Source organism: Lolium perenne, chromosome 4, assembly GCF_019359855.2.
Source record: "Lolium perenne isolate Kyuss_39 chromosome 4, Kyuss_2.0, whole genome shotgun sequence".
Taxonomy (NCBI): Eukaryota; Viridiplantae; Streptophyta; class Magnoliopsida; order Poales; family Poaceae; genus Lolium; species Lolium perenne.
In genome coordinates, this window is record NC_067247.2 from 172668986 (window position 1) to 172741074 (window position 72089).

Genomic DNA, 72089 nt, shown 5'->3' on the forward strand with positions numbered 1-72089 from the left:
GACCAAACCACCTTGGATTTGGGGCATGATTTGACACCCTTGTGCACATTGTGATATAACACCTTTGTTGCTATGGGTTTTGATTTTTTGGAGTTGGTGGCATGGTGTCCCCATGGTGGACATGTGTCGAACGAGGGGTTTTCGGACGAAAAGAGGGGGAAATCGCCAAAAACTGACCAAACCACCATGGATTTGGGGCATGATTTGGCACCCTTGTGCACATTGTGATATGACACCTTGGTTGCTATGGGTTTTGATTTTTTGGAGTTGGTGGCATGGTGTCCCCATGGTGGACATGTGTCGAACGAGGGGTTTTCGGACGAAAAGAGGGGAAATCGCCAAAAACTCACCAAACCACCATGGATTTGGGGCATGATTTGGCACCCTTGTGCACATTGTGATATGACACCTTGCTTGCTATGGGTTTTGATTTTTTGGAGTTGGTGGCTTGGTGTCCCCATGGTGGACATGTGTCGAACGAGGGTTTTTCGGACGAAAAGAGGGGGAAATCGCCAAAAACTCACCAAACCACCATGGATTTGGGGCATGATTTGGCACCCTTGTGCACATTGTGATATGACACCTTGGTTGCTATGGGTTTTGATTTTTTGGAGTTGGTGGCATGGTGTCCCCATGGTGGACATGTGTCGAACGAGGGGTTTTCGGACGAAAAGAGGGGGAAATCGCCAAAAACTCACCAAACCACCATGGATTTGGGGCATGATTTGGCACCCTTGTGCACATTGTGATATGACACCTTGCTTGCTATGGGTTTTGATTTTTTGGAGTTGGTGGCATGGTGTCCCCATGGTGGACATGTGTCGAGCGAGGGGTTTTCGGACGAAAAGAGGGGGAAATCGCCAAAAACTGACCAAACCACCTTGGATTTGGGGCATGATTTGGCACCCTTGTGCACATTGTGATATGACACCTTGGTTGCTATGGGTTTTGATTTTTTGGAGTTGGTGGCATGGTGTCCCCATGGTGGACATGTGTCGAACGAGGGGTTTCGGACGAAAAGGATGGGAAATCGCCAAAAACTCACCAAACCACCATGGATTTGGGGCATGATTTGGCACCCTTGTGCACATTGTGATATGACACCTTGCTTTCTATGGGTTTTGATTTTTTGGAGTTGGTGGCATGGTGTCCCCATGGTGGACATGTGTCGAACGAGGGGTTTTCGGACGAAAAGAGGGGGAAATCGCCAAAAACTCACCAAACCACCATGGATTTGGGGCATGATTTGGCACCCTTGTGCACATTGTGATATGACACCTTGCTTGCTATGGGTTTTGATTTTTTGGAGTTGGTGGCTTGGTGTCCCCATGGTGGACATGTGTCGAAAGAGGGTTTTTCGGACGAAAATAGGGGAAAATCGCCAAAAACTCACCAAACCACCATGGATTTGGGGCATGATTTGGCACCCTTGTGCACATTGTGATATGACACCTTGGTTGCTATGGGTTTTGATTTTTTGGAGTTGGTGGCATGGTGTCCCCATGGTGGACATGTGTCGAACGAGGGGTTTTCGGACGAAAAGAGGGGGAAATCGCCAAAAACTCACCAAACCACCATGGATTTGGGGCATGATTTGGCACCCTTGTGCACATTGTGATATGACACCTTGCTTGCTATGGGTTTTTATTTTTTGGAGTTGGTGGCATGGTGTCCCCATGGTGGACATGTGTCGAGCGAGGGGTTTTCGGACGAAAAGAGGGGAAAATCGCCAAAAACTGACCAAACCACCTTGGATTTGGGGCATTTAAAGTCACCACATTACCCTACAACAGAAGTTTCACTTGGAAAAAGGTTTGACAACCTCTTAGTGCAATTAGGTCAACCTAGGTTTCACCAAACACTCAAACTTTCATATAAAATTGAAAATTTGTTGAAATCTTTCCAAACCTTGTGTATTGGCCAATGTGTGGCTAACACTTTCCATGGAAAATAACAAACTAGAAAAAAATTTGTTTCCCTACCAAAGCACTCACAAAAGTGAGGTGCGTAGTGAAAGATTATGCCCGTCTACCTCGAACGGGCAGTTCTTGACCATTTTTTGAGGTACATAACTTGAAATGGACTGAAATTTGGCATAAGGGTGCATCAACATGTGGGTAATGACGCTAGCATGCTATCTTGGCAGTTTGGTTTGAAAATTTTCAAAAATTCATCCCTAAACTCAAGAAGAGGCTATGTGTGATCACTAATTCGTATTTCAAATATTTTAGAGTTTTTAATACCCATACTGAAAATTCTGTGCCAGCCCATCCGTCATGCGTGGGACCCATGTCAAAGTAATGGGAAAGTGGACTGACTACATGCAGCAATCCACGTTTTCACACCCACGCGTCGACAGAGGAACCCAAACGGCAGCACCTATCGTATATCCATCGGCCCCATCGTCTCTCCCACCCGCAACTTCTATTCCCCAATCTCTGGCGAAAAACCCTGCTTGCACCTCCACCAGCGCAACACCGACCTCCCCTTCCACCGAAGATCCCGAAGATGAAGCGTGTTCGCGGAGACGAGCCGGAGGCGAGTGCGGTCGTCAACGTCGACAGAGGCGATGGCGAGGGTCCGGTAGTAGTCGACGTCGCGGAGGCGGGATCTTCTTCCGGAACTGGAGCCGCTCTTCGCCGCGCCGTGACCGTGGAGGGCTCCGCCCAACCGGCCGTGGTCGCCGTCGCTGATGAGGCCAAGGGAGACGTCCTCGCTCCCGCGGCACAAGCAGATGACCAGGGCTTCGATCCGAATGACCCATTCTACCGCCACTCCAGGCAGTACCGCGAGCTATATGGCCCCAGAGAGTGCGACGAGTTCGAAGAGGAGGCCTCCGACAACTGCAGCGAGGTACTCTACTATTCCGATCGATCCCCTGTTTTTCTTGATCTTACTGTTCACCATAGGGTTTGCTCATAGGGTAGATTGATTTGCCCTGTCTGCGACTTCTTGTACAAATTGATGATTCTGGGGTTCTTGCTCATCTGATTTATGGTTTGTAGTTACTAGATCTGTAATATTTGTTGCACATCTTGATTCAACTGTAATGATTCCTTTTGTGTGATGAATCATACCTGCTTAGTGTAACGCTCACTGCATTTCAAACTTAAATTCATCCGAATATGAATCATACCAGAGTGATTATGATTACAAGAATTATATTATAGGTACTATTAATTGATCTGATACATGGATTTTATAATCACCATTTGTCTTAAACTGGTGCTTATTTATACGATGAAACCATAGTGTGTACATCATTTTAATTTGGGGAACAAATGAATTATCAGTTGCATGTAATTTATGACCATAATTTTTGTTCAATTCCTGCTTATTGACGTCATGAATCCATATTGTTTTATGAATCAGTACATCTTCAGGGAACAAATGATTGATCCCTGATCCATGAAATTTATAATCACCATTTTCTCTTAAATTGGTGCTTAGTTATAATTCTGAAATAATGATTGGACTACCCATGAACAAGTTGTGACAACAGTTTAAATTGGTGGTTATTTATATTAGTGAAGTAATTATGTATGGTTGGATCTGGATCATAAATGTTGATTCTACATGATTAATTCTTAATAATGTTCATACAAAAATATTTAATGCTTCAATTGTATTTCAGTTAATTTCCTTCTCTCACTTCTTCTTTACTTTCAAAATCGCAGGAAGACTCTGAGGACGTTGACAGCGACAAGGAGGACCGGGACCGGAAGAGCCGCTTCGTTCTGAAGAAGCTGAAGACTGGCCAGATCCCTTTCCGTCGTAACGGAAAGCCACATTGCCCATTCTGCGGCAGGGTTTTCCCGAACGATCTCGAGTGTCTGATCCAGCACGCGACGGGAGTTGGAAAAGGTAGCAAGCAGAAGCACAATCCTGCTAGCAAGGCGAAGCACGCTGCCTTCGGCAAGTTCCTCAGGGACTACGTCAGGACTGGCCTCATCCCGCTCGTCGGTCCAGCTGTTGGCCCTCATGTTCTCCACTAAATTTAGTTTCTGTTTAGTTGTTCCCCTGGAGGTTCATGGTTAAACTATGTCATGTTTCAAAGACTATGTTCTACTTTTGTTATTTGGAACCTGGGCAACCATACCCAGTTGTTTAACTTCCAGCCTAGTGGGCTTGTTCTGTTTTTCCCAAGGCCCGGGGAAGTACATATTAATTTGCAAAAAATGAACAATTAAAATCAGTGAAAATTGAACTGGCAGTAGAAAAAATGCAGGACCAAATAGTCAATCGTAAAGTGTACCCCCTACATAATCCCACTATACAATCCCTTCACACAAGAGCGGCCAGGGTAGCGAAATAACATAAACACACAATGGGCACACACAAATTGTAGACTAAAACAATTATATCATATGATAAAGATTATATCATATGATATCAACTGAAACTTCAATACCACCACGGCCGCCCCGGTTGAAAAGAATGAGAACAACATTCCCAGATTCAAAGTTATACTCCTTAGTAAACTCCGACCAGCAGGAATCGAACTTCATCCTTCCATCAGTAGTAGTGTAGTATGCACCCTGAGGGTGGTAGCCATAGTCATCAACAAAAAAACATGCCTCCCCGCTTTCAGAGATATTCAAGGACCTAACAACTTCCTTCGGTATACGCTGAATAATAAAAATTAAATTATATATGGGAAGGATATAAAGGATAACTAAGATTACATAAAGAAAAGGAGAATTATACCAGTCCATTGCCCTTCAAATCAGTATTCGTCAAGGTGTGCACAAAAACAACACCAAGACCAAGACCACGCTCACGGAGAAGTTGTTCCTTCTTCAATGTTTGAGCAGTAGTAAGCATAACACCTTTAGTGTGGACAACTGCAGTTGGAATTTCTGCATACAAATTTAAAATTAATAAAAGAATAAAAAAAGAGGAGATATAACATCAGTTATATTAAAAAAATGGGCAACACATGGTAAAGGATAAAACAGAATTACCATCGACACGATGCTTTTCAGTGCCATCATGACCTTCTACAAAAATCCCAAACAGTTCAGGAGCACTATCAAACCCAAACATGATACAGTCACCAACTTTCAGGTCGTAGTCATGAAGAAATTTTTGGTATCCAGTACCAAAAACACGTGTCTTCGAACTGCCTTTCTTAACATGAAATTTGTACTTCACTTCATCCGATGTAACGACAAAAAAGATATTACCAACAAGGTTGTTGAACTTCCTCCTCACAAAACAAGGCACAGTCTGAAAAAACAGTAGAACAAAAAATGCAGAAAATAAGGATACAGTCTAGAATCTGTCAACAAAAAAGATACATTCTAAAAAAGGATATATACCATAAAGTCATCAAATCTGCTTCCAAGATAACAACGAAATGAACTGAGAGTCTCCCGCCTCTGCTGACAATGATTGCCCATCGAACCACAAACAACACAGTTCATCCTGTGTATATTTAGCAATTACCAAAGCTAGTAAAAAATACAGGTAGGTAGGGCATATTCATAGAAATCTATCCATAGATCTGAAACCATACACACATATATCCATAGATCTGAACAAACAAGATTATTCAGAGGACAAAAAGGATTTTCAACAAACAGAGAAAAAGGAGGTGAGGTGAAGTAGTGACATGTAAAAACATATTTTCCTACCTCTCAAAACAAACGAAAATCTTCAGAGAGAAAAGAGTTTTTCAGCACAAAAGAGAGAGAAAGAAGATGAAGGAGACTTGCTTCACCGCATGAACAAGGGAGGGCAGAAGGCAAAACCAACCAGGGGCATTATAAATACAATAAGTAGTAGTAACTGCCTACAACCGCTATTTAATGAGGCTGTGGGGTAGATGGTGGTTGCTATCCTGTAAGTTCAAAAGTCAAACACAAAGTATCTCATGCAAAAAATGGAGCCCACTGCTATTATGTAATCTCTGTCAATAAGTTCACAATGGCAAAACATCAGCACACTGAAAAATACATTGAATCATAAAGTTGCACTTCAAAATTATTTAAAACCATATGATTTACAACTTCAAATGTACAACAAAATGTTGACTACATGCCTTTGTTCGGACTATAGGTTAGGTCAGAACAATTATGGCATGTTAGTCATTTTTTCAACATACATAAAAAACAAATGCTCATTTGTGGACGAAGTGCACAATTATACCAAAGTAGGCATCACTTCAACACATCAAACTACACCAAACCTCATGAAAAATTTAAATTTGAATTTTCCACATGAATGTCACAACATTTACTCAGTCCCACTAGTTACTGATGATTTTACATTGAATTTAGCATTTATTATGAGTTTTACTCGTTTTCTGTCATTTTTAATAAAAAAATCAACAAACACCTAAAATTGTCAGAAAAATCTGAAACTCCTTAGGCACACATACCTACCCTTCATGACCACTCACAAAAATTTGCAGCTCAATCTGAGTCTTTGAAGTGCAGCTTGCTTGAAAAAGAGCCCTTCACCGACATGATCGATGTGGGTCCACACATGGATCGACCCAACCAACATGAGGTTCCACAAGTGTTTTCAGACAAAATCTCACATGTGTGAACAATAACATGTATATGTGGGATGTGTTCTCACATATACCTCACATGCAAAAGGTTTTACAACTTCCGGGGTCGACGATTCGACCGTTATGCCGAAAATGCCCTCACTTGTGTAAATTCACATCAAACTACACCAAACCTCATGAAAAATTTAAATTTGAATTTTCCACATGAATGTCACAACATTTACTCAGTCCCACTAGTTACTGATGATTTTACATTGAATTTAGCATTTATTATGAGTTTTACTCGTTTTCTGTCATTTTTTAATTAAAATATACATGTACATTTCCATTTTCAGAGAAATATTTTTTCTTTCACGGCAAAAACTTGTTCCCTCCAAATTGTAGTACGCCGGCTGCCAAAACGCCCAAATTTTTTGTTCCCTCCACTCCTCCCGCGCACCCCACCTATCAAATATTTCGCCCTCCCTTATATACGTCGTGCCTCTACCCCATGATTTACGAGCATCTTAACTACCCACCCCCCCGACCTCATCCTCTCGTGCTCACCCCGATCTGGTGTCTTCGCCGGACGTTCTTCCATCTCGCATCTATCTCCCCGGCCGGTGGTCGCCATGGCCGGCAGTCGTCGAAACGTCGGGGGGAAGGAAAATCGCGCACACACGCCGAAGAAGGCGCCCGGCTCGAAGAAACGCTAAGGTAAATCTGTCGGTGATCGGCTTGTTGTTGTGTTTTTCGGATGGTTAGATCGAGAGATCGGTTTTACATGTCTACCACGCCCGTTTGACCTATATCTAGATCTTGCATATTTGATAGATCCAATCCCGACATCATACGTATAGGGTTTATCGTTTTTATTGCAGAGACAATCATGCCGTGCTATACAATCTTTGCCATCCCACTGCTGTACAATCTTTTGCATAGACAATTGTTTGCCGAAACACTTAACGGAACTAATAACAGCCGTTGCCGAAAACAGCTGACGAGCTACGGTGAACAACGACATTGCTTGAGACTTTTTTTCCTCAGTTTCAGAGGGAAGCAGAGTTTGATCTAGAACAATTGTTTGCTGTTTTCTATGGAACTAGTTAGTTTGCACGTGCAATGCACGTCTTAACAATGTAATGAAGTTTTTTTAATCATGTACTTTGTTTCATCAGTCTATTTATTTCCACAATTTTTGTTTATCTATGTCTTTCAAAAGTCAAAAATCAAATTTCAGCACATATCTGAACTTCTATCAGCACAAATCTGAACTTCTATCAGCACATATCTGAACTTCTATCAGCACATATCTGAACTTCTATCGGTATAGGACTGAACTACCGATACCTCATTACGTGCATACCAAGCCCGCCAAGCAACCAGAAGGGTAGTATCCACCATGTGAGGTGGTAGTTGTCCAATAACTGACTGAAACCAGCTATCAACAGACATGCATAATTCAGTGTGCGAGGGGAGTCTCATGTGTCAATTATTTGTTACGAGTAGATATCTAAAAGCACATGATGTCCCTTAGCCTGGCATATGCCCCCTCTTATGTTTTGTTCGCCGACATCATACGTAGACTCTTATGTTTTCAATCATTTGCTGCTGTACAATATTTTGCAAAGACAATTATTTGCTGTTTTCTATGGAATTGGCCCCCTCTTATGTTTTGTTCACGCTCCGCTCTTCCGATTATTTCAGCGGAGACACAAAACCCCGTCAAGCCGGCATATGAGCTTGCCAAGGAGAAACAAATGCAAGAAAATGTAGTACGCATGGAAAAAAATTTCGCTGAAAGATATGGACCTGGCCACAAATTTCAGAAAGATTTCTCTGGTTTTGCACGTACATTAGTGTATGGTGGGGTACAAATAGGAACTAGTAACAATCTAAAGGACACAGACTGCGAAGAGATGGAGGTCGAAGAGGACCCTTCGTATGAACCGAATCCAGAAGAGATAGCTACTGCTGATGATGATCTTCATTCAGATGAGGATCAGCGCACTGTCGGCAAAACTTCAGCTCAGGTCTGTGGAACTATGTCTGAACTATGATAGGAAATACGTACATGCTAAATGTTTCCTACTAATGTAGCCTCTACTTTGCTTGCAGATAGTTGCTTCTTCTGCAATAGTTGCACAGAAGAAGCGATCCATACCTGAAGTTGCACCATCCAACATTGCAACAAGATCAATGGCAACAACTGAACCTGAAGCTGGGTCATCTGATGAGCCGACGGCCACTGCTGGTCTGAACACTGAAGGAGCACCCTCACCTAACCAGATCATGACATCTGGAGGCAGCACCTCATCTCCTGAGGACAATCAAATTGTAAACTTTGAGCGGCAAGGTATGAAAATTTGTAAAAACTAAACACTGTACCGCATATTTTCATATAAAAGAGAATCATTTCATATCTCTTCTTTCAGAGACATTGACAACATCTGGCGGTAGTAAGAGAAAGAGAGGTGGACGCAGACGTACCATGGGCCATGGACTACATGAGTACACAAGAAGACATGGTGGCAATAAGATGCCAATTGAATTCACTGCTGGTGTCAGGAGACCCAAGGATTATGTCCAGTCAGCAAAGCTGAGCAATGAGGTTGGTATTCACATCCGTGAAAAAATGCCGCTTGCAACACACTGGACACAGTACAAGAAAGATGAAACTCTCAAACATGTCATTCCTCATGCTATAAGTACAGTAGCGGTGAGTCCTGTACAATCTTGGTTTAACCTAATTAGTATGCTACATGATCAACTATCTAAGAATCTACTGATTAATGCATCACTATTTTGAAGGGAAAGTTTAATATGGACAAAAATGATGAGGTGGCTCAAGATGTGTGCACTGATATGCTGCAAGTTAGTATTCGGCAGTTCCGATATAGGCTTAAAAAGGAGTATTGGCCGAAAATTAAAAATCTCACACTGGAGCAAGCATATCTCAAGAAGCCAGATCATGTAGAAGAGAAAAGCTGGAAAGAACTGGTGAAAAGATGGTTTGATGAGAAGTACCAGGTACATAAACGTTATTCCTTTCAATAACAGCTACTGAATTCTTACATTTCTCTGATCTGGATAAATAAAATGCATGTACTGAACATAGGGACTGTGTGTAATAAATGGAAAGAACAGAGAAGCTGTGAAACAGTTCCATACCACTGGATCTCGAAGCTATGTTGCTCACTGGAAACATCTAGTAAGTGTTCTGAATTTCCCAATACAGTTCATACTTCTGTCATACACAGTGTACAATGGTAATGTGCATTCTACATTTTTTCAAGCGTAAGGCTAAGCAGGAAGAAGAAACCTCTCCAATTGAATTTTTAGAATCACACACACTAACAAGGATAACATTATGAGTGCTGAAGCAAAAAGTGCATATGTAAGAAATATTTCTTATTAGCACAATATAATATAATCCAGTTTTGTATGTTGTCCATGCAATGATTGTAATCTTTATGCAGGATCAAATGGTGGCAAAAAAAGTGGCGCCACGCAATGAAGATGAACCTGATTTGACTGATTTGCAAATTGTTTAGCTAGTTCTGAGCGAGAAAAGCCCATCCACCACCTGCAACAGCACATTCCTACCAAGATTGGGCGTCGCAACAAGTTCCAGGAAGTCTTCTGTCTCAGCTACACGCATCCGAGAGCTACAACAAAGGCGCGAGATCAAGAGCAGAACTCCATACGAGCGGTTGAAACGTACCACGGTGAGATGCGAGCAAGACTGCAAGAACAAGATGAAAAATTTGAAGAGATCGGGAAGAAGCAGGAGGAAGAACTTGAAGGCTGTGAAGAAAGCCCAAGAAGAAAAGACTACGGCTTATGAAAAGAGGTGACGAGAAATGGATGCCGTGCTTAATTTGCTCTTGAGGACATCCCAGCCACCATCCATGTCTCAATCCCAGGGCAACTAATCTATTGCACCACCGTCCTACAACATTATTAATCATAGGTCTTTTAATTTCTTTGTGTTCCAATTGTAATTTTCTTATGAATCTTTCGGTCTGTGAGAGACATATATACTTCTTGTGCCACCATTTAAGTATGATATTTATTGTCTACTTTTTGATATTTCGCCAGTTTTTTTGTTTCCCAAATTTCGCAAATAATTCAAATGCTCTCAAATTTTGTCAAATTCAAAAGGTGACGGAAAATGTCACAACGTCACTATTAAATGAAACCACGTGGCACCAATTTCTGGTCCCACTTGTCAGAATTTGTGGGTCCCACCAGTCAGCATTATTGGGACCCATATGTCGGCAACAACCTGGTCCCACTTGTCTGAATTTTGTGGATCCCACCGGTCAGAATATTGTGGGTCCAGCTTGTCATAATATTTTGTGGGTCCCACTAGTCAGCACCATGCCGGTCCCACATGACAGATATCCATGTCAGCGCCGTCGGACCCATGTTGTCAGAAGCCAAATGGACCCACATGTAAGGCCACGTATGCTTTTTTTGGACCAATCAGAAACTTCCCAAGATTTAGATATTGACGAAAGTTGCAATTTTTCGTGACAAACCTGTCTGTCAACAATGAACCTTTGATGTTGACGAATTTGCAGGTCGTCACCATCAAACATTTGACGTTGACGAAAAAATGCATACCGTCACCCCCGATATTTTATGACGGAGCTTCCTTGACGAACCCCATGACGATCAAATTTTGTCACCACGAAGTAATCCTTGACGAAAATTGGCCTTAACATGACGAAAGTGATTTGTCAAAAAAAATGTTTTCCTTTGTAGTGATTGCGGCGGCAAAAGAAAATGCGCTTCCATAGCGCCCAGTTAGGCTGGACGCCAAGGAAGGCCTCACAGAGGGTGATGAAAATGGAGATATGGAGGATTGAGTTGGGCGTGAGGTGGTGAAGTTGAAGACCATAAACAAAAAGCAATCCACGGAGGAAAGGATGAATGGGGGCGGAAAGACCGCGGATGAGATGGTCGACGAAACTTACCCAATACCCCATTGGAGGGGTTGGGTAGCTTTCTTCACTAGGGAAGCACAGCACCTTGGGCTTCTTGATAATCCCTAGCTTCTTCAAGAGATTGATGTCCTGAGAGGAAATTTTGGACCTTTCCCATTCCGCGCTTCCCAGATCTACGGCAGCCATTGACGATTGCACTTGGTCAACCGACGCGGTGGCATCAACAATGGCGCAGGAATGCAGCTTGGAGAAGATGAGCTTAGGGAATTGAGGGGCGCAGGAGGAGGTTTTGCAGAGGAGCGTAGGAGAACGGCGCGAGCGGAAGTGCTTGAGGAGGAAGAAGGAGATCTTATATAAAGGTGAGGCGAAGCGGCGGACCGTTGGATGGAAAAGGGGTGCGGCAGATGATAACCACGTAGAAACAAGGGTAAAAAAGTATTTTAACACTGGAGAAGTTACGGTACGTGCGCCAGAAAAAGCGGAGGACGTGTGTCCCCCACCTACACGACGTGTCAACATAATGGATAATTTGGGCCCGCAAGTCAGTGGGAGAAAACTTCTCGCGATTTTCGGATTCGTAATCGTGGCTATCGTCAGCAATAACGTCACCTTGTCAGAGAGAAAAATTCGACTCAACAGCGGCATAAAAAGGCGACATGCAAAAATATTGGAGAGCCTTTGATCAAATACAAGTTTTTGATCAAATGCTCGGGGGCTACTTTGAAAAAATGAAAAGATCAAGAAAGACAAAATAGAAATGGCATGAGCCTATGATCAAATACAAATATTTGTTCATAGCCTCGGGGACTACTCCCATCGGGAGCGCTGTTCGCGCACCCGATAAATTATAAAACTTCGGGAGAGAAAGGAAATATAGCGGCATAAGGCGTGGAGCCTACAACCAAGCACAAGTTCTTGGCTGTAGCCTCGGGGGCTACTCCCATCGGGAACGCTGTTCGCGTGCCTGATGAAGTTATAAAAAAGAAGAAAGGATGAAAAGAAGAAAGATAGAAGGGCAAAAGAGTATATTTCGAGTTATAAATAACTCTGCATATACTCCCATCGGGAGAGCAATATAAGTCATCTTTGACTCAATAAAATGTGCTATTCCAACAGCCGAATAAGCACTCGACAATATATTCTCAGAACGCCAAAGTTGCGATCAATTTCTGAATGCCGCAAAACTTTGCGAAGGTAAGACCCCATATCCGTTCTGTGAGGCGTGGCGCCGTCTCTGACGTCGGTTTGCTACTTTTATCCGTATCAACAGATACGAAGAAAAATCCTAACGGACGCGTTAGGTACCCGATAAATCTGACTGGGACTCGACAGAATGGTAAGACCTTAAGCGGCACATGTCGAAGTTTACACCAGTATCCCGAGATCATGTCCAGGGACGTGATTTTGAAGTAGGTTCTTGCGGATTGCCACTAGAGCAGTTAACTAGTACCTGATCCGTCAGATGAACTAGCCCCAACTACCATTATCCCTGCACAATATAGAAATTTATGTGAAGAAATATAGAAAAGTTTTGAATTGTCGAGTAAAAATAAACAGTGGAGATTTTCCCTGACTCTACGATTCAAGCAAAATCCCGGGGGCTACTGACATAGGCATCCCCAATGGGCCTGCCAAAGATAGTACCCGGGGTTTATTGAAGGCCCACTACCCGAAGAATAAGAAGACTCGGAAGCCCAAGATATTGTTAAGGAAAGCTAGAATTGTAATAGGAAGCATTATTTGTAATCTTGCGGGAGGAGTTAGAAACCTTCCCGGACTCTATAACTTGTACAATATGAATCCCTTGGCTCCGCCTCCTATATAAGGGGGAGTCGAGGGACAAAGAAAGCATCGATCATTGTTTCTCAAACCCTAGTTTCATATTCGTCGAGTACTTTTCGGCTGAAACCTTCGAGATCTACTTGCCCTCTACATCCAACTAAACCCTAGTCTACAATCCGTAGGCATTGACAAGTTAATACCTTGTCAGGCGGAGCTCGAGCAGCGAACGAAGCGGCGGAGGCGCAAGAGCAAGGGACACTGTGCGCGAGGAAGTGGGGAATGCGAGAAGAGGAAGAAGAAGGAGCGGTTTCGCCTTATAAAGGAAGAGAGAGAGGTGGGCCGAAAACCGCTGGGCCACGGCGGTTCGGTCCGCGGGCCGCGACGGTTCGCTCCACGGGCCGCCGCGTGGCACAGCGATACACGCGTAACAACAGAAAGCCACAGGGAGGTACACACGGATCCAGAACGGTGGTTGGGATCCGCTGTGAGGCAATTAATACGCGCGCGGAAGCCGAAGGGAAGTGACCCCTGACACTGACGCGTCAGTCACAGTGCGCATGTCTCTGACAGGCGTGGGGCCCGAGATATTCTCGACTTCGCCGAGGAGGTGTTTAATGACTAAGATGCCGGAGGATAAGATACCGAAAAATGCCTTGCAAGAGAGAAAACGTGAGTCCGGGCAAAGATGCTGGATCTAAGCTAAGCGCCAGATAAATTAAACCGGTATCCAAGGACGCGAGAACCTAGCATGGTCTGTTGGATAGAATCCGCCAGACTATACCAGCTTCGAGGACAAATGTTGGGGGGATGACCCCCGGTATGCCAAAGGCATGCCAAACCGGATGGTTTAGGCCATCAAAATACCGGTTTAATGTTCATACCGGAGCACAAAGATAAGAGCTTGGCTAAGTAAAGCTGAGCCGGTATCCCCAAGAGGGGTATACCGGAACCGGGTAGAAAAGACACCGGGATACCGGAAAGAAGAGCATGTCGGCAGGACTGGTCAAAGATTCTCTCCAGAGCTAGAGGACAAAGATGAGCTAAGCGAAGTAGCTTTAAACGAAGGCCTGACGATAAAGAGGAGGATGACGATGAAAGAAGCCAGAAGACGTCAGCCTCCCTGATTAATGAAGACCCCGGTGTCATCTATGGTTAAAGTAACTTTGTAAAGTAGTTTGTCTAGTCAAAGATGCCATTAGGGTTTCTTCCCCTGTAAGCCACCCTCTCCCCTATATAAGGAGAGGGGGCACACCCGTACTAGAGAGAGGAAGCAAGGGATGAGCAAGTAGCAACCAGCGTTGAGCAGAGAGAGATCCTGTAAGCAAAAACCTGTAACCTGTGCAGATCAGTAAAGAAGATGATCTAGAGCGAGTTCTTCCTTGTGTCTTTCTTCTTCAACCTCTAGCCTTGGCTAAGTTCTTGAGGAAACCACCCGGAAGTTCATCCCATCTAATCACAAACCCTCCCCCGAATCCTCTAGCGTCCATTCGGCCCCAACTTAAGCCATCCTATGGCATCTGTCTGTTCACCACGACGACAAGTGGCAACAGCACATCCATAACCTTAGAACTTTCTGTCACTGTCCCAGATTCAATGGAGGCATGAACCCACTATCAAGCATAAATACTCCCTCTTGGAGTTACAAGTATCAACTTGGCCAGAGCCTCTACTAGCAACGGAGAGCATGCAAGAACATAAACAACACATATATGATAGATCAATTAATCAACTTGACATAGTATTCCATATTCATCGGATCCCAACAAACACAACATGTAGCATTACAAATAGATGATCTTGATCATGATAGGCAGCTCACAAGATCTAAACATGATAGCACAAGAGGAGAAGACAACCATCTAGCTACTGCTATGGACCCATAGTCCAAGGATGAACTACTCACGCATCAATCCGGAGGCGGTCATGATGATGTAGAGTCCTCCGGTGATGATTCCCCTCTCCGGCAGGGTGCCGGAGGCGATCTCCTGAATCCCCCGAGATGGGATTGGCGGCGGCGTCACAGTAACTTTTCTCGTATCGTGGCTCTCAGTACTAGGGTTTTCGCGATGGAGAGAATATATAGGCGAAGGGGCAGAGTCGGGGGACGCTCGAGGGGCCCACCCCATAGGGCGGCGCGCCCAAAGATGGGGCCGCGCCCCCCTAGGGTGTGGCCGCCTCGTCGCCCCTCTTCGTCTCCTCTTCGGACTTCTGGAAGGCTCCGTGCAAAATAAGACCGTGGGCTTTTGTTTCGTCCAATTCCGAGAATATTTCCTGTGTAGGATTTCTGAAACCAAAAACAGCAGAAAATAGGAACTGGCGCTTCGGCATCTTGTTAATAGGTTAGTGCCGGAAAATTTATCAAAATGATATAAAGTGTATATAAAACATGTGAGTATTGTCATAAAGCTAGCATGGAACATAAGAAATTATAGATACGTTTGAGACGTATCATGAGGCCATGTTGGCATCTTTCGCGTCCCAATCTCCGGAACATTGTTGCACCACCAGATCTGAGTCACCGTAACAAATGATCCGGTGTGCCCCGATTTCTTTTGCGACCGTAAGCCCATGGATCAGAGCCTCATACTCAGCGACATTGTTCGATGCCCTAAAATGTACTTGCAAAACATACCGGAGATGATCTCCCTTTGGTGAGGTGAGTACCACACCGGCACCCAGACCCTCTTTGAGTTTGGATCCATCAAAGTGCATCTTCCAGTACTCTATTTTCTGTTCCGGCGGCTTGTATTGCATTTCCGCCCAATCGACCAGGAAATCAGCCAAGGCTTGTGATTTTATGGCATCTCTTCTTTCGTATACCGGCACGTAAGGTGACAGCTGAATTGCCCATTTTGCAATCCTGCCGCTAGCATCTTTGTTGCACATGATGTCTGAAATGGGTGCCTCACTCACCACCTTCATGGGGTGTTCCTCAAAGTAATGCTTAAGCTTCGTGGCGGCCATGAACACGCCATAGGTCATTTTCTGGAAGTGAGGGTAGTTTTGTTTTGAGAGGGAGAGCACCTCGCTCAGGTAGTATACCGGCCTCTGCACGGTTTTTCCCTCCTCTTCTCTTTCTACTACAACCACAACACTCACGACCCGGTTGGTTGCCGCTATGTACAACAGCATGGGTTCCCTTTCCAAAGGCGAAGCCAACACCGGTGCAGTGGCTAGCATCGGTTTTAGCTCTTTAAATGCTGCGTCTGCCTGAGGGGTCCAGACGAAGGTATCGAATTTTTTCATCAAAGCATAGAGCGGCAGAGCCTTTTCTCCCAACCTGCTTATGAACCGGCTCAGCGATGCCAAGCTTCCGGTAAACTTTTGCACATCCTTGAGATCTTGTGGTATAGTCATTCTTTCGATTGCCCGGATTTTTACCGGATTAACCTCAATGCCCCGGCTTGATACAAGAAAGCCAAGCAGTTTGCCGGCAGGGACACCGAAGGTGAATTTTGCCGGATTGAGTTTCATCCAGAATCTTCTTAAGTTGTCAAATGTTTGCCTGAGATCATCGGTCAAGGTTTCTTTTACCTTAGTTTTTATCACGACATCGTCCACATAGACTTGCACATTTTTTCCGATCTGATCAAACAAGCATTTTTGCATACAGCGCTGGTACGTTGCACCAGCGTTGCGCAAACCGAAAGGCATAGTGACATAGCAATAAGCCCCGTGCGGGGTAATGAATGCAGTTTTTATTTGATCTTCCTTTTTCAGGGGAATCTGGTGGAAACCGGAATAAGCATCCACAAAAGACAACAACTCACAGCCAGCAGTAGAATCAATCACTTGATCGATCCGGGGTAAAGGGAAAGGATCTTTCGGGCAATCCTTGTTCAGGTTGGTGTAGTCAATGCACATGCGCCACACCTTTGGAGCTTTGGGTTCCTCCTCTTTTTTCTTCTCGACCAGCACCGGATTGGCTAGCCACTCGGTATGCAGTACTTCCACGATGAAACCAGCAACCAGTAACTTTGTTACTTCCTCTCCAATGATTTTTCTCCTGTCTTCAGCGAACCGGCGTAAGGGTTGTCTTACCGGCTTTGCATCCTTCCGGACATTCAGAGAGTGCTCAGCCAACTCCCTCGGAACACCTACCAAGTCATCAGTAGACCAGGCAAAGATATTCCGATTATCACGGAGGAAGTTGATGAGCGCGCTTTCCTATGCCTCACTCAGGCCAGCACCGATACGAACGGTACGGTCAGGGTATGCCGGATCCAACACAATGTCCTTTGTTTCCTTGGTTGGCTTGAACGCCGGTGTTCCCAAGTTGCCACTCATTGCCGCTAAGCTCAACTATGAGGACTGAGCCAGCACAACTGCGGTTTGCATCCTTCTTTTTTCCTCTGCGATCACCAGCGATTCTGCCAGGTTTGATCCGGCGGAAGCGGTTTCCAGTGAGACTTTGTAGTTTCCCACCACAGTTAAGGGTCCACGAGGTGCCGGCATCTTCATCTTGAGATACGCCATATGAGTTGTGGCCATGAACGCTGCCAATGCCGGTCTCCCTAGCAGTGCATGGTAGGGACTGTCTAGGTCCACGACCTCGAACAAAATGTTTTCGACCCGGCAATTGTCACGCCCTTCGAATGACACATCCACCCGGATTTTTCCCATAGGCGAGCAGGACAGGCCCGGAACAATTCCGTGTAACATTGTGTGAGTTGGCTGCAGCATGTTTTCTGTTATTCCCAGCGTATGCATTGTGTGCTGATACATGATATTTATGATGCTTCCATTGTCTATCAGCACTTTGCTGAACTTGACTCGAGTCGTTGGCCCATGCAAGATTGGGTCCACGACAAGAGTGTAGCCACCCGGGTTTGGCATGATCTTGGGGTGATCCTTGAATGACCAGGTAATTTCCTGATCTGACCACAGCATGTACTTTGGAACTGCCGGCATCACTGCGTTCACTTCCATGGAACGACGATGCATGCTTTGTCTGTCGGTTGGCTCAGTAATGAACACAACGCAGCACAAGTGCGGGTCCTTGTAAACATTCCGCCCTAAAGGTGCCGGCGGTGGTGGTTGGCCATTGCCATCTTCCACCTGATGAACTTGCTGGTGCTGCGGCCGGTTTGGCTAAGGCTGTACCGGTAGAGCATTCGCTCCGGTAAGCGGTGGTGGCGGTGGTATTTGTTGCCGCAGCATGTCTTGCGATGGTGGTAATATCGTAGTACAGCCTTGTGCTTGCGCATATTTTACCGCACCTTTCAACATCAAGTACTTGGTCCAGGAACAATCTTTTGTCAGATGGTTTGCCGGCTTCTCCGGATTCGGAGTGTGCCACCGGCATGGTTGTTCCATTGCCGATTCCATGGTGTATCTTGCATGTTCTTGCCAATTCTTTTTCTCTCCCCACGGTTTATTTTCAACCCATTGTTTTTTAGGACCCGCCCACGGCTGCGATCCGGTTTTTTGCCTCTGGCTTCCACTGTCGCCAGAATTATCCTGCACCACGGCTACTTGCTGCGGACCATACCTTCGATCCGGAAAATCTTCCCTTCTTTTGTTGTGCCGGTTATCCCGGTACTGATCTTGGCGCTGTTGGCTTGTTTGCGCCGGATCAGCTTGTACTGTCGGTTGCATTGGGTCTCCCAATGCGTAGCTATCTGCTACACGTATCATCTCTGCCAGAGTTACCGGCATGTTTCGCTGCAGCTTTTGCCACAACGGCGAACCTCTCCGGAACCAATTGCAAAACCAAGCAATGGCCTGCACCTCGATCACCCCTTCACAGGAGTTTCTTGTGGAATTCCACCGGGCCAGGTAATCCCGGTCTGTTTCATTAGGGCGCTGCATGCACAGGGCGAGCTGTTGCGGCCTGTTTGGCCTTCGGTAGGTGCTGCTGAAGTTACTCACGAACGCTTCCTCAAAGTCCAACCAACCATTTATGCTTCCTGCCGGCAAATTGTTTAGCCAAATACGTGTCGGTCCTACCAGGAAAGATGGTACAATTCTCACGGCCCAGCGCCGGTTTCCTCCGCCTGTTACGGTTCCTCGCCGCCAGCAACGTAAACTGCGGTCACGTAATCCGCGAGCCAGTCTTCCGGCTTAGTGGTGCCATCATATGTTTTTGTGTCACGAGGCAACTGGAAGTTGCGAACCGGTGGTTCTTCTCTCATGATTCGTGGACCAAAGCATTTTGGGCCAGGAGGACCTTCTGCCTCGATCATCTCAGATAAATACACCATGTCCAGCCGGTGCCTCGCATCCCGGTCTGTTAAGCATCTTTCTCCTACGCGTTCCCCCAATGGGTTCCGGTAGGCTGCGACTCTTTCAGTTGTTGAATCAGCTTCATCATAACGTTCCGGTACCGCGGCTCTTGCCTGCCGGTACCTTGGTGGTGGCATTTCATCTTCAACGTACGCTGCCCTTGCAGCTCGATAATTTTGCCCGGTTTCTCCTTTACCAGCATGATTGTTTCCGGCGTAGCCTCTTCTGGCGTAGCCTCGATCTGCCCCTTGGCTTTTTCTACCGGCATCGTGTTGCCCGGCTTGTTGCTTTCCGGCAAGAACCGGATCGTACACAGTCATCTGCTGCGCATTCACTTCTTTTTCTTTTCTCCTGTCCGGATGGGGGGACGATGCCTGCCCCAGGGACTTGCTTCCGGCGTTTTTTGCCGAACGCACAGATTTTGAAGCCGCAGCTTTGTTTGCTATTGCAAGCTCAGCATTTTGCTCCTGAATCATATCAAACAACTCCCTAACACAATCTTGTTGTTTGGCTAGGGCATCTCCGGTAAGCGAGTCGCACAGCTCTACAGCAGCCGTAGCAACTTTTATGGTTTTATCCGGGCTACTGTACTTAGGTTTTTCTATGATACTCAGAGATGCAGAAATACTTTTGCCGGCAAGAATCTCCTTACGCAGATCCTGATCTAGATTGCGAGCTTTAAGCCGGTTTTCCGGCATCCTAGCAGCCTGAGCGCTAACGGAAGCAAAGCCATGGACATCGTTATACTCACGTAGTGTTAGGTTCAGCTCGCGCTGCGCCCGGATGATGTCCGCGCCCGCCGAGAGCACCTTCTGTTGTTGCGCCCCCAACTCCGCCTGAGCCGCTGCAGGATCAAGGTTCTGCACGATGGGCGTCGCTAGCACATTCATCGCCGCTTGGAGAGGAGTCTCCGGTGGCGGTGCAGATGCACCCGCAACCCCTTGGTCACGCTCGGTCGACGGTTTGGCCGTGCGCGTGGACCTTGTTTGTCCAGCGCCTTCCACCGCAGTCTCCTTGCCGGCGTCAGCCGCGCCAACCACCAGCACCTCGACGCTGCCGGCGGCGTGGCCGCCGCGAAGCGCAGACCTTGGCGGGTCCGGAGCCACCAGCACCGGCGAGAGGCACTAGCGCTCTGGGACGATGCCGTAGTAGACGCGGAGGCTCCCGAACTCGATGACGCTGCCGTTCTTGGGGAACTTACCTCCGTTGGCGAAGCACCCCGTGTTGTCGTTGATGAAGTCCATGCCGAGGACACGGTCGACGAGCGCGGTGACGACACGCTCGCCGGCGATGGTGAGGAGGCCCGCCCGAATATGAACTCCAGCAAGCGCCGCTGCTGGCCCCACGGTGGGCGCCAACTGTCGTCGTGGTGAACAGACAGATGCCATAGGATGGCTTAAGTTGGGGCCGAATGGGTGCTAGAGGATTCGGGGGAGGGTTTTTGTTATATGAGATGGATTTCCGGATGGATTTCCAGATGAACTTGGCCTTGGCCAGAGGTAGAAGAAGAAGAACACAAGGGCTGATCCACCTCTAGATCTCTCTATTTCTTGATCATACAAGGTTACAGGTTTTCGTACATGAGGTTCGACGTCCCCGCGATGGGGTGTGCCCCCTCTCCTTATATAGGGGAGAGGGTGGCTTACAGGGGAAGAAACCCTAGGAAACCCTAATGGCATCTTTGACTAGACAAACTACTTTACAAAGCCTCTTTGGCTATCGGTGACGCCGGTATGTCTTTAATCAGGAGGAGTGACATCCTCCGGTACCTTTTACGTCATCATCTGCTTTTGCCTCAGAGCTTCGATTAAATCTGAAGTGCTTCGCTCATCTTTGTCTCCTAGCTCCTTAGAGAATCTTTGACCAGTCTTGCCGACGTGCTACAGTGTAGCCTGTACCGGTAATCCGGTACCTTCTTAGCCCATTCCGGTATACCCCTCTGGGGATACCGATATAGATTTACTTAGCCAAAAGTTTAGCTTCACAACCTGAAATAATCTTTAAACCGGTATCTTGATAGCCTAAACCATCCGGTTTGGCATGCCTTTGGCATACCGGGGGTCATCCCCCAACACCAACAATGGTCAGTTTTGTCAATTTCGTCCCGAGCTCAAGCTCCCTTTCTTGATCTGATCCAATTGTCTTTCCTGCCCGCCTTGCTTTACCACAAAGGTGCCAGGTTAGCAGCCCGTTTAACAAAACATCTTTAAACATGCGCCACATCAGAAACAATACTGACTTGGGGCATCTAAAAATGTTTTCAAGGAATTGGCAACTTCAGGGTATAACCTAGACCAAATTTCACTACAGGCTCCCGAGGCTCAAAGTTCAGTGTGAAACTGGACTTCTTTTACATCTCAGCAAGCAAAACTAGAGAAATAGTGGTGACTGACTGGTGAGTTCAGTCAGATCCATCGTAATAATTGTAGTTGTCACAATCCACCCATGGAGCTACATAATCATGCATGTTCAAATCAAACTAGGGAACAAAAACAGACTAAATCATTGAGGCTGGTGCATTCATGATCCCTCAACTCAGCTCAATTCAACTAAAAAATGTTCATTATTGGTTCTATAACACAATGCATCCTTCCAAATAAGCAAAATCTTATCATGCTCTTCCATCTGATGAGCAACAAAGCGACCGCCCATTCATCAACACACAATGTCATTCATATAGAAACAATCATGCTGCTACATCTGAGATGTCTTCATGATTCATTCATTCCCATGATAATTTCCTGTGGTAGAACCACTCGGATGGGTTGATGGTAGATAGGCCGCTGGAGGTGACAAGGTCATAGGGTGAGTCCTCCGCGAACTCAGTAGGCATTGCCTTCCAGTGCAGGCATGGATCCCACTCTGCCTCCTTGAGGATCGTCAGGATCTCTTCCACAACTATATTGCTCCCCTCTTCTGATAAATGCAGCCCATCCCTGGAAATTCAGTCATTGCTTACTTTGTGTACACATGTTCCTCTTCAGATACTTGTAATATATAACAAGAGAGAAATGACAAGCTAGAGATGGATTCGGACTCACGTAAAGCATGCCGTCGCCCAGTCATCTCGTTTCTGTATGGCGTTATAAAGATCAACCACCTTGATGTCCATCTCTTTGGATACAGATATGCAGGCTTCAGAGTAGAGCCGGCAAGTTTCATTGGTTCGCACGATCTCACTCAGCGCAGTGCTTGTAGATTTTCGGAGCAGCTCCTCGTTGAGCGGTGGGCAGCTTAGGAAGATCACACGAGTCTTGTCGGAAAGACTCTTGAGGTGCTCGGCTATCTTCCTCATGTTGTCTATGTACTCCTCAAGCGGCACATGAGGTCCAAGCCCGGAAGGGTGGGGAGCGATAGAATCATTGCCACCAAGGTAAACTACCACCAAGCTAGGTTGTACTGCTGAATCCTAATTAACAAAGAGGAGTTGCAACCAGTCAGCAACTTGCCAGAAAAAAGAGTTCACTGCACAAGTTCAAATTACCAGAATGGCAGAGGAGATCTAAACAGAAATTATAAATTAGTAGGTTGGTCTAGGGAGACAATGGGATAACCTTGGGGAAAACTTTGTCCATGACTTGAAGAGCCCGCCTTGAGTTCCACGCAATATACCCTCTGAGAACAATATCAGCCTGAATGAGTTGAAGATAAACACATATTAGTCAAGTCAGATAACAACTGTTATAGTTTCAGAAGTGCCCAAACAGTTTTCAGAAGTGTTCTTACAAGGTATCGCGGTACTACCATTTATTCCTTATAACTTTCTTGCATTTTTCACACAGTTTTACATCTACACGTTTGACAATACTAGATGCAGTCTGTTGAAAATAGCCCAAGCATCTAACCTATAATAGATGCCCCCCATAGGGGGTCTCACAGCGCATCCACCGCGACGTCCATTTTCTAACCGTAGGATGGATCTTACTTTGCATCTCAGCAGTCCATATTTTGACTGCGCGGGGATATAAAAAGAGCCTGTGAAAACCCTAGCCGCCTTTTCCCCACTCGCCCAACCCCTGCATCCTCTTCCTCCCCCAATCGCCCGCTCCTCCTCTTCTTCCCCGCAGCGCTCCACCTCCCACCTCTCTCCTCCCGCCCCTCCCTCTCCCTCGGAGACCGATGGCGCCGACCGTTGCACGTGCCATCTGCGTCGCCGTCCCCTCCATCTCCCCGTAGATCAGGCGCACCAGGACGAGCAAGAAGCCCTCAACATGACGCCATTTCCCCGGCCGCCGGAGACGCGGAGGCGGAAGAGCGGCGGCTGGCCGGCCCTCGATTACTGCAGGTTGCACCAGCCGTGGGCGACGGTAGCCCGCACAAGCAGCAGAGGACATCCCCCCACAGCAAGCTCACATCTGGAGTTGCAGCCAATGATGCGAAGGGGAGCAACCTAGGCATGCCCGACCCCGACCAGGACGACGCATAACAAAAGGTCATTTTTCCACCGCCAATCGCTCTCCCCAATCCCCACAGCCACCACTAGCGCCTTCCCCCAGTCTCCTCAGCCATCTTCGTGCGCCTTCCGTCCCGCTCGCGCCGCCGCCACAAGCTGCAGCGTTGCCGGGAGGAGCACTCCGTCCCCTACAGCCTGCTGGCTCAGCCGCATCTCCCGATGCCAAATCCTCTCTCTCCATCCCTTTTGGTTCTTGATTTTGTTTTCTTTGAGATTTCCTTTTGCTTTTCCTGAGATTTGTTTGTTCTTGTGCTCTATTTCATAATAGATTTGTTCTGTATTTTCGTTTTTTGATTTTTCCGTCCGGATACTCTTTAGTTTTTTTATCAGATTTATGTTTATCTGAGCCCCCTGCCCTGCATCCTCGTGCCTTTTTTCCAGGGACTTTTTCCAGGGACTCACCTTCTTGGTGCTCATCGTTAGTTTGATGGTGGTGTACTGACGCCAGTGAGAACTAGGAGGAGGAAGAGGACACAAAGAGAGAGATGGAGCGGCAAGACTACAAGATCCCAGGTTTCTCTCTCTCTCTCAATCTCACTGCTACCAGGCTTAGATGCCTATCACGCATTTTCTCTTCTAAGAGATACATCTTGCAGATGCAAGTCGAGATAAGAGAGAAGGGGCCGGTTCAGGTACACATCTTCCGGAGTTCCCATCCAGGATCTGCATTAGTCCACAGCCCCTTAATTTTCTGCCCTCCTATTGTTTGCTCATATCCAATACTGGATTCAGATTAGCACTCCACATCCTATGGCAGTTGGCACGCTAGGACATGGGAAAGCTCAGCTCAGCCGGTAGCCATGATGCACCCCCCTTCCCAAATTTTCAAGTAAGTTATTTTTTGTTTAAGTGCAATTGATTAATTTGTCCTATGGGTGGATATTAGTTTTGTAAAAATATGATTTATTGTTCATATCAAATTACATATGAGGTGTCAAAGGAGTCAGCTGAGCAGAGCTTGAAACACTGGTGTTTCCTTCTTCCTGGTTCTGTTGAACACTGGTGTTTATTTATCTTAAGCATGCCACATCAGTGCTGGTTTATTTTACTTTTACAGCTTTTTGATGGAAGATTGTTGATTGATTCTGCCATGTGTTTCTTACTCACAATTAATCGGGGTTTTTAGATTGGTTCTGTCATGTCTTTGCTCATTGCCTAAATATTTGTAACTTCTCACAGCATATTATCCTTACTGGACTGACTAAATTGACGCCGATAGAGCAGCTTTTTGCCGTGCTATTTGTTAAGATGGAGACCAGCTGACCTTAATTACCCAAAAGTGTTACTATCAGCGTTGTACTTTACTCACATCTTTTATTGGACATGGCAAACCGTTACAGTGCTCGAATGCTGCCAGTCTACTGGGATTTTGAATATTTAATTCTATTTGGCTCATCTAGATTGTTTCGAATGCACAGTGAGGACGAGCTTCCGGGTTCCGCAGCTTGAATGGTGTGGAGCTCCATCACTTTTGCTGAATGGCTCACCAAACCATTGTTTCTACAGCCTGTGATGTTGATCGAGGTTTGTCAAACTCGAGCATCCATCTTCTTTGCGTGTCTTTTTGGTTGTTCGCGAAACCCACAGGAATAAGCTGATTAATTAGTTGTATGCATTAACAAATTTACTCTAACAAATATGTGAAAGATGAAGCTGAACCTCATTTAAACTATTTCACGAAATTGCTGGCTAAATCTTAAAGTTGTGTGCAAGACAAAAAAAAGGAGAGCTTTGAGATAATTCAGTTTTTTTTTACATGAGAGATAATTCAGTTACGAACAAATGTTATCTTAAGTTTGGTGTCCCTTATTACTTACCTGATTTTGCAATGGTTTTGTATAGACCATATCTCATTGATGTGCTCATTAGTCATTTCTGCTAATATTGTGGCAGAAGCATAAATGGAGACAAGTTCACCTCATAGTGCCCTTGAAAAACTAAGATTGCAGCTGCTGGTAGGCCTTTGAATCTGACATTTGGAAAGTAAACCTACAAGAGTATTTATATTTCTTAATGTGTATACAAAGATTTCTGTTCAGATGTGCATAGCTATACCATTACAGTGAGATTTATTGTGTAAATTTCATCATGTATCTTCGCATAGTGATGAAATGATGGTTGATAATTCATATAGGTGGCCTCAAGGCCTTATTCGTGTTCAACTTTTCTTATGTATATGCTAACGTTATAGGTGGCCTCAAGGCCTTATATGCATAGAAATCTTCAGGGTGTTTTTATTTATAATCTACATTTCGTCATCAGTTAAGATATAATGTATAGGTAATTTTTTCTATGAATTTGTTGTCCTATGATGTGTGCAGATTCCAGTCACAATGATGAGTTCTCTGACCATGCCAGCATGGCAAAAGTGACATTGTTTGAGGAAACATTGCGGTAAAGTCCCTTTGGGTCATGTCGTTTGTTTTATCTAATTCTTTTGTTGATTGTATGGAGGGAAAAAGTGTATGGAATTAATAGATAGAAATAGTTCTCACGTAATGGAATCAAGGTACTGAATAAGAGTTATTTCTTGTCTGTCATAGTGATATTGAGTTTTAAGTGTTCTCCAAAAAATTTCTTTCTTGCCTCATTATTGTGTATTTGCAGTTTTAGACTTTAAGTCTTCATTTCTTGCCTCCTTTCCTCCAATGCGATGTTTCTAAGTTTGCACTATACCTACCGATGGTTCAGTGTGGGGAAAAAGAATTATGTGGGAAAATACAAATTTCCCTTGCTGATGATGCTGTGAAGTATAGTTTGATGAAAGTAAATTACTTGTGGTCTTATAGTGAGTGAAGTGAAGTTGGATGAGGGGATTCGGTGTGTCATATGCGCCTTTGCCCTGGAGCTGGGTGGGCCACGGCTCAATTTGGCCCTCAGTAGCTTCACCGGTGCTCCCAAACAACGTCGGTGACGTCTTAAAACGGGAGCTTGACTATCGCATCCATGGCAAACCGTTACAGTGCTCGAATGCTGCCAGTCTACTGGGATTTTGAATATTTAATTCTATTTGGCTCATCTAGATTGTTTCGAATGCACAGTGAGGACGAGCTTCCGGGTTCCGCAGCTTGAATGGTGTGGAGCTCCATCACTTTTGCTGAATGGCTCACCAAACCATTGTTTCTACAGCCTGTGATGTTGATCGAGGTTTGTCAAACTCGAGCATCCATCTTCTTTGCGTGTCTTTTTGGTTGTTCGCGAAACCCACAGGAATAAGCTGATTAATTAGTTGTATGCATTAACGAATTTACTCTAACAAATATGTGAAAGATGAAGCTGAACCTCATTTAAACTATTTCACGAAATTGCTGGCTAAATCTTAAAGTTGTGTGCAAGACAAAAAAAAGGAGAGCTTTGAGATAATTCAGTTTTTTTTTACATGAGAGATAATTCAGTTACGAACAAATGTTATCTAAGTTTGGTGTCCCTTATTACTTACCTGATTTTGCAATGGTTTTGTATAGACCATATCTCATTGATGTGCTCATTAGTCATTTCTGCTAATATTGTGGCAGAAGCATAAATGGAGATAAGTTCACCTCATAGTGCCCTTGAAAAACTAAGATTGCAGCTGCTGGTAGGCCTTTGAATCTGATATTTGGAAAGTAAACCTACAAGAGTATTTATATTTCTTAATGTGTATACAAAGATTTCTGTTCAGATGTGCATAGCTATACCATTACAGTGAGATTTATTGTGTAAATTTCATCATGTATCTTCGCATAGTGATGAAATGATGGTTGATAATTCATATAGGTGGCCTCAAGGCCTTATTCGTGTTCAACTTTTCTTATGTATATGCTAACGTTATAGGTCGCCTCAAGGCCTTATATGCATAGAAATCTTCAGGGTGTTTTTATTTATAATCTACATTTCGTCATCAGTTAAGATATGATGTATAGGTAATTTTTTCTATGAATTTGTTGTCCTATGATGTGTGCAGATTCCAGTCACAATGATGAGTTCTCTGACCATGCCAGCATGGCAAAAGTGACATTGTTTGAGGAAACATTGCGGTAAAGTCCCTTTGGGTCATGTCGTTTGTTTTATCTAATTCTTTTGTTGATTGTATGGAGGGAAAAAGTGTATGGAATTAATAGATAGAAATAGTTCTCACGTAATGGAATCAAGGTACTGAATAAGAGTTATTTCTTGTCTGTCATAGTGATATTGAGTTTTAAGTGTTCTCCAAAAAATTTCTTTCTTGCCTCATTATTGTGTATTTGCAGTTTTAGACTTTAAGTCTTCATTTCTTGCCTCCTTTCCTCCAATGCGATGTTTCTAAGTTTGCACTATACCTACCGATGGTTCAGTGTGGGGAAAAACAATTATGTGGGAAAATACAAATTTCCCTTGCTGATGATGCTGTGAAGTATAGTTTGATGAAAGTAAATTACTTGTGGTCTTATAGTGAGTGAAGTGAAGTTGGATGAGGGGATTCGGTGTGTCATATGCGCATCTGCCCTGGAGCTGGGTGGGCCACGGCTCAATTTGGCCCTCAGTAGCTTCGCCGGTGCTCCCAAACAACGTCGGTGACGTCTTAAAATGGGAGCTTGACTATCGCATCCATGTTGCATCTGTACAGGTGTTTAAACCCCCATCTAATCCCCTTCCCTCATTCATCTCTATATTTTTCAATTGTGGCCCCATTGTCATCTTTGGTCTCTCTACAGGTTTTCAAGAATTTATCCGTTTGTGTTTCTATCATATTACTTGCAATAAATTGACACTGGGACAAGATTTTGTAATTCGTTTGGTTGCTTCTGTACGGCAATCCTTATTTTCAAGGTGTGTATTTCTTCAGTTTTTACTATTTGTTTCCTATCTCCTATTGCTCTCTACATTTGAATTATTTCAGATTCTCCTGTGTCAACATCATGCAATCGAGTGTTTAGTTAGCTTAGTGAATAAGTGCTTCTATTTTTTTTTGTTCACTGTCTCTATGTTATATAATTTGTGGAGGAAGTACTAGGGAAGGTTGGAGCTCTGTTTCTTGATTGCCAAAATATTACAGGGGCCTAATTCTTAGTTCTGATGATGTCCTGAATTTGTGTGTTCAAAAGATTAAATGATTATGTGTAGAACTTTATCTTGATCCAATATAGGAGATTCCTTCCACATGCATTTTTGCCGGGTAAATAGCATGATATTTGAAATGTGTGTTGCCTGATGTTTACAAATGAGAAGCGTAATTAGTTTTTTTAGTTACACTAACAAGCTTTGTTGAAAGCTTGATGGTTCATTTTGCTTCGTGTATACTAGATCTCTGTCATGTGTGGAGTGGATAGAGAGGTCATCAACAGTTGATGCCTGACTCAGAGGAGTTGTTTTCCGTGTCCTATTGATTAAGTCATGCTTATTACTACTTTGGGTTTTTATTATTCATCCCTCATGATCCCTAACAAATCTTAAATATCACATGTAACTGGGCGGAGCAGTGACACTAGCGTAGCTGCTCCCTGGTACACAAATTGGTTCTTTGTTGTCCAAGGGGTATTACTGTTCTGAATTTGTGTAATGGTTTTTTTTTCATCTGGTATGCAAGGTCATGGGGCTCAGTGGTCAGCATGGCCGTCGCCGTCATCGGTTCTACTTGTCTTCAGGCCTGAAGTTTGGCTCAGATTTGGAAACAAGGTAAGTTATGTTTCTTTTCTCCTCAGTTCTTGCACAGTTATGTGCTTTTGTTCCTAGAATAATATGTAGAGAAGAAATACGGAAAGTATTATAGCAACAGTACACGTCAACGTTCTTTAAGAGTTTGAGTTAGGTACTTGAAAACCTAACTTAAAATCTACAATAGGTTCTTCAGGTTTCAAAGGAGAACACTTAACACACATGAACAAATTAAAAGGGGAGAGGGGTATAAGAAATGTTCATATATGTACGGAAGGGCTAAACATGTGGGGTACTTTAAAAAAATCAGGATCTACAAACAGAGAAGCAGCATATAGGATCTTATTTCAAGCCTGGTATACCATGAAAGCTTGGGGGCTGGGTAATAGCCTCTGTGTCTTAATGATGTAAAACATATTTAGCCATTTCTAAATACAAAAATAGATCATTGTCTCGAGGTAACTGTATAATTAAATATTTCTTTTGTATGATGTGTAGCTGATTGTGCAGAAGAACAGGGCTTGTGAATACATTTAAATATTTGACATCATCTCATATCAACCATTTGTCGAGGGAGAAACATTGATATAACTGTATATAATGAATATGAATGAGACCTGTAGTAGAAGATTATGCCGCAGCAATCAACTGATCTTATTATGATCTTAAATTTTGAATTTTGACCCGACACCTTCCTAAAATATCTTTGTACAACCTACTGGAGTTCATGTTTTTATTTATTACAACGGGGAGTATAGTTCACTTGTTCACGGGACCTGATCCTTAGAACTTCTATAATGGTAAGAATGTTTCGTATTATCTTTTATTATTTCTGAGTTCAGATATATTCTTTTGGCAGACCAAAACAATTCATATACATTCGAAACTTATGAAGATAAAGCATGGAAAGTATAAGCTATATGTACAGAACATTCATTGGAGAACATTTCCATGCTTGTGAACAGACGGAAAGTACAATACCTCAAGTGAGCTTCTTCTCTTCTTAATTAATCCAGATCCAGGTGTGAATCGTTGCTGAGTGCCTAGATTTAAATGAGTGCTCGGATTTTTTTGCTTATGATAGGTACTGGCTTTCTTTTGAATATTGTGGCAGATGAAGTACTAAAATCGATGTAGCATTATCAATTAGGTATGGTTAGTATATATAGCAGTAGCGGGTGAGAACTAAATCTACCATAGAGAGAAGTACTGTTTACTCTACAAAGGTCTTTTAATCAGTGAGTTATATCTTTCTGACAGATATACACATGATGCACCTGTTTTTTGCTTATGATAGGTTCTCACTTGCTTTTGAATAGTTGATGCCAACCTCTTAAATTATGGAAGACTTTCTTCGTGGCTATTACTACAGCTGTTAGACTCAACCCTTTCCTGTCTTGATAGCTCAAAATAATTTTTATTTCCCATCGTTAGCATATGCTCTCCTCCCCTAGGCAGTAGTTTTTTCGCCATGCCCTCATGTATATTTTTGTTACAAATTCAGCTACGCCTTTGTGTATTTCAGAGGGTGTTGCCACTGAAGTCAGGTGTTTGCCTTTTCTCCAACCTGTACTTTTTGTTTACATAAATGTTTGCATGTTCTGTTTCTAAAGGGTATTTTTCATGTTTTGTGTTGGTTGGGTTCTTTTCATTTTATCCCTTCCATACCACATGGTGCTCTGCTATTCATTTGTTGTGGTTGGTTGCTTCACAGTGTCATTTTCCCTCCTATTCCTACCAATGCCCAAGGTGGGTGGTGATGTTTCTATCCCTGGAGGCGTTGCTGATCTCAAGTTACAAACATAGATAAATTGTTGACTCTATTCATGTGTCTGTAATCTCCATGAAAGTATCCCCGCTCATTGGTTTATTTCCATATTGTTAGTTCTTCATGTGTGTATGGACAATGTTGCCAGCAATATTGCAAATAGTTTAGATGATATCCCGAATTAAGGTTCGCTTGAAATTTTCAATGTGCACCTCATCTCTGTTCTTTTATGGTGGGGTATCTGTTCTTCTGTACATAGACGAATAGGATCTAATCAAATGTTTAATTGGAGGTATTTATTGGTGGACTAACGAAAGAGATGTTCAAGTTTTAGCCCTGTTGAAAGGATGAAAGAATTCAGTTTGGAGCCCTGTTGAAAGGATGAAAGGATTGACAGGTTATAGCGCTGTTGAAAGCATGAAAGGATTCGGGTTGTGTCCCTTTGAAAGGATGAAAGTATTCAGGTTGTAGCCCTATTCTCTGCTTCGTGAACTGATGAAAGGCTGCCCAAGCAGCACACGATTCAAGTAGTGGCTCAAGTTGGCGATTTATAGATCTATAGCTAAGTTGCATTGTGCGGTGAACATGAAGAGTTAAGAAACTATTGAAATGACATGGTTTGGTAGCGTGCTATACCGAATTGTCCCATAGGCAGCCTATGTAGATGTTGCTTTTTGTTGTTCCTTTCTCACTTGTGTTGCTCTTGCTAGAACCATGGAGTGTTTGTGTGCCTTGCCTAAATTTTATCATATCGACTTCGTTTTTGTAAAGCCCAATAATCATTTCAACACCTTATTTATTTCTATGTTATACTAAAATGTTAATCTACGTGAATTTCATGGGATCGTGCCCTAAGGACTGATACCAACTGAAAGGCGTTTATCATTTTATAAATTGTTGTTGATTCCTGTAGTGGTCGTAGTGCTTCATATTGAACCATATTATTACGTCTTAGATCTAATCATCATATTATTACGCCTGAAATTGGTTTGACTTTTTTGGAATTTCAGTATGAAAAACAGGAAACACGTGCAAACCTGAAAAATGTATTATCATATTGACAGCTATTTTTATCACTGTTATGCAAAATAAATTTGGCATGAGCTCCACGGGATCGTGCGCCAAGGCGCACATCTAAATCTAGTAGAAGTAAAACTTGGAACTGTCCCTGCTTTTTGCGTCGTTTTCATATATAATCCAAATGCTTCGACTACCCGCTTTCCCGAGAAAAGAGATATTCCAACTTACAGCTGTAGGGCTACATCAAGTCAGACAAGAAAATATAAAACAGGGACAACTTTATTATAGTGAGATGTGTGCTTTTCCAAAAGATATCATATAGCCTTGCTACCCACCCAGCTCAGCTCAATTCCATGTAAGTGTGTTGTGTAAAATGGAACCATGGAAATATTCTGTTAAAGAGAAGCAAATAGAGCATAGCATCCGACATGGTTAAAGAAAACAGCAGGTGAACAAAATCATATGATCATATGATCTAGCAATTCTCAATTCAATGGAGAAAAAAACTAAAAAGAAAAACAAATCTAGATGCGCAAATTATGTGGCTGCACTCTGCTAACTTTTACGATAATATCAATATGGTGAATTAAAAAAAAATTGGCTTTCAGATTTAGGGGAATCGAAGTGCCTAATATCTAAACGAAGACCGTCATATAAAAATGGAGAATGTTTGGACGGAAGGAGTTGAATATCTGTTTGAGTTGCTACCTAGGTAAGCTAGATTAATTCTCATCTTGGTTAGGCCAGCCGGTAGGATTTGAAGTTAGTCGCAGTCGCGGTCGCAATCAGAAATTCAGAATCACACAGCAATTAACACGAGGAAGGGGAAGAAGTTACCTTGCGAGCGTAGATGTCGGCGAGGGTAGCTCCCCATCCGCCGTTGCTGAAGCTGTACTGCACGATGGAGGAGCCGAAGAGCACGAAGACCGGCCGGCCATTCATGTCCGGCGGACGGGCGGCCGGGCGGCCGGGCGGCGTCCGAGATGCTGATTCGATCTGCCCCAGCCTTGGCTGCTGCCGGCGCTGGACGGCCGGAAAGGAAAGAACTGAATTAGGGTCCAGGCCTCCTTGTGCCCCGTGTGTTTTTGGGGTGGACCTGGTGGCAGCGGAGCACTACTATTCTTCTATACTACAAGTAGCGCCATTGGAGTGTAGTGGAGTACGGTGCTCTTAAAGGAAGAATGGAAACAGTGAGCTGAGATTTCTAGGTGGGCTGTTGTAGTTGCATCCACATCACATCTACTCCAGAAAATTGTGATTCAATCATATCGACCCTAATTAATCCCATAAAGGCTCTGGCCACTGCAGTGCATAACTCCTGGTGCTAATCCAGCTCTCAGCCCTGCCACCGGTGTCATGCATGATTTGGATCAGTTTGCAGCGGAAAATGAAAGAAAAATTAGTTTCACGACCACGTGGTACGAACAACCATTCATTTCGTCGCCTCCGTCTCTCCAACAACCTCGATCGGCCATGCATCTATGCTTGCTCAGTCAGCGCGGCCCATCACTTCAGCGCCACATTCAATACCAACACACACCAGCAGTTGCAGCTGCAAGATCATTTACTCGCCTGCCTCCTCCCACCATCCTCTGCATGCTCGCCCTATCCACATTAAATTGTATAAACCATTTATTGCGCCTACTGGAGCCACGCATCTGCATCTAGGGACTACTACTACAGCTTTACTACCCCTCCATGGAAATTTAGTATTGCTCCAAATGGCTCCAAACCAACGGTGAAACTTTTGCCATTTTTTATAACATGGAGAGTTTACGAAAATGCTGAACGGAACCTAGGTACACGCGCACCTAGTTATGAAAATTCCAAAAAAATACCGATTAAAAGTTTCAAAAATTATGAAGTAAATTTTTGCATGTACATATTATGTTGATAGTCACTCGTGTGTGTTTTCACGAAAAAATACCATTGTGTGTGACCTACACAAAAATAACAAAATGCAAATTCCTATTCCTGTGAATAGTACAAGTTCCTATTCACTATTCTCATTTAGATATTTTGTCATTTTTGTGCAGACCACATACAATGGTATTTTTTTCGTGAAAAAACACATGAGTAAGTATCAACATAATATGTACATACAAAAATTTACTTCGTATTTTTTTGAAACTTTTAAATAGCCTTTTTTCATTTTGTGGAAAACTGGGTGCGCGTGCACCCAGGTTCCATTCGTGCATGTCGGGAGAGTTTAGTACTAGAGTAATTGGGCATCTCAAGGGCGCCCTCCATGGCAAATAAAAGCACAACATTATGCAAAAGACATAAAATAAGTTTGAAAATAAAATTTAATAATTCTTGGCATCCACCAAATTACCAAAATGATCAAAAATATAAATTGTTCCATACAAATGCAAGAAAAAAAACATAAACATAGAATGATCAGTTGGTGCGTGCGAGATCCGAGGCTGAACTTGTTCATACCAAGACTTTGTCTTCAGGTCCATGAGACTTTTGTTTGTCGACAAGATCTAGACCTCCTCGATAAAGCAATGGCTATTTGGTACCCCTCCTAGTCCGCTTTGAACTTATCGATTGCAACTTGTAGCTCTTTCGGCCTCGACCCTAATCTTTTTTGCATGTGTTACCATATTGCCTCATGATGCCTTTCATGTTTTTGTTTTAGTGCGAGAGAGACATAAAAAACATCGTTGTTAGAGTTCTGGTTTTCCAAGCCTCAAACTTCAGGCCAACCTCTAGCTAAGAACATACAGACATAAGTCGAGAGTTGTCTAAGTGTAACAACTCTTTGTTTAGGACCGAAAGTTTGGACTCGTAGCTGGCCCAGAACTTCTGGTCCCTTACTCGAAACTTCAACCCATGAAACTGCTCCAAACATTGGATTTGGAGGGGCCTATATAAAGCTTTCTTCTTCTCCATGGGGAGGTTGTCTTTCTCCTCCATTGGTGATAAAGCTTAAATTGTCTAGATTTCTCTCTCCCTAGCCAACTATTTTTTTTATCATCTAGCATTCGGAAAAGAAAACCTAGATCCACCATTCCACCAAAGAAAATTTGATCCCCAACTATCTAGTGTGGATCTTGTTACTATTGGGTGTTTGTGCGCTCTAGAGAGAACAGAGGTCGCCGCAGAGATCATTCATAGTGGTGTAAAGCTTTGTGGTGTTCTTAGGAGCCTTCACCTAAGTTACGTGGGATTTCCCTAACCTTGTCTATGAAGGTTCGGTTACCGCATCCAAAGGGCAATGCATAGTAGACTATGGCACCTCGCAATGTGTAAGGGAACAAGGAGAATAAGGTGGCCCATTGTGACTTGGTGGGCATCATGCCCCAACACCTCTCCAACGAAGATGTAACACTCCAAAATGTGTGAATTCCGGGATACATCATCGTCTCCATCTTACGACAATTTCTATCCTTCACTTACATGTTGTAGTTTCTTCAATTGGTTATCTTGCTTAGCTACTTGTATCTTGTATTGCTTGCATATCCTTTACATATAGGTTGTTCACCTAGTTATACAATCTAAAAATATTATATTTAAAGTTATCCCTAAATTTGAAAAGAAATTAAAATTTGGGTTTCATCATTAGAGACCCTACACTAGACGACCCAACAAGCTCCTAAAAGGGTCTGGCATGGCACGCGCCGAACCATTTACAAATGGGTTGTGCCGTGGCGATCGGAAGAACTGATTTTGCTGATAAGCACGATACGCCGGTTTAAAAGGATGGCTCACATGCTCTTTTCAGCCTTTAGCGTCTTTTTTTGGCTAATCCATTCAAAACACTAGAAAATACTCCGCGCGTTCCTGCGGAATTTTTTGCATCTCATAATTAATGCGGAACCAAAATGTATCGAAATATGAAATGGAGATGAGATCTCGAGGCCCATTTAAATGTCATAGAAACACAATTTTTTTCAAAGGTAGAAAAAACAATTATCACGTCATAGGAACATCCTCTAAAAACACAATTACGTGTACATCTAAACGTAAAAAGAGCTATCACAAAAACGATATAATCACACTGAGTAATCAGTTCTGGCTTCTAAACCGTCATAATTTAATTACATAGCAAAAAGTAAGATCCATCATATGGATTTACTTTTGGTCTTGAAGCAAGAGTGTACTTCTGGCTATAATCTTCCTTTGAAGATCTCAAACTTGTACTCCTGCTATTCATAATCTGATGCTATGAGTTATGACTTAAGATTATTTCTTTTAACAGAACAACAAATCCAATTGCCCACCGATACATAAAGGACAATCAGGCGATTGCCTAAATTGGTTAACTCAAAACTCTTGCATGGTTCTCTTCAACGTCCGGATACCTTTCCCCATATAAAAGGTCTAAATTTATACCTGTTCTAATACGTTAACGTTATAGAGCACCGCTGTAAAAATACCTGCAAAGGCAAGAGTGTCATACTATAAGCTATCCAATTTACACTTTTAATTTCTCAACGGAAGTAAGGAATAATAATGGGCATGTATTTGGAAGACACGTCTCCATGATTGCTTTGATAATCATACTTCCTGATCAAATTGCGTTTTAGTGTTGACAAACTGGACAACTTCACAAGACACATAATAGACCACTATGTCGTAAATAAATATTTTTTTCAATTAATGGATGCTAAAGGAGAGTAAATAATTTGCTCAAAAAAAGGAGAGTAAATAATCTTATATGAAGTAATAACAACATCAACATCCTGAGAACCTCTAGGTTAATCAAGTAGAATCATGTATGAATTATTGGAAGGTCTTATTATAAAAATAAATAGATTTACGGTACATACTAATATAGAGCAAGAGCTTTTACTCGAAGTAGAATCATGTATTCTCCTCTAATGCAGTAGGTAAAATCAATAATCAATCATTCCAATTATGTCATTTTCTAAGTCGAAGAACTGCAGCCTTGTGTTTTCACCTGTGGCCTGCAAGGCAAGACAATACAATAGCTATATAATTAATTAGGAAACCCCAAAAGATTCGACTACTAAGTGAAGTTATTCTTTCACATTCCGCACTACAACCCAGGCCAAAAAGACAGCTTTATGTATTTTAAAAGTTGCATACTGCAAAAAGGCATACGAGCTCAATACATGCTCACTTGGAATTTCATCAAGCACTTACCTAGCTCAAAATATGGAAGATAAAGGAACATAAGAGGAGAAGGCAGATTTGGAGATTACCAGCATTTGGAGTAGGGAACAGGGCCAGGGAAGATTGCAGACGATTTTGCTCCTGTAATCTCAATTACTCGAGTTCAAGAGGAAGGTTTATTATCCAATCATAACTCCAGGCTGTTGAGCAGGACCTTAGTGGACATTTTTTCGTGGCAATCTACGATGAGCACAAGCTAATGGGGGAGCGGAGAGGGAGATCATGAGCAGGCAGCAAATGGAAGCTGTTGACGGCAGGATCAAAGTAGCGGAGACATCTAGTTTGCAGAATGGAGGTTAGAAAGATTTTTTATAGGCTGAAGAATAGGGAGAAGAGAAGGCATAGCGAAAGTTAATGGCACGGAGTGGAAGAGACACAGACAACAGAGACTTGTACAATGCGTTGTACAATGCGTAGAGCTAAAAAGCAGAAATAAATTTGAGAATTGATGAGATCTACAAAGTGGCCTGTAAGGTTACGCACTATCAGTAAGGCTACCCATAGTGCTAGTATCATACTCCCTCCATCTCAAAGCTTAAGGCGTAAAAATAAATTTGATTTTTTATCAAAGCATAAGGTGCAGGGTGAACTCTTTCCTATTTCTGCCGAAGATGCCCCTCTCATCCGTTTCCCGTTTTCTAAAAACAAGGAGACGATTGATCCAACTATGGCATGCACACGTATTCTATGACATGCACACGGTATTCAAGCTGAATTAACTGCTTCTCCAATCAATCTCCTCTAAAACGTTGCCTCATTGTTTGTATACGGTGCATGCATGAGATGATAGTTAACGAAGAGTCTAAGGCTGCTCATAGTGGAGTGTAACTTAGTCTAGTAACATATATCATGTTACTAGTCTAAGTTATTATCTCCATAGTGGGTAGTAACTTAGATGTGGTTTCATGCAATATGTCATTAATTATGTTGTAGACTCATATTGCTTTGGGATGTGTGATGTTATGGTAACATAGATAGTTATTACCCCACTCTCTTTCTTCATTTATTGTCATGCCATGTCACCAAAATGCCTTGAGACGTGTGATGTTACCACCTATGTTACCCCCACTATGAGCAGTCTAATGCGGCTACTTTAGACTGCTCATAGTGGGAGTAACATAGCTAGTAACATCACACATCTCAAGGCATTTTGGTGACATGGCATGCCAATAAATGAAGAAAGAGAGTGAGGTGATAACTAGCTATGTTACCATAACATCACATACCCCAAGACAAAATGAGTCTACAACACAATAAATGACACAATGCATGACACCACATATAAGTTACTACCCACTATAAAGATAGTAACCTAGACTAGTAACATGACATATGTTACTAGTCTAATTTACTCCCCACTATGACCAGTCTTAGGGAAGAGAGAGAAATAAAAGGAGTGAGTTATTAGTGATTTATGAGGGGCAAATATGGAAGCTAATTTGCATGCCGACTCTCCTTAATCCTAACGCCAATTTATTTACGCCTTAAGCTCTGAGAAGGAGGGAGTAGCTAGTATCATGCACATTGGTCCACAAAAATATGATGTGGCAGCTAATTAAGGAGGAGGGAGGAGATTAGAGTATCACAGGTAGATACTATCATAGGGCAAACAACGAGAAAAATTAATGCTAAACAAATCTTGTACACAAATTTGCATTGAGATTCTGAAAAACAATAAATATAGCATGACTATGATACAACTTCATGATATTAGAGCATCTCCACTCGTCTCCCCGACGAGGCCCCCGAGCGACGTTTTTTCCATTCGGACGGCGAAATTCGGCCCAGTCGCGCCCCCGGTTCCTCGTTTTCGTCCGGATTTGGCCCATCATCCATCCGGCGAGCCCACGCCATCCCCGGTCCCCTGGGGCGCGCTCGGGGACTCCGGACGAGTGAAAAGCGGGGAAGAGCCCGATCTGTCGGCGACTCGACACACGAACCCCACCGCCACCTCGATCAAAATCTTCCCCACCCCTCGTATTTCTCTCGCCGCCGGCACCACCCCGCCGGCTTGTTGCCCAGATTCCGCCGTCCCTCCTTCTCCACCTGGCTATATTTCGTCGTCTTTCGACGAAGGCCTATCTGGCTGCTCCTCCGCCGGCCTGTTTTGCGACTTTGGTCTACTCCTCGTCGCTCGCGGCTCGGGTTGCCTCGACCAAAACTTTGTGAAATTGTGTGCTTCATTTGTTTCAGCACTTGTTAAACATTGTACTGATTTTCGCCCAATTTGTTTCAGCATTTTTCTGAATCTTGTTCGCCGAACTTGTTAAATTTTATGTCGAATTTGATTGAAATATGTCAAATGCCCCAAGTTGGGGGTGTCCTGCCGGGGGGACGGCTGGAACTTCGGCGCTCCCCAGGCCTAATTTTCCTCCAATCCGGACGAAACTTTCGCCGGATTTGGGCGTGGGGAGCACCAACGAGTGGAGATGCTCTTACCCACTATAGAGATAATATCATGTAGTAGTATCATGATACTACTACATGATACTTACCACTATGACCAGCCTAATGAGAAATTCTCAAACAAAATGAATGAAATATTTTAAAAGGAAAATTGATGAGGTGGAAGCTTGATGAGGTAGCAGGCTTGCATGTTGAGAGAAATCAATTTAGTGGGTTGCTCCTATTTAGATATTATAGACTAGCAGGATGCCCGCGCGTTGCTGCGAATCGACAACAAAATATTATTTACTAAATTAAATATGCCACATCTGCACCCTTTACTTTTCACCAATGCATTGCTACACCCGTATCTGTTCATCGGCTCTACCATACTCTCACCTTTCCTTTTCAGTGGCCACTCCCCCCTCATCTCTCTTAATCCCCTCGTGCTGCCTAGCTCGCGGACATGCAACGCACGCCATCCTGCCTCGTGGAATTGTTGGCCTTCACCCATGTTGTCGTCCCACTCGATTTCTGCAGGCGCCTTCCTCATGCGCTGCCCTCACCCCTCACATCTCAAGGTCGCCTCTAGACTCATCCCCCGCTAGAAGAAATTAGTTCATGTGCTACCCAACTCTGGAGCGAGAAAGTTGGCATGTAGCACCGCCTATAGTAACCTGGGTTACTGTAGCGACCGATAGATGACTGAAACATGGCGTAAAAAACAGTAGTGCACACATATGACCGAACCAAGGTGCATCTCGATTAAACTGATTTGACGATCCAATGACGTCGGCTGATTCAATAGTTAGTTTTAAATGTACTTTTAATTTCTTTTTATTAGCATCGTAGGAACATATTTTATATAAGAAAATCGCTTATTTCTCTCTATCGCCTGCTATTTAATACCAAAGAATTCTTTGCAGGATTGCATTGGCAGAGTCTCAGATTCTCCGTCTACAAATGGCAGATATCTGGATTGAGCAAACACAGTCTCAGATTCTCCGTCTACAAATGACAAATATCTGGATTGAGCAAAGTAGTTTGCTCCTTGGCGATATTAATTTTTGCGCTTTATTTCACCATCTTAGATTTTTTGTGCTTTGTTTCACCATAAAAGTAGACCTAGCGTGCTACAGGGTCACCATCATGTAATGATATGTGTTGAAAGATGCCACCGTACCTTTGGACAGATGTCGGACAGGTTTGCCACCAACGTGAAGCACTGTGTCTAGTACGTAGAAGTTGGCCTTGCTTCTCTGAAAACTCGGTGCCGTGGTTGTGGTCTGTTGCTTCTCTGAAAACTTGGTGCGTCGCTTGTATGTTTATATAGCAGAAGCTGAAGATTCAATGGTTGAACACGGCCGGCCGGCTGTGTTCGATCAGGAGACGGTCAGCGATGTATGTAGCTGTATTAGATCAGGAGACGGTAAGGTATGTAATACGTTGGCTGGGCCGTTTGATTTATTTATGACTTGGGCCGTTGGGTTGACATCTGGGCCGTTTGATTTTTATCGTTTGACGTGTCGTTGGGTTTCACCGTTCGTTCGCTGGACTCCGGTTTTGCTGGTTTTTTCAGTTGTGGGATCGAGCATATCGGACGAGTAGCGGTCTTTTTTGACGTACCAAAGGTTTATTCACGTACGGACACCACCGATCCGCGTTTAATAGGTAAGATTAGTTAAAAATAGAAAAATCTGAAAATTAATCAAAATAGAGGCTTGTTGTTTTGGGCCGTGCCTGTGCCATGTCGGGGCACAGCCCGCGGATAAACGGGGCTACCGTGCCGCACGAGGGTTTCATTCCGGCCTGGCACGATGGCAGGCCGTGTGCCTGGCTGCCGGCACGGCTTGTTTATTAGGTACCGGGCCCGTGTGGGGCCAAACATCCGTGCTTGCACTTGCAGGCACGCCCGGGGAGTAGGGCTAGCTATATTCCCAAGTCCTAACCATGGCGCCGGCGCGTTGCAGCGGTGGTGGGCTCCCTCGGTGAACCCGGCAAGCAACGACGCCGCCCGTCCTCCTCCTCCGCCTCATCGTGGTACGCGTCGTGGCGCTCGTGCTCGAGGGGGCCTTGAGCCCCGCGCCGCCATGCTCAATCCGGTCTCCGACGATTGGCTCATCCGCGACCTCAGACGGGTGGTCCTCGACGACGACGCGCTCGCGCTCTTCCTCCTCCGCTTTGACAAGCCAACCGCTCCTTGTCTGGCTTCGCCACAAGTGGCTCCACCTCCTTGCATTCTCCTGCAGGAGTAGGTCTGCTTCTTCTTTACTCAGTCTTCCTATGGTAGAGATCATCTCTCTGGCTTCCTCTCTTTTTCCCCCCGAAATAAATAAACTAAATAGCATTCTAGCAACTCGTCTTAGATTTGATTGATTTGAGCAGGAGAGATTCTACTTTGGAGTTTGGACAATCCTTGGTATTAACTTAGATAATTACGCTACTTAATTGTTTAGGACGCTCTTCTTCCTTCCTGGAAGAGAGCAGCATTGATCATGTACCAGCACAAGACATGGACATAACAGATTTTGGTAGGCATCTGGAACTGCTGGTCAGGAACTGCCGTTCATTGGTTTCCTTCAAGAACAGTGACTGTGATGTTCCATAGCTATCTGCAAATGTTCTGAATATCATGCCACCAATTCATGAAGGATCACTTCCATGTTACGGCTAGTATGATGCCCCTGTTTCTTTTGTAGAAAAATGCACACATAATACTAAAGAATCCCAGTCAAACGGTCACATGTTTTTGTTGTAGCCAGCCTCTTATTTAACCCAAGTTAGAGCATCTCCATTCACGTCCCCCAAACCGTTCCCCAAACGGCGCCGGATCGAGCGTTTGGGGGACGTGTTTCGTTCGTGCCGCGTTTGGGGGACGTCGCTCCCCATCCGCGTCCCCCAAACGTCACCCCCAAACATTAAAATACTCTTTTTTTGTTTTAATAGATAGAAGAAAACTCTTTACTAATATTCAAATTGGTGCAACATAAACAAATTACATATAAAAACTTTGAAAAAACATAATCAAATTACATATAATTTTTTTAAACTACTTCTTCTTCTTCTTTGATGGCCCCGCCTCATCATCCTCATCACGGTGGCGCTTCCTGCTCGTCACCTCTTCCGAAGAGGCGGTGTCGGTCGACGCGTCGGAGGAACTTGTGTACTCCTCGTCGTCGACGATGCTCGTCGGCTGCGCCTTGGCCTTGGCCTTCGCTTTCGCGTCCGCCTCCGCCTTCGCCCGGGCCGCCACCGCCTCCTCAGACCCTTCCTCCTCCGCCTCCTCCTCCACGGCCTGCCATTCCTCCGCGTTTTCCAGTGGCGGCGGGGAATCATCGCCGCTGTTGGGCGTCCGGACTCTGTCCCACCAATGGCGCCATCCTGGAGACTTGCCCTCGCTGTCGGTGTCTGATGGAAGCCCAGAGAGGTCGCTCATCATGAGAAGCTTGGATGAATGGCGGCCTTGAAGATCCGAAAGCCTACGTACGGGTCTTATTGAGCGCGGATGAACGGTGACGTAGAAGTCGAAGAGAGCGGCGGTTGCTCTTCTGAGGAGTTCGCGCTCCATTCCGGCGGTTGGCGCGTCAGTCGACGCGGTTGCCAATGCGACGGTTCCCATTTCCGGCAACTGCACCGTCGCTACGTAGGCGGCGTCCGAGCCGCTGACGCGTCGGGCCCGCGCCTCCTCGCCTCTCATTTCGTTGTGTCCGGCGTACCCGGAGCGTCCCCTGTGTAGCGGGGACGGGCTCGGGGCGCCGGACACCGTATTGGGCCGCGCCGGACAAAAAGGACCTTTGGGGCGCGTGGCTGGGAACGATTTTTTGTCCGGCGCGCCCCAAATCCCTTTGGGGGACGGTTTGGGGGACGCGACTGGAGATGCTCTTAGGAATGTGTATTTAGAGCACCTCCAGCCGTTGGCGCTCCCACGACCAAATCCGGCGCTAAATATCGCCGGATTGGACGAAAGTTTGGCGTGGGGAGTGCCGAACTTCCAGCCGCCCCCCAACTATACGCCCGAAGATTGGCGTTTTTGGCTTTATTTTCACAAATAAACTCATAGTTCGGCGAATTTGAAAAATTTTGGCCAATATTTGGCTTATTTTTACAAATAAACGTTACAGTTTAACAAAGCAAGCAAATAATTTAACAAGTTTTGAAACAAATCAAATGGAAACTAGTTGCTGTTGCCTCGAAGCCTCCATATGTGCTCCACCAGATCATCCTGCAGCTGTTGATGCAATGTGGAGTCTCGAATCTCTTGACGCATAGAGATGAACAAAGCCCACGATGCCGGCACCTGGTGATTAGGCTGTGCAAGAGGACCCTCTCTGTCATATGGTGTAGCTTGCTCGCTCAGAGGAACGGGATATTTTCGCTCATTCTCAATAATCATGTTGTGTAAGCACACACAACAGTTCATCACCTCCCACATCTGATATTTGGACCAAGTCATAGCGGGGAACCGGACTACAGCAAATCTCTGCTGGAGGACACCAAATGCACGCTCGACGTCCTTTCGGCAACCTTCTTGTTCCTTGACAAACTCCGCTTCTTTCGGGAGGACGGGGCTTGAGATAGTCTTCACAAATGTTGCCCACTTTGGATAGATACCGTCTGCAAGATAGTATCCCTTGTTGTAGTGTCGGTCATTGATCACAAAGTCAACAGGAGGAGCATGACCCTCAACAAGCTTGGAGAAGATCGGCGAGCACTGCAAGACGTTGATGTCGTTGTTGGATCCCGGCATACCAAAGAAGGAGTGCCAAATCCAGAGATCATGGGTAGCCACTACCTCAAGTATCACATGCAGCCTATTTTGTGACCCCTGTACATTCCCTGCTAGGCAAACAGACAGTTCTTCCATTTTCAATGCATGCAGTCAATACTTCCAAGCATCCCCGGAAATCCTCGAGCTTCATTGAAAGCGAGGATCCGGGCAGTGTCTTCGACAGTGGGTGATCTGAAGTAGATGTCCCCGAACACTGCTATCACCGCCATCTGAAGATAGTCACTATGAGCTCCATATGCCAGCATCCGCATAGCCACCGTGCACTTTTGGAGGGTGGAAAACCCTGCCATGCCGGTGTAATCCAACTTGCATCTGAAGTAGGAGTCGTAGTCTCGAAGGGCATACACAATTTTCAGGAAGAGCTTCCAGCTCATCCTGAAACGACGCCTAAAAACAGCCTCACCGTGCAATGGATTGCCGGCGAAGTAGTCGGCGTAGAGCATGCAGTAGCCCTCCATTCGCTGCCTCGGCTTGCACTTCCGGCGACCTGGTGCCGACCCACCACGTCGACCAATGGCTTTCTCCGCGTACAGGCCGGACAAGCAAGCTAGGATCAACATGTGCTCCTCGTCTTGGGTGGCGGCTGCCATCTCTTCTTCAAAAAGCTCGGCGAACATCTTCTCCTCCTCCTCGTCCGAGTCCATGTCCGCCCAGGCAAATGGACAAACACCTGCCGGGCGTGGTCGACGCGAGGCGCGACGCGAGGAGTTGCTCGACTGCGGAATATACGCAGACAAGAGGAGGGACGGCGGAATATAGGCTGGTGGGAGGAGGGACGGCAAAGTGTAGGCAACCAGCCGGTGGATTGGCGAGGGGTGGTGCCGGTGGAGCTACGAGAGGGGAGGGGGATTTGCGACGAGAAAGTGGTGGGGTTCGCGTGTTCTCTCGCCGACAGAGCGTGCCCATCTCCGCTTTTCTCTCGTTCGAACTCCCCGAGCGCACCCCGGGAGGCCGGGGATGGCCTGGGCTCTCCGGATGGATTAAGGGCCTTTTCCGGTGGAAAACGAGGAACCGGGGGCGCGGTTGGGCCGAATAACGCCGTCCGGATGAAAAAAAGGGGTGCCGGGGGGCTCGTCAGGGAGACGGCTGGAGGTGCTCTTAGTGTCAGCCTTTCAGAAAAAGTCAGATATGTGTTAGCTGCCTTCTAGAACACCGGTGTTTTTCTTTATTGGAATGAAAAGAGGAAGAAAGAGCTTTGTTCTATGCTCAAAAATCATGTGACATGCCAACATATACAATTCCATTTATCCTAAAAAAGGGAAAAATTATTTGGACAGCAAAATATAATTCCTGTATACAATATCTTGTCAATCATGCCCAAAAAAAGCAGAGGAGAATGTTTGGCCAAAGGAGCCAAGCAAAAGCACACCGAGTAAATCGCCACTGTTTGATGTTCCGGAATTTGTTTTCATAATTGGACTAAAGCCGATTTGTCAATTACTCTTCTTGTAATCAGCACTGGGGAAGATCTTTGGGTGGTGGAATTAGAGTCTCACTGGGCCCTTTCCCATTGTCCACCACAAATACCATCTTGAGTCCCCACGACGTGTGTACCTCGAAATGGCAATGCATAAACCAAACACCTGGAATATAACAACAAATCAAGCAGCTCGTGTTAGGAACAAAAAATAAGGGTGTTACTACCTTAAGAAGTGTAGCATTAACATATATACCTGGGTTATCAGCCCTAAATCTGATTGCTGCCCAGCCTCCGGTAGGAACTCCAATGGTGTTTCTCTCAACGGGATCGATGAGGTTAAATGTTAAAGGGGAGGTCTTGGGGTTGTAATTCCCAACACCCCTCCCAACCACAAAAAAGTTAAAGCCATGCAGATGGATTGGGTGGCTTTCTGTTGATAGGATCCCCGTATCCTGGAGTAGGACCTGCACTGAAGCATTGTATGGCAGCCTATAAACCCTGGTTCCATTCATGGTTTGAAGGTTTTTTGGGCCGCTTCCTGTGTAGTTGAACTTGTGTGGTGGTGTCGCTGGGAAGTCTTCTGTGAACACCCCTGGAATGTTGTAATAATTTGCTTGGAGAATTGGGGTGGATGGCATAACGAATGTCAGATTGTTGATTGCGCCTACCACTCTTGTCCCATTAATGCAGTTCCGGCATGGATTGACACCCACACCAATGGTTAAGAAAAGTGAGTGCTCTACTGTCTGTGGCACATTTGCGGGGTACTCCTTGGAGTTGAGGCTTCGGAGTGACTCAACGAATTTCGACGCAATAGGGGTGGCATTTTGCGGTGGTGGCTTGACGAAAGTTAGGCGTGCTGTAGCAGAGATGGTGTTGGCATAGTTCAAGATAGCTGTGCCTGTTTTGTTGTCAACCTGTAAGGGAGCATCCATGAAGGGAGAGACTGAGAGAAGGTAACGGCCAGCACTTTGGTCAGCAGTCACAAGGACATTGGTGGTCTGGCCTGGAGTGATGAGCAGGATATCGGTTTTATATGGCTTGGTATAGACTGCATCAACCTCAACCACAGTTAGTTTGTGTCCGGCAAGCTTGAAGAATAGGTCGTCATTAAGCGCCGCATTGATGATCCGCAGCATATATGTCTTGCCATTTTCGACATTGATCTTGAACCCGTCTGCCCAGAACATGCATCGCGAAAGCATTTTTTACTATCTTGTAGAAAATTTGCACAGTATATTGAAACAACAGTATGTTGCAGCACCTTCATTCATACCTTGTGAGGAGGCACAATCAGACATCGGACCAGGGTGGCCGTTGATGGTGTGCGAATCAGAAATATTGGGTCCTACACCTAGTTGCATGGCCTGGTTAATTACAGTTTCTGTGTCTGCTTTCCACCATTCCCCTGTAGCACATCATCAAGTAATGTAAGTGCTAAATGGGTTATTCTCAATTAATAACCATTATGAAGATCAATTCTGTATATACCTAGGACAACAACTGCCTCCTTGTGAGGAGCAGGAAAGGGGTAGGGCACTCCAAGCTTGGGGAGGATGACAATAGCACCATGGACAGTAGCCCTCAGCCAGTTGATATGGGCATGCCAGAAAAGTGTACCACGTTGGCCGGTAACGGTGAAATTGTACAGAAAGCTGCTCCCTGGCTGGATTGGGCACTGTGTAATGTAGGCCGGTCCATCATACCACCCGGTCCTGATCTGCCTTACCCCATGCCTGATTATGACTTGGTTAGAAAGCTATCTATGTAGTATGTTGCAGAAATATGATCTATATTTCGTTTATACTTCCTTATCAAATGAAAGGTTGTCTTGTTCGGAAAAGGAAATCAAGCATGATTTCTTAGATCTAATGCAAGAGTAAAGCTACGTTCTTCTATTGTTTCACTGACGTAACTTGTTTCACAAAGAACGGAGTATACAAAAATTATTATAAGTCCTCATAAGTCGACAACATGCCAGAAAGTTTGAGGTTGTCTTATGTGTGATCGCTTGCAATCGCCAGTTGTAGTTTTCTGCTATATATTGCAGTTCAAGCATGGAGGAGTAATGAAACACTTCTTTTGCGGGGTATGAAGCACTTACCAGTGGATGGTAATGTTGTGAGGTACATGATTGACGACCTTGACAAGAACATTATCGCCTTCTCTTGTATAGAGGGCCGGCCCCGGGAACTTGCCATTCACGGTGAGGATGGGCTTGGTTGAGCAAAGTCGTGTCATGTTCCTCATAACCACCTGCACAAGTCAAATCATAGTAAACTATTATGGTAGCTTGAGTTCTGTAGCCACCTCAGGGTACAAGGGTGGCCATTTTGTCATTTTTGTTGCCATGGCTAATTGTTGCAACATGGGAGCCATGAAGTGAGCCCCAGCATACCATGCATGGTTGTCATAGTTATATTTCATCTAAAAGAAAAATGCCATTGCTAAATGGCGGCAAAGAATGCACTGCATACTCTGTATCTACATGCCGATATGCTATTTAACCCTGGCTACATGCATAAAAGAGTGAAGTGTGCACAGTCATTAACTATGCATTGCTCCTCCCGTATGTATATTTGTCATTTTTATGAATGCATATGCTCGTATTAAGATTCTCACATTGAACTTGTAGTGTCGGGTGATTGCGTGGGCGCTGATAGCCTGAAGCAGGAAGCAGCTGACCATGAGGAGCTCACTAAGACGACGAGGTGTGGCCATGCTGCCTTATCAGACCTAGCTAGCTTACTGATCGCAGACAAGGACGACGGTGCTTTTGAGCTGAGATAGTATGCCTGGTTGCATGGAATGATAGAACAAGCATGGTTTTAATGGCCCAGGAAAGGGCTCAATTTTGGGCGGCTATTGGGTTTGTAGCTGCCATGTCGTTTTTAATTCTAGGTGAGAAATCCTTGCTTGACAAGGCTAGCTAGCCGCAGATTGCAGGTAATTTCTTCTTTATTTTTACCTCAAAGTATGCAAAGGTAGCACCCACTTGCACTTGGCTAACTATGTTGCATAGAAATTGGGTAATATCCATGCCGGTGATGTAGATGTCGCCAGCTGCAATGTATCTACCTTTCCTAGATTTGGAGTTTGGTTCCCTGTACCTGTCCTCTGCTCACTAACAAGAGCACTTGCCCTGTTGACTAGCCTGCTAGCTAGTAGGAGTGTCACTTAATAGGCATCAATCTTTAAGTAACTTGCAGTTCACATCCATGTACTACGTATATGTGCATGTACATGCAACCCACAACCACATCCGAACCTTATTATAGCCTAGCATAGAGCAGCCAAAACAAACACAGATCCTCAGTTAACTTTACGGCAATCGGAATTACATTAATAAGAGGAATGTGACAAGTGAGCTAACTGAAAAGGTTAGTGTTGTGTAGGATCTCATGCCACTGTATCTGCATCAGCATCAGGTCATCAGATCACTAGCTAGATCTAATTAGGTTTGATGTGTCATTTAGATTGATAATGTAGCCAGTGTACTAGTTGCAACCAGTTAGTGTTTGTGCACACAAAAAATGAGTAATGGATTGATTGATACATGTGTATACGAGTTCTCAGCTGTCGGTGTACAAGAGAGTGATGGGGAATTTAGCTAGGGGATGCAGATGGCAGTCTCCTTTGGTGACATGGAGGTGATGGATCATGGATATCTAGTAAGTGGTGCGTGTGTGTTTTTCTTTTCATTTCTTTTTGCCTGATTTTTAACTTTATATTTTTGCTTGAGCTTAACTGAACCATGGATATTGGACCGCAGATCGTTATGTTGTTGAGAAGTGCCTGTCTGTGTAGGTAGCTAGGGAATTTGTTTTTGCCTTCATGGGTGGCATTTGTCTGAGTGGCATCTGTTTTTCTTTGATTGATTCAAAGCCAAGCTAGGCCATCTCCAACTCCACCAGGCACTGGCTAAGGTAGTCGGCAGGCAACGTGTCGACCTTATGCAACAGAATGAAAATGGATTTTTTTTTCTTTGAAAAGGTAAAACTTTGAATTGTTTTTTCGGAAGATCGGTAAAGTATGGCGTGACACTCAGATTCCTGTGATAAAACTGAACCCTAATTCTTCCAATCTGACAACCGAACAAACCAACAATATTATTCTTCCTCTTTCTCGACCACCGAGGAGATCAGGAGAGGATATGACACTACACTTTTGATGTAACCAACACAACACTTCCCTTGTCTTCACTGTTACCGAACAACCTCGAATACCGATCGATCCCCATCTCCCCCTGCCTGTGTCTGCAGAGATTTTGTCATGTTCCAACTGGTTATCGATGAAGCTTAATATAACTCAATGTAAGTTTCATTTAGCCTTGTCAACTAGTAAATCAGTGGCAGATCCAAGGTTTTCATTAAGTCTGGACGCACCGTAAACCCAGCCAAATTTTAATCAATTTTTTTAATCAAATTTTCATTAAAATAGGTTACGCCTATTTTAATAAAAAATTGATAATTTTTTTTGATAAAATAGGTTGCGCCCAACATAGCCGGTCCCAAGACCGGGTAAAAGAGGAGGGTTGTGATAGGCTTGGCGAGCAACGTAAAAAACCCAACCACTCTTATGGAGATGAAACCCAAAAGATTTTCGTTGGGGTGTAACCCTCTTAGCGATGCGTCATATCGGAACCCGGGTGTGGTGTCAAATGGGCAAGGGCCGGGGTGTCACCCCCTAGGTGGCGTGCCGTATCTTGATCTAGATACGGTGGCAAGTGAGCAAGGATCAGATCGTCGCATCCTTAGTGGCGCGCTACATCGGTGCCCGGGTGTAGTGGAAAATGAGCAAGGGTCTTCGCATTTGACTCGAGGAGTGCGAAGGATAAGGAAGCTAGCCGAGCCTAGGAGGTTTCGATTAGGTAGCTGGAACGTAGGGTCCCTGACAGGTAAGCTTCGGGAGCTAGTTGATATAGCGGTGAGGAGAGGTGTTGATATCCTTTGCGTCCGGGAGACCAAGTGGAGGGGACAAAAGGCGAAGGAAGTAGAGGATACCGGTTTCAAGCTGTGGTATACGGGAACGGCTCCAAACAGAAATGGAGTAGGCATCTTGATCACCAAGAGCCTCAAATCTGGAGTTGTAGACGTCAAGAGATGTGGGGACCGGATTATCCTAGTCAAGCTGGTAGTTGGGGACTTAGTTCTCAATGTTATTAGCGCTTATGCCCCGTAAATAGGCCACAATGAGAACACCAAGAGGGAGTTCCGGGAAGGCCTAGAGGATTTGGTTAGGGGTGTACCCAGTGGCGAAAAGCTCTTCATAGGAGGAGACCTTAATGTACACGTGGGTACATCTAACATAGGATTTGAAGGGGGTGCATGGAGGCTTGGCTATGGCATCAGGAATCAAGAAGGGGAAGATGTCCTAAGCTTTGCATTAGTGTACGACATGATCGTAGCTAACACCCTCTTTAAAAAGAGAGAATCACATCTAGTGACTTTTAGTAATGGCCACCACTTGACTTCATCCTCTCAAGGAGAGAAGGCATGAGTGCGTGCCTAGATTGTAAGGTGATACCTGGAGAGAGTGTTGTCCATCAGCATAACCTTGTGGTGGCTGACTTCCGCTTTCAAATTCGTGTCCAACGGGATAAGCGTGCAAAAGTTGCTAGAACGAAGTGGTGGAAGCTCAAGGGGGAGGCAACTCAGACATTCAAGGAGAGGGTCATTAAGAAGAGCCCTTGGGAGGAAGGAGGTGATGCGGACAATATGTGGATGAAGATGGTGACCTGTATTCGTAAGGTGGCCTCAGAGGAGTTTGGAGTGTCCAGGGGAAGTAGAAGCGAAGTTAGGGATACCGGCTATTAAGGAGAAGAAGGATTGTTTTAGACGCATGTACCTGCATAGGAGTGTAGACAGCATGGAGAAGTACAAGATGGCAAAGAAGGCCGCAAAGCGAGCTATGAGTGAAGCAAGGTCAGGCGTATGAGGACCTCTACCAGCGGTTAGGCACGAAGGAAGGCGAAAAGGACATCTATAGGATGGCCAAGATCCGAAAAAAGGAATATGAGGGATGTTGACCAAGTCAAATGCATCAAGGACAGAGCAGGAGATTAAGCATATATGGCGGGAGTACTTCGACTGGCTCTTAAATGGGGAGACTGAGAGCTCTACCATTGAGCTGGACAACTCCTTTGATGAGACCAGTAGGCGTTTTGTGCGGCGAATCCAGGAGTCCGAGGTCAAGGAGGCGTTGAGAAGGATGAAGGGAGGCAAGGCAATGCCCTGATTGTATCCCCATTGAGGTGTGGAGAGGCCTCGGAGACATAGCGATAGTACGGCTAACTAAGCTCTTCAACTCCATTTTTCGAGCAAACAAGATGCCAGAAGAATGGAGACGCGATATATTAGTACCAATCTTCAAGAAAAAAGGGGATGTTTAGAGTTGTACTAAGCTTATGAGCCATACAATGAAGCTATGGGAGAGAGTCATTGAGCACCGCTTAAGACGAATGACAAGTGTGACCAAAAATCAGTTTGGTTTCATGTCTGGGAGGTCGACCATGGAAGCCATCTTCTTGGTACGACAACTCATGGAGAGATACAAGGAGCAAAAGAAGGACCTTCATATGGTGTTCATTTGACTTAGAGAAGTCATACGATAAGATACCACGACATGTCATGTGGTGGGCCTAGGAGAAACACAAAGTCCCAGCAAAGTACATTACCCTCATCAAGGACATGTACGATAATGATGTGACAAGTGTTGGAACAAGAGATGGCGATGCCGATGACTTCCCGATTAAAATAGGACTACATTAGGGGTCAGCTTTGAGCCCTTATCTATTTGATTTGGTGATGGATGAGGTCACAAGGGTAGACAAGGAGATATCCCATGGTGTATGCTCTTCGCGGATGATGTGGTCCTAATCGATGATAGTCTAACGGGGGTCAATAGGAAGTTAGAACTATGGAGACAAACCTTGGAATCGAAAGGTAACTAAATCCGAGTACATGATGTGCGGTTTTAGTACTACTAGGCACGAGGAGAAGGAGGTTAGCCTGGATGGGCAGGTGGTGCCTCAGAAGGACACATTTCTATACCTGGAGTCAATCCTGCACAAGGATGACAAGGATGGGGATATTGATGAAGATGTGAACCACCGGATCAAAGCCGGATGGATGAAGTGGTGCCAAGCTTCTGGCATTCTTTGTGATAAGAGAGTGCCACAAAGGCTAAAAGGCAAGTTCTATAGGACGGCGGTTCGACCTGCAATGTTGTATGGCGCTGAGTGTTGGGCGACTAAAAGACGGCATATTCAACAGTTAGGTGTGGCGGAGATGCGCATGTTGAGATGGATGTGTGGCCACACGAGAAAGGACCGAGTCCGGAATGATGATATACGAGATAGCGTTGGGATAGCAACGATTGCAGAGAAGCTTGTCCAACATCGTCTAAGATGTGAAAGTGCATAGAGCCCCCATGTGTGGTTTTGGTAATTAATGACAATCCCTATGGACTAATGGTTGCATTGAGTTATATGTGTAGGAGTTGTCCATAGGCAATGCTTGAACGATTAGTTGGCGTCAAGGTTGCAATACGAAGAAATGAGGTGCAAGTTCAAGATGAGTTAACTCGAAGAGTTCACATGCTTGAAGCTTTCCATTCATATGTGCTCATGGATATGTGAAGATGCATTGAAGAAGAAGCTCTCCTATAGTGGATTATCGGAGAGAAATACGCAAGACATCAAGCAAGTACAATCAAGAACAACGTTCCATCCTTGTTGCGGTCAAGATCATCACCATCAAGCTCAAGTGGAATGTGCAAGGTTAAGGTTTGCTCTTGATAGGGTTTGTTTCTTACCGGTCTCGTGGTTTAGTTGGGAGACCGGTTTATAGGATAATGGTCGTACTATCAAGGGGCTCTCAAGTGAGTACCTCGGTCATATCGCTCGGAGTACGGTCAAACATTTGCATCCTTGCATCATCTTTCTTGGTTGTTATTTGGATCTTATCCATGTGGTATTTTAGAGCTTGTGGTTATTTCCATGACAAGCTCTAGTTCATCGAAAACGGATTTCGCATAAATCACTTGTTGCGTTTTCGAGTTTGGTGTTTTTCTCAATTTCTCGTATTGAGGTGTTGCACCTCTAAAACTAATAGAAAATCAACCCTCACTAGTTTCCATATTTTCACTTTTTGTGGGGTAGCTTTTGTCGTCCTCTTTCCAACAAAATTGGTTTCGTCTCATTTGGATTTTCCAAACTCAAGTTATTTGCATTTTAATATTTGTGCTTAAAAGAAGAAAAGTAAATGGAGAGGAGGGAGCAGTGGCCGGAGGCGCAGGCGGTACCACCGGCCTGCCCATGGCCGGAGCCTCCGGGCGTGGTACCGCCCGCGGTACCGCCCAGGTGGATTTTCTCTCAGTAAGTTTCCAGGGGATTGGGGCGCCCCGGCGGTACTCGAGCCGGTACCGCGGCCGGAGCCTCCGGCCTCCACCCGCGCGTGGCCAGCTCCCTGCTCGCGCCCCACGCTGGCCCCCGCGCGTGGAGTCTTCTCTCGGTCCCCTTGCTCGATTCTTGCGTCTCAGGTTGTATGGCCGCTGCGGGAATGGGCTTGGCGGTAGTACCGCAACCCACTGGGCGGTACTACCGGCCTTAGCCGGATCTATTTTGCCCCAACGGGCAGAAAAATAAGGGCCTCCTATTTAAGCCCTTTCTCTCTCTTTTTGGACTGCTTCTTCTTCCTCCCTCTCTCAAGCCTCTCTCTCCACCATTGTTGTTCATATTTGAGCTTGAGATCTTTCTCCACATCCCATGATTCTTACATCTATTTGAGAGAAAGATTGAGGAGATCTAGATCCACACTTTGACCAAACCAAATCATCTCTTTGTGAGTAAATCTTTGGGATCTAGATCTTGGAGAAATTTTGTGTTCTCCTCTTTGTTCTTCCTCTTTTATTTCCCCAATAGTTTTAGTAGCTGTGTTGGAATTTGAGAGTAAAGGATTGGGCATCTTTGTGGTGTTCTTGCCATTGCATTTGGTGCATCGGTTTGACTTCTCCGCGGTGATACGTGGAGGTGAAAGTTTGTGGGATATTCACTTCGGGAGCTTGTTCCCGGAGCTTGTTCCTCTTGGGTCTTTGGACCCTCGACGGCTTAGTGGTCTTTGTGGTGTTCTTGGGGACTCCAATTAAGTTGTGGAGATTCTTCAAGGGCAAGGCCTTTGTGGCAATTTATTGGAAGCCTCCAATTAAGTTGTGGAGATAGCCCCAAGCTTTGTGCGGGTTTGGTGACCACCCTAAGATTCCATAGTGGATCGAGGAAATTCCTTTTGGTGGGAATTCTCGAGGAGAATACGGTGGCCCTCGTGCATTTGGATTGACTTGTTGATACGTCCAATTTGCATCACTATTTTATATCATAATTTGCTGTTACTCATTGATATATTTCATATTTGGAGATGATACTTATGTTATTTCATCTATTTTGCATGTTTCATGATTATTGGAGGATCGCGCATCGGAGTCAGGATTCTGCTGGAAAAAACGCCGTCAGAATGCAATATTTCGGAAGATCAACAATTGACGGAAATTATATGAAAATTCCTATTTTTCCAGAAGACGAAGGGAGCCAGAAGCGGGAGCCGAGGAGGGCCGCCGTGGGCCCACCTCACAGGCCGGCGCGGGCCAAGGCCTGGCCGCGCCGCCTTGTGGGGAGGGGGCCCACAGCCCCCTCTAGCCTCCTCTCCTTTGCGTATTTCTTCGTCCCGAAAACCTAAGCACCGGGGGGATAGTCGCGAAGAGTCACAGCCGCCTCTGCGGGGCGGAGAACACCAGAGAGAAAAGAGCTCTCCGGCAGGCTGAGATCCGCCGGGGAAATTCCCTCCCGGAGGGGGAAATCGACGCCATCGTCACCGTCATCGAGCTGGACATCATCTCCATCACCATCGTCATCATCTACATCATCATCACCACCGTCTCCACCGCTGCACATCGTCACCGCCGTAACAATTCGGGTTGGATCTTGATTGTTTGATAGGGGAAACTCTCCCGGTGTTGATTTCTACTTGTTATTGATGCTATTGAGTGAAACCATTGAACCAAGGTTTATGTTCAGACTGTTATTCATCATCATATCACCTCTGATCATGTTCCATATGGTGTCTCGTGAGTAGTTCGTTTAGTTCTTGAGGACATGGGTGAAGTCTAAATGTTAGTAGTGAATTATGGTTGAGTAATATTCAATGTTATGATATTTAAGTTGTGGTGTTATTCTTCTAGTGGTGTCATGTGAACGTCGACTACATGACACTTCACCTTTATGGGCCTAGGGGAATGCATCTTGTACTCGTTTGCCAATTGCGGGGTTGCCGGAGTGACAGAAACCCGAACCCCCGTTGGTATATCGATGCAGGAGGGATAGCAGGATCTCAGAGTTTAAGGCTGTGGTTAGATTTATCTTAATTACTTTCTTGTAGTTGCGGATGCTTGCAAGGGGTATAATAACAAGTATGTATTAGTCCTAGGAAGGGCGGTGCATTAGCATAGGTTCACCCACACAACACTTATCAAAACAATGAAGATTAATTAGCCATATGTAGCGAAAGCACTAGACTAAAATCCCGTGTGTCCTCAAGAACGTTTGGTCATTATAAGTAAACAAACCGGCTTGTCCTTTGTGCTAAAAAGGATTGGGCCACTCGCTGCAATTGTTACTCTCGCACTTTACTTACTCGTACTTTATTCATCTGCTACATCAAAACCCTCTGAATACTTGTCTGTGAGCATTTACAGTGAATCCTTCATCGAAACTGCTTGTCAACACCTTCTGCTCCTTGTTGGGATCGACATTCTTACTTATAGAAAATACTACGATACACCCCCTATACTTGTGGGTCATCAAGACTATTTTCTGGCGCCGTTGCCGGGGAGTGAAGCGCTATTGGTAAGTGGAATTGGTAAGGAAAGCTTTTACTGTTTGTGCTGATTTTATTTCTGCCTGCTGCTATAATTCATTATGGAGAGATCTTCTCTTGAATTTTTATTTGGAAAATCTACTACTACTGCAAAGGTACTGGATGAGGCGCCAGGTGAGGAAGAAATACCATACAAAATACCTATGAAAATTATTGAACGTGTAGTGGATAACCGTTATACAGGGGATGGAACTGTCCACCCTGGAGATCATTTACTGTTCTTACATGAATTATGCGGTTTATTCAAGTGTGCATGTATTGCTATAGATGAAGTGAGGAAGAAACTATTCTCTATATCGCTGTCTGGTAAAGCGGCGCATTGGTATAAATTACTGGATAATGGGGATTCTCTTGAATGGAATGATATTGTGCCCCGGTTTTATTCTAAGTTCTATCCTCCAAGTGAAATTCACAAGGATCGGAACCGCATATATAATTTTTGGCCTCATGATGGAGAGAGTATTGCCCAAGCGTGGGGGAGATTGAAGTCTTTAATGCTCAAATGCCCCATTCATGAGCTTCCTGGTAATATTATTATCGATAATTTCTATGCAAGACTTTCTTTTTAAGACAAGACCTTGCTGCATACCTCTTGTTCTGGATCATTTACACGCAACAAAGAAGAGTTTAAAAGGGACCTTCTTAATCGGATCCAGGAGAATACTGAAGGATGGGAGAACGACAAGGATAGAGAATCAGGTATAAATTATGATTATAAATGCATTGAAGCTTTTATGGATACTGATAAATTTCGTAATATGAGTGCTACTTATGGTCTTGATTCTCAAGTTGCTGCCAATCTTTATAAAGCTTTTGCCTCTCATTATGAATTTCCTAAGAAGAACTTTGATAAGTATCATGAACCGTATAAAGATAAAATAGATTCATCTATAAATAAATGTGTTGTAGTTGAAACTGTTGATCATGTTATTCCTGAAGCTTATATTGAAAAAACTCCTTTCCCTGCTAAAATGAAGGAGTACTCTGTTATAAATAGTGCGGTTAATAAAAGTGAAAAGAAACCTATAGAACCTGAAGAACAAATAAAGGTTGAACCTGCTGTTGCAATAGTTAAAGATCTTGTGACTGAAAATGTGGAGGATGGTCATATTATTTTCTGTGAAGATGCTTCTAATATTGTTTCACATCCTAATAAGTCCAAGAAAACTAGTGTTCCTATGCTATCTGTTAGAATTGGTGATCATTGTTATTATGGTTTATGTGATATTGGTGCAAGTATTAGTGCTATTCCTTATGAGCTTTACACGGAGATTATGCACGAAATTGGTTCTTGCGAACTTGAAGATATTGATGTGGTTATTCGGCTGGCTAATAGAGAAACTATCTCTCCAATTGGTATTGTTCGAGATATGGAAGTTCTATGTGGTAAGATTAAATATCCTGCTGACTTTTTGGTACTTGGTTCTGCTGCTAGTAAATATTGTCCTATCGTTTTTGGTAGACCTTTTCTAAATACTTGTGGAGCTGTTATAGATTGCAAGAAAGAGAAAATTTTGACTAAATTTGCTGGTGAATCTTATGAGTTTAATTTCTCTAAATTTGCCAAAACTCCTTATAAAACTGATTCGCCTAATAATGATTTTAGAGTTGAACAGTGTGCATCTATTGCTCTTGCTCCTAATAATCCTTTACTGACAACATTTGGAGAATAGTGAGAGTGAAGTTTTTAGGGAAGAAAGAAATGAGCTTGATGAAATTTTCCTTCGTCAACCTATTCTTAAGCATGATTTACCGGTAGAAGATCTGGGTACAACACCACCACCAAAGGAAGATCTTGTCTTTGATTTAAAACCATTGCCTGATAATCTTAAATATGCTCATATTGATGATAAGAAAATATATCCTGTTATTATTAGTTCTAAGCTTTCAGAGTTTGAAGAAGAAAGGTTATTGGAAATATTGAAGAAACACCGAGGTGCTATTGGCTACACTCTTGATGACTTGAAGGGGATTTCTCCCTCTATTTGCCAACATGCCATTAATATAGAAGATGATGCAAAGCCTGTTGTTAAACATCAGCGTCGTCTAATTCCTAAGATGAAGGATGTGGTAAGAAATGAGGTATTAAGACTTCTTGAAGCTGGTATTATATATCCTATTGCTGATAGTAGATGGGTTAGTCCTGTGCATTGTGTTCCTAAGAAAGGAGGAATGACTGTTGTGCCTAATGATAATGATGAGCTCGTACCTCAAAGAGTAGTTGTAGGGTATAGAATGTGCATTGATTATCGAAAAGTTAATAAGGTTACTAAGAAAGATCATTACCCTTTGCCTTTTATTGATCAAATGTTAGAAAGGTTATCCAAAAATACTCATTTTTGCTTTCTTGATGGTTATTCTGGGTTTTCACAAATTGCTGTTGAAACTAAGGATCAAGAGAAAACCACTTTCACTTGTCCTTATGGAACTTATGCTTATAGACGTATGCCTTTTGGTTTATGTAATGCCCCTGCTACTTTTCAAAGATGCATGTCTACTATTTTTCATGGCTTTTGCGGGAGTATTGTAGAAGTATTCATGGACGATTTTTCCGTCTATGGGAATTCTTTTGATAATTGCTTGCGGAACCTTGATAAAGTTTTGCAGAGATGTGAAGAAACTAACCTTGTTCTTAATTGGGAGAAATGCCACTTTATGGTTAATGAAGGAATTGTATTGGGACATAAAATTTCCGAGAGAGGTATTGAAGTTGATAGAGCTAAAGTTGAAGCAATTGAGAAGATGCCCTATCCTAGGGATGTTAAAGGTATTCGTAGTGTTCTTGGTCATGCTGGGTTTTATAGGAGGTTTATTAAAGACTTTTCCAAGATTTCAAAGCCTCTTACTAATCTTCTTCAAAAAGATGTACCTTTTGTTTTTTATGATGATTGTAAGGAAGCTTTTGAAACTCTAAAGAAAGCCTTAACAACTGCTCCTATATATAGTTGAACCTCCTGATTGGAACTTACCATTTGAAATTATGTGTGATGCTAGTGATTTTGCTGTAGGCGCTGTTCTTGGACAACGAGTAGATAAAAAACTGAATGTTATTCATTATGCTAGTAAAACTCTTGATGCTGCTCAAAGAAATTATGCTACTACTGAAAAAGAATTGTTGGCTGTAGTCTTTGCTTGTGATAAGTTTAGATCTTATATTGTTGATTCAAAAGTTACAATTCATATTGATCATGCTGCAATTAGATACCTTATGCAAAAGAAAGATGCTAAGCCAAGGCTTATTAGATGGGTACTTCTGTTGCAAGAATTTGATTTACATATTGTAGATAGGAAAGGTGCTGATAATCCTGTTGCTGATAATTTGTCTAGATTGGAAAATATTGCTTATGATCCTGTTCCTGTTAATGATAGTTTTCCAAATGAACAATTGGCTGTAATAAAGGTGAGCTCGCGAGACAGTCCTTGGTATGCTGATTATGCTAACTTTATTGTTTCCAAGTGCTTGCCTCCAACCTTTTCAGCCCAGCAAAGGAGGAAATTCTTTTATGACTTGAGGCATTATTTTTGGGATGACCCACACTTATATAAAGAAGGAGTGGATGGTATTCTACGAAGATGTGTTCCCGAGTATGAACAGCAAGAGATATTGAGTAAATGTCATGGTAGTGCTTATGGAGGACATCACGCCGGAGATAGAACCGCGCAAAAGGTTCTACAATCAGGTTTTTATTGGCCAACTCTCTTCAAAGATGCAAGGAAGTTTATTTTATCCTGTGATGAATGTCAAAGGGTTGGTAATATCTCCAGACGCAATGAAATGCCTATGAATTATACTCTTGTTATTGAACCGTTTGATTGTTGGGGATTTGACTTCATGGGACCTTTTCCCTCTTCAGAAGGTAACACTCATATACTTGTCGCTGTTGATTATGTTACTAAATGGGTGGAAGCCATACCTACAAAAAGTGCTGATGGTGAGACCTCTTTAAGAATGCTTTTAGATATTATTTTTCCTCGATTTGGAGTGCCTAGATATATTATGACTGATGGAGGTTCTCATTTTATTCATGGTGGTTTTAGAAAAACTCTTGCTAAATATGGTATTAATCATAGAATTGCTTCCGCTTATCATCCTCAAACTAGTGGGCAAGTAGAATTATCAAATAGAGAGATTAAATCTATCTTGCAAAAGACTGATAACAAAACTAGAAAGAATTGGGCTAGTAAATTGAAGGAAGCACTATGGGCTTATAGAACTGCTTATAAAAATCCCATGGGAATGTCACCTTATAAAATGGTTTATGGAAAAGCTTGTCATTTACCTTTAGAACTAGAGCACAAGGTGAAAGGATCGTATGCCGCACCTAGGGGGGGGGGGGGGGTGAATAGGTGCTAACCAATTTTTAGTTCTTTTTCAATTTAGGCTTGACACAAAAGGTAAATTCTCTAGATATGCAACTAAGTGAATTTACCTATATGACAAGGCTAACAACTAAGCAAGATATATCTAAGCAATATAGAGATAGAATAGGATAGAGGTAACCGAGAGTGGAGCACGCGATGACACGGAGATGATTCCCGTAGTTCCCTTCCTTTGCAAGAAGGTACGTCTACGTTTGGAGGAGTGTGGTTGCTACGAAAGCCAAACCAACAGCCACGAAGGCTTCACTCAGATCTCCGGTGAGCAACGCCACGAAGGCCTAGCCCACTTCCACTAAGGGATTTCCTCGAGGCGAAAACCGGGCCTTTACAAGGTTCTTGGGGCACACATCCACAACCAAATTGGAGGCTCCCAAATCTGTTACAACACAACAATCAACAACAATACATCAACACAAACCAACTAGGGAACCAAATAGGAACACTAGCATGAGATCCCTCAAACAAGAGAGGGGGAAATGAAGAACGCTTCGGTGAGGATGTAGATCGGTGTCTTCTCCTTCGAATCTCCAAAGATCAAGAGCTTTGGTTGGGGGAGGAAGGAGATCTTGCAAATCTTGAGTTTCTTGAGGTGGCTCTAATGGAGGTGGCTTGGCAGATTTCTTGTGTAATGATTGAGCAAGCAACCAAGGTAGAAGAAGGGGGTATTTATACCTCCCCTCAAAATTGAGCCGTTGCAGCTTCCGGGGGGGCGGATATTCCGGCCTAATTTGGGGCGGTATAATCCGCCCCCCCCCCCCCCCGGATAATCCGGCCTTCGGGACAAAACCGTGACATTATCCGGCCAAATATCCGGCCCTATGCCGGACTTGTTTTTCTTCCAGTCCTTAGCCAAAATCGAGGGGGCCGGATATTTCCAAAATATCCGGCCCGGATATTTCGGCCCTGGTACAATACCGAGACGATATCCGGGCAAATGTCCGGCCCCTATACTGCGCTGCTTTTCCCTCGAAGACTTAGCCAAAATCAGGGGGCCGGATATTTCAACAATATCCGGCCCGGATTATCCGGCCAGGCCATCTTTTTGCTGTTAACTTTAGACAGACCGACCAAATCCAACACACATAAATATGAATCTATGTAATCCCTGTACCACTTAAACAAACATTAGTGTATCACATATATTGACATCGAACACACAAAACATAATGTGAGAGATGTTCTTTCAATCTCCCCCTTTTTGGTGTTTGATGACAATATACGGATTTGCAAGAGAATCACTATAGAGACAAGCATGATGGCAAAACATAGAGGCACTCCCCCTACATGTGTGCATATAAGTAATTTGCATTTGAATACAAATACACAACACATAGGAGTATGGTGCCTCAACACAAGAGATATCCAACATGAGCTCTAACAATAGACATTGACACATATGAAGTTGAGATAGGATGCAAGAAATCATACCCATGTGTAGATATATAATGCGGAGATATAGCATCACACATAATGTAATATCCTTGATCTCAACAAATAGAAATCCGAAAACCATAACAATGTCTCACACCACATAGCACATAGTTTTGAACGGCACACAAACAAACCAAATAGTTCAAATAAGAGGGAACACAAGCAATATAAGAATGATAAACGCATATGCTTGTGCCCAAACCATGCAAATCCCCGAGAATCCTAATAGAACACTTCTCCCCCTTTGGCATCGAGACGCCAAAAAGGGGACAAGCGCGATGCTACACGTCCCATGGGAATCACTCGGAGGCTTCTTCATCATCGGACTGGTATGCCGCTTCCTCTTCTTCCTCATCAGTGTCAGATGCATCCGGAGAGCGGCGAGAGGTGTTGGACCTTTGAAGGCAATCATCAAGATCACTCCATGGAACCTGTGCAGAGTGCCATCCACTGTAACCCTGGTGAGCTGGAGGCTGAGGCGGGGGACCTTGATCACCACTGAGCTTGTGTAGAATAACCGCCTGAGTATGCTTAATCTCAGAACGCTCTCGGCTAGCTGCATAGTTCTCCTTATGGATCTCAATGTTCATGCAAAGGATGTGACGCTGAAACCAACTAAGCCGGCTCAATTGCTTCCTCATAGCCGGGACATCAGGATGACGAGCAGGAGCAAAACCACTAGAACGAGCATCACCCATGGAAGTGTCAGGTGCAGGTACAGCTGAAGAGACTGGCTTAAGCCTGTAGGCCTTCTTGACATTGTGCTTCACAAAAGGATACCCACTCAAGTCTTCACCACTCAAAGCCACAGAGTTGTTGATGAGAAGCTGGATGTAGGGTGCATATGGTATGGTGGTCCGGGAGACCATGGCATCATGGATCTCATGGAAGATAAAGTCCATGATATCAAGAGTGTAGTTCCGTTCCTCATTAAGATCACGAGCACACTTATAGCTGAGGTGCATAAGGTCCACAAGGGCTCCCCGGAGAGCATCATTGTTACCACCACTTGGGAAAATGGTTGCCCGAAAGAACCGAAGCAACTGACTGTATATGGGAAGCAGCCCCTTAGCAAAACCAACTTTTCCCGCTGAGGTATAGAGATCCACAAGAGCATTCTTATCTGTCTGTTGTGGTCCATGAAGGCGACGACCCTCATCAACAGGAACTCCAAGAATACCAGCAAATCGGCGCAGAGTGGCACTGCAGTGAGTGGAGCCATTCATCCATTCCATAGTGCGTTCCTCATCTTTCTTGATTGCCAAAGTGGCAAAGAATTGCTTCACCAAATCTGGGCTAAAGTCACATTGAATCTTCATGATATCATGCAAGCCCAGCCTTCCAGCTACCCAGATTGCATCTTCAAAGTGATTGTTGACCGCCAGAATGTCCACATTGATAGCTTGCATGGGTCTCAGATTCTTCATGGGCTCATAGACATCCTTGTAGATGAACTCCTGCTCCATGCACCAGTATCTCCTGCCCTCTATCTCTTCATCCCTTGGAACATCTTCATACCAGTTCTTCATGCGGATAGCGGAATAAGAGACTGGGTCCATGGCCTTATAGTTCTCCCTCACTTCCTTGTTCTTCCGCCTTGAAGCGACGGACTTGCGAGGTGCATTGGGTGCATACTCGTCACTAGATCGATCATGCCTTGAGCGTCTCCGACCACCCCGAGAAGCACCACCTGTGAGAAGCAAAGGCGGGTAGCAAAGAGAAGGTAATGCTCATAAGTCATGTAAGATACAGTAATATACTCGAGAAACATGCTATAATTCGGTACAAATCTAGACATGATAGATTGAAGCAAAAACTGCAGCGGCGATGAAGCTCCAGGCCGGATAATCCGGGGTCCCCAGGGGGCGGATAATCCGGCCAGGCCGGATAATCCGGCCAGCGCGGGGGCCGGATAATCCGGCCCTGCGAAAGTTGCAGTTTTCCAATCAAAAGCTTGTCTAAGACTAGATCGGCCTCATAGCATGCAAGAGGAGTACACTACACGTGATTTGGAACAACTAGACACCAATTCCACCAAGAAAATAGCACATATAAAACACAACATCTAGGGTTAGAGATTGTGAATCATACCCACATCCATTGTGGAAACCGCTTGGAGGAGAAGGTAGCTAGGGAGGAGATGCACCCGATCCACCCAAGAACTCCGAGAGGGGGCGGACGGAGCGTCTCCGGCGAGGAGGAGGAGGTCCGGCGATCTTGAGAGGAGAAAGAGGAGAGAGAGGCGCGTGGGGGGTGGTGTGAACCGTTTGCCCCCCCGCGGCCTCGACCTCAACCCTTTCAAGATCTGCCCAGGCCGGATAATCCGGCCCTAGCTTAGGGCGGATAATCCGGCCGGGCCGGATTTTCCGGTGTCTCCTGGGGCCGGATTATCCGGGTTTCTGGAAAATTCCAGAATCACCGGGAATCCGGCCCATCTTTCGTTGGTTATTTGCATGACCCATATGTGATGCAATAATGTATCACGTCACATATAAGGTGCAAATTTACCAATAAGATGGAGCAACCTAGATCATCCGACCGAAACACCTCAAACTCCAAGTTTTTACCAAACATGACAAATGAGCAAGATGGAAATGGCTTATAGGAGAGAGTAGGCTTAGGTTTTAGAAGATACAAACTGTTAATGGTACATGGTCACTCAAGTTTGCAAGATATGAGCAAATAAGGCCAAACTAGAGTGATTTCCCATAAGAACATGGAGTTGTCAAATAAAAGGCGATAAGATCCAAATAACTCCAACTCTTCACAAAGAAGAGTGTGGTGGCCTAGGCCACCATATATGAGTGTTGTGGCATGGCACCGCGAAGATATATCTTGGGTCCAAGCCACTACTCATCATTGAAGCTCACATATCAACATATGATGTAAAGAGAATGATTTCTTAATGTTGGCATTATGGGGGGAGGGATAGCTCAATAATTTAAACCGCACTCCCCCTATTTCCATGCCCACATCTAAACAAAATAAAGTTTTGAGACGAAGGTGTGTTTGCAAGACGGTCAAGCTATACTCCTTGAATCAATGATATTTAGCTCATTCCTCAAGTAAGTGAACCTTGCTTCATCAAGAGGCTTCGTGAATATATCGGCAAGTTGATCTTTGGTAGGAACATAGATAAGCTCAATATCACCCCGGGCAACATGATCCCTAATGAAATGATTCCGGATCTCAATATGCTTCGTTCTTGAATGTTGCACCGGATTATAGGCAATCTTGATAGCACTTTCATTGTCACATAATAGAGGCACTTTGTCACAAATGACACCGTATTCCTTTAAAGTTTGCCTCATCCATAACAATTGAGTGCATCCACTTGCGGCGGCAACATATTCGGCTTCGGCGGTGGAGAGAGATATACAATTTTGCTTCTTGGATGACCAACACACCAAGGACCTACCAAGAAATTGGCAAGCCCCGGAGGTTGATTTCCTATCATCCTTGTCTCCCGCCCAATCCGCATCGGTGTACCCATTGAGAATAAAACTTGAGCCTTTGGGGTACCAAATACCATATCTTGGGGTATCAACCAAATATCGAAAGATTCTCTTGAGAGCTATCATGTGGCTCTCCTTAGGAGAAGCTTGATACCTTGCACACACACCAACACTCAACACTATGTCCGGTCTAGATGCACAAAGGTAAAGCAAGGATCCAATCATGGAGCGATATACCTTTTGATCCACCTCTTTACCATTGGGATCAAGTGCAAGATGACATTTGGTAACCATAGGAGTGGCAACACCTTTCATCTCGGTCATCTTGAACCTCTTGAGCATGTCTTGGAGATATTTTGCTTGGTTGATGAAGGTTCCTCCTCTCAATTGCTTGATCTCAAAACCAAGGAAGAACTTCATCTCTCCCATCATAGACATCTCAAACCTATCGGTCATAAGCTTTGAGAATTCATCATTGAAAGCTTTGTTAGTAGAGCCAAAGATAATATCATCAACATATAATTGGCAAACGAAAAGCTCCCCATTGACCCTCTTAGTAAAAAGAGTGGGATCGATTAGCCCAACATCAAACCCACGGTCTACCAATAATTCCTTAAGGTGCTCATACCAAGCTCTAGGAGCTTGTTTGAGACCATAAAGAGCTTTATCGAGCTTGTAGACATGGTTAGGGAAGTTGAGATCCTCGAACCCCGCGGGGTTGCTTAACATAAACCTCTTCATGTATAGGACCATTAAGAAATGCACTTTTCACATCCATTTGTTGTAACTTGAAGTTATGATGCGATGCATAAGCAAGAAGGATACGGATGGACTCAAGACGAGCCACGGGAGCATAGGTTTCTCCAAAGTCAATTCTCTCAACTTGAGAGAACCCTTGAGCCACCAATCTTGCCTTGTTCCTCACAACATTTCCAAACTCATCTTGCTTGTTCTTGAATATCCATTTAGTGCCAATAACATTGCGGCACCCCTTTGGCTTCTCTACTAAAGTCCACACTTTGTTGCGCTTGAAGTTGTTGAGTTCTTCGTGCATAGCTTCCAACCAATCCGAATCTTCAAGGGCTTCAAATACTTTCTTGGGTTCCACTAAGGAGATATAAGCATGATGGTTGCTAAAATTAGCCAATTGCCTTCTTGTGGAAACCTTTGCCCTTATATCACCAAGAACCTTATCATGAGTGTGATCACGAAGCTCAAGGTTCCTATCTCTTCTTGCTAGACGACGGGCCTCGATCTCCTCCTTGGTTCTTCTTGGCCTTGGAGGTATCACTTGATCAACTTGATCTTTTGGGTCCCCGTCTTGACCTTCAACTTGAGCAACTACAATTTCTTGTGAGTGCTCAACATCATGTGCTTGATCTTGGACATCATTTGGTGCGGAGCAAATATCAAATGGATACTCGTCGGAACCATCATGAATTCTTGGTTGATCTTGACCTTGATCTTGTCCTTGATCTTGTCCTTGATCTTGCCCTTGATCTTGTCCTTGATCTTGCACACTAGAGGGAGGGTTTTGTTCTTGTTCTTGGGTTGGTGCAACATTTGCTTCACTTGATGGGGTTTGTTGATGTTGAGAAGATGAGGGCTCCACCATGGTAGAGCATAGTCCTTCCCGAGACTCCACACCGTGTCCCTCAATGGGGCAGAAAAATCCCACACCCATTCTTACTATGGCATCTTGAGGTATTTCATCACCTGCACAAACATCAACTTGCCCCACTTGGGAGCCATCATTTTCTTCGAACCTCACACTACAAGATTCAATGATAATCCCGGAGGCTATATCAAAGATTCTATAAGTGTGAGACTTGGCACCGTAACCAACAAATATACCCTCCAAAGCTTTAGGAGCGAATTTAGATAAACGAACTCCTTTGATTTTGTAGAAACACTTACACCCGAACACCTTGAAGTATGAGATATTAGGCTTGTTCCCGGTGAGTATTTCATATGGAGTCTTGTTCAAGCCCTTGCGGAGATAGAGCCGGTTGGAGGAGTGGCAAGCGGTGGAGATGGCTTCGGCCCAAAAGTTATAGCGGGATTTATACTCCACCATCATAGACCTTGCCATATCCATAAGAGTCCGGTTCTTCCTCTCCGCAACACCATTTTGTTGAGGGGTGTAAGCAGCGGAATATTGATGACGAATCCCCTCATCACTAAGAAAATCATTGAGTGTGTAGTTCTTGAACTCGGAGCCGTTGTCACTTCTTATTGCCATAATGAGGAGGTTGTGTTGGCGTTGCACCTCGGTAGCAAAGTCAATGAATATTTGTTGAGTCTCATCTTTCGTCTTGAGAAAGTAGACCCAAGTGTATCTTGAGTAGTCATCGACAATCACCAAGCAATGTTTCTTCGCACCAAGACTTGCATGAGTAACGGGACCAAAGAGATCCACATGAAGGAGCTCCAAGATCCTCTTGGAAGAGATAATGGTCTTGCTTGGATGCGGAGAGTCATGCATTTTGCCTTCAACACAAGCCCTACAAACACGATCTTTGGCAAAAGACACATTTTCCATTAGTCCCATAATATGGCTCCCTTTGTGAAGACTTTGCAAAGTTCTCATGTTGACATGGGCTAGGCGGCGATGCCACAACCAACCCACGTCCGTCTTTCCGAATAGGCACATCGCACTTGACGTGGTGGTCCCCGAAAAGTCCACCACATACAAGTTGTGTTCGCGGTACCCAACGAATGCGACTTTTAGAGTCTTGCTCCATGATGCGTGTAGTTGACACGTCCGTTGGGAACCCCAAGAGGAAGGTGTGATGCGCACAGCGGCAAGTTTTCCTCAGTAAGAAACCAAGGTTTAATCGAACCAGTAGGAGTCAAGAAGCACGTTGAAGGTTGATGGCGGCGGGATGTAGTGCGGCGCAACACCAGAGATTCCGGCGCCAACGTGGAACCTGCACAACACAACCAAAGTACTTTGCCCCAACGAAACAGTGAGGTTGTCAATCTCACCGGCTTGCTGTAACAAAGGATTAACCGTATTGTGTGGAAGATGATTGTTTGCAGAAAACAGTAGAACAGTATTGCAGTAGATTGTATTTCAGTAAAGAGAATTGGACCGGGGTCCACAGTTCACTAGAGGTGTCTCTCCCATAAGATAAAAGCATGTTGGGTGAACAAATTACAGTCGGGCAATTGACAAATAGAGAGGGCATAACAATGCACATACATGTCATGATAAATATAGTGAGATTTAATTGGGCATTACGACAAAGTACATAGACCGCTATCCAGCATGCATCTATGCCTAAAAAGTCCACCTTCAGGTTATCATCCGAACCCCTTCCAGTATTAAGTTGCAAAACAACAGACAATTGCATTAAGTATGGTGCGTAATGTAATCAATAACTACATCCTTAGACATAGCATCAATGTTTTATCCCTAGTGGCAACAACACATCCACAACCTTAAAACTTTCTGTCACTGTCCCAGATTCAATGGAGGCATGAACCCACTATCGAGCATAAATACTCCCTCTTGGAGTTAAGAGCAAAAACTTGGCCAGAGCCTCTACTAATAACGGAGAGCATGCAAGATCATAAACAACACATAGGTAATAACTTGATAATTAACATAACATAGTATTATCTATCCATCGGATCCCGACAAACACAACATATAGTATTACAGATAGATGATCTTGATCATGTTAGGCAGCTCACAAGATCCAACAATGAAGCACAATGAGGAGAAGACAACCATCTAGCTGCTGCTATGGACCCATAGTCCAGGGGTGAACTACTCACTCATCACTCCGGAGGCGACCATGGCGGTGAAGAGTCCTCCGGGAGATGAATCCCCTCTCCGGCAGGGTGCCGGAGGAGATCTCCAGAATCCCCCGAGATGGGATTGGCGGCGGCGGCGTCTCGATGAAGGTTTTCCGTATCGTGGCTCTCGGTACTGGGGGTTTCGCGACGGAGGCTTTAAGTAGGCGGAAGGGCAGGTCAGGGGGCCACACGAGGGCCCCACACCACAGGTCGGCGCGGCCAAGGGCCAGGCCGCGCCGCCCTAGGGTTTGGCTGCCTCGTGGCCCCACTTCGTCTCCTCTTCGGTCTTCTGGAAGCTTCGTGGCAAAATAGGACCCTGGGCGTTGATTTCGTCCAATTCCGAGAATATTTCGTTACTAGGATTTCTGAAACCAAAAACAGCAGAAAAAGAATCGGCTCTTCGGCATCTTGTTAATAGGTTAGTTCCAAAAAATGCACGAATATGACATAAAGTGTGCATAAAACATGTAGATATCATCAATAATGTGGCATGGAACACAAGAAATTATCGATACGTCGGAGACGTATCAGCATCCCCAAGCTTAGTTCTGCTCGTCCCGAGCAGGTAAAACGATAACAAAGATAATTTCTGGAGTGACATGCCATCATAACCTTGATCATACTATTTGTAAACATATGTAATGAATGTAGCGATCAAAACAATGGTAATGACATGAGTAAATAAATGAATCATAAAGCAAAGACTTTTCATGAATAGTACTTCAAGACAAGCATCAATAAGTCTTGCATAAGAGTTAACTCATAAAGCAATAAATCAAAGTAAAGGTATTGAAGCAACACAAAGGAAGATTAAGTTTCAGCGGTTGCTTTCAACTTGTAACATGTATATCTCATGGATAATTGTCAACATAGAGTAATATAATAAGTGCAATATGCAAGTATGTAGGAATCAATGCGCAGTTCACACAAGTGTTTGCTTCTTGAGGTGGAGAGAGATAGGTGAACTGACTCAACATAAAAGTAAAAAGAATGGTCCTTCAAAGAGGAAAGCATCGATTGCTATATTTGTGCTAGAGCTTTTATTTTGAAAACATGAAACAATTTTGTCAACGGTAGTAATAAAGCATATGAGTTATGTAAATTATATCTTACAAGTTGCAAGCCTCATGCATAGTATACTAATAGTGCCCGCACCTTGTCCTAATTAGCTTGGACTACCAGATCATCGCAATACACATGTTTTAACCAAGTGTCACAATGGGGTACTGATACGCGTACAACACGCGTCCGTTGGGAACCCCAAGAGGAAGGTGTGATGCGTACAGCGGCAAGTTTTCCCTCAGTATGAAACCAAGGTTTATCGAACCAGTAGGAGCCAAGAAGCACGTTGAAGGTTGATGGCGGCGGGATGTAGTGCGGCGCAACACCAGGGATTCCGGCGCCAACGTGGAACCTGCACAACACAACCAAAGTACTTTGCCCCAACGAAACAGTGAGGTTGTCAATCTCACCGGCTTGCTGTAACAAAGGATTAGATGTATAGTGTGGATGATGATTGTTTGCAGAAAACATTAGAACAGTATTGCAGTAGATTGTATTTCAGTATAGAGAATTGGACCGGGGTCCACAGTTCACTAGAGGTGTCTCTCCCATAAGATAAACAGCATGTTGGGTGAACAAATTACAGTTGGGCAATTGACAAATAGAGAGGGCATGACCATGCACATACATATTATGATGAGTATAGTGAGATTTAATTGGGCATTACGACAAAGTACATAGACCGCTATCCAGCATGCATCTATGCCTAAAAAGTCCACCTTCAGGTTATCATCCGAACCCCCTCCAGTATTAAGTTGCTAACAACAGACAATTGCATTAAGTATTGCGCGTAATGTAATCAGTGACTACATCCTTGAACATAGCACCAATGTTTTATCCCTAGTGGCAACAGCACATCCGTAACCTTAGTGGTTCTTGTCACTCCTCCAGATTCACGGAGACATGAACCCACTATCGAGCATAAATACTCCCTCTTGGAGTTACTAGCATCAACTTGGCCAGAGCATCTACTAATAACGG

General features: G+C 44.3%; 2 protein-coding genes and 2 long non-coding RNA genes across 25 annotated transcripts; 2 read left to right on the forward strand and 2 right to left on the reverse strand.

The window, feature by feature from the left end:
- Positions 1-21999: 21999 nt before the first annotated feature.
- On the reverse strand, positions 22000-33456 carry LOC127294666 (GDSL esterase/lipase WDL1). The gene is made up of 4 exons (XM_051324530.2): positions 33147-33456; positions 23010-23087; positions 22497-22864; positions 22000-22391 (listed from the first exon to the last, which is right to left on the reverse strand). Exons 1-4 carry the CDS (start codon positions 33249-33251, stop codon positions 22178-22180), a joined length of 765 nt encoding a protein of 254 aa, XP_051180490.1. The 5' UTR covers positions 33252-33456; the 3' UTR covers positions 22000-22177.
- LOC127294667 (uncharacterized) lies at positions 23472-32059 on the forward strand. Of its 22 annotated transcripts, none has more exons than XR_011743051.1 (13): positions 23472-23887; positions 24290-24421; positions 24505-24540; positions 24641-24737; positions 25327-25432; positions 26230-26302; positions 26698-27055; positions 27852-27924; positions 28320-28493; positions 28582-28696; positions 29454-29542; positions 30381-30507; positions 31236-32059. It is a non-coding gene; the product is annotated as an uncharacterized lncRNA (long non-coding RNA). The 22 variants fall into 22 exon arrangements; XR_011743053.1 differs by having other exon boundaries at positions 24303-24421; XR_011743052.1 differs by lacking the exon at positions 23472-23887 and adding an exon at positions 25802-25863 and having other exon boundaries at positions 23896-24421.
- An 8209-nt stretch (positions 33457-41665) lies between the features above and the next one.
- LOC127294665 (uncharacterized) lies at positions 41666-49197 on the forward strand. The gene is made up of 2 exons (XR_007846876.2): positions 41666-42094; positions 48684-49197. It is a non-coding gene; the product is annotated as an uncharacterized lncRNA (long non-coding RNA).
- Positions 45923-48808, reverse strand: LOC127294664 (laccase-22). Its single transcript, XM_051324529.2, has 6 exons — positions 48671-48808; positions 48153-48304; positions 47540-47784; positions 47325-47456; positions 46302-47225; positions 45923-46211 (listed from the first exon to the last, which is right to left on the reverse strand). The coding sequence occupies exons 1-6, from the start codon at positions 48767-48769 to the stop codon at positions 46081-46083; spliced, it is 1683 nt and encodes a 560-aa protein (XP_051180489.1). The 5' UTR covers positions 48770-48808; the 3' UTR covers positions 45923-46080.
- Positions 49198-72089: the final 22892 nt, after the last annotated feature.

Excerpts from the sequence above, each read along its gene's own strand:
- LOC127294664 (XM_051324529.2), bottom strand. The coding sequence starts at position 48,769 with ATGGCCACACCTCGTCGTCTTAGTGAGCTCCTCATGGTCAGCTGCTTC. Across the intron at positions 47,457-47,539 it reads GGAGGCAGTTGTTGTCCTAG|GGGAATGGTGGAAAGCAGAC; the intron begins GTATATACAGAA and ends GATGTGCTACAG. Across the intron at positions 47,226-47,324 it reads TGATTGTGCCTCCTCACAAG|ACGGGTTCAAGATCAATGTC; the intron begins GTATGAATGAAG and ends TGTTCTGGGCAG.
- LOC127294666 (XM_051324530.2), bottom strand. The coding sequence starts at position 33,251 with ATGAATGGCCGGCCGGTCTTCGTGCTCTTCGGCTCCTCCATCGTGCAG. Across the intron at positions 23,088-33,146 it reads CCGACATCTACGCTCGCAAG|GCTGATATTGTTCTCAGAGG; the intron begins GTAACTTCTTCC and ends CAACTCATTCAG. Across the intron at positions 22,392-22,496 it reads TGGGCGACGGCATGCTTTAC|GGATGGGCTGCATTTATCAG; the intron begins GTGAGTCCGAAT and ends CTGAATTTCCAG.